The sequence below is a fragment of the Gymnodraco acuticeps genome, unplaced genomic scaffold, assembly GCF_902827175.1.
Source record: "Gymnodraco acuticeps unplaced genomic scaffold, fGymAcu1.1, whole genome shotgun sequence".
Classification (NCBI taxonomy): domain Eukaryota; kingdom Metazoa; phylum Chordata; class Actinopteri; order Perciformes; family Bathydraconidae; genus Gymnodraco; species Gymnodraco acuticeps.
In genome coordinates, this window is record NW_022990378.1 from 1 (window position 1) to 66,703 (window position 66,703).

At 42.1% G+C, this 66,703-nt stretch overlaps 1 protein-coding gene and 1 long non-coding RNA gene across 2 annotated transcripts; both read left to right on the forward strand.

Annotated features, from left to right (window-relative positions):
• Nucleotides 1-277: 277 nt before the first annotated feature.
• LOC117551478 lies at nt 278-9,647 on the forward strand. The gene is made up of 2 exons (XR_004569792.1): nt 278-472; nt 7,771-9,647. It is a non-coding gene; the product is annotated as an uncharacterized LOC117551478 (long non-coding RNA).
• A 17,964-nt stretch (nt 9,648-27,611) lies between these two features.
• LOC117551477 (trypsin-2-like) lies at nt 27,612-54,597 on the forward strand. Its single transcript, XM_034224388.1, has 7 exons — nt 27,612-27,714; nt 28,969-29,181; nt 52,206-52,389; nt 53,050-53,238; nt 53,348-53,406; nt 53,766-53,902; nt 54,011-54,597. The coding sequence occupies exons 1-7, from the start codon at nt 27,702-27,704 to the stop codon at nt 54,152-54,154; spliced, it is 939 nt and encodes a 312-aa protein (XP_034080279.1). The 5' UTR covers nt 27,612-27,701; the 3' UTR covers nt 54,155-54,597.
• The last annotated feature ends 12,106 nt before the right edge of the window (nt 54,598-66,703 follow it).

Genomic DNA, 66,703 nt, shown 5'->3' on the forward strand with positions numbered 1-66,703 from the left:
TCACTCTCCTTCTCACCTCCTCACACCCTCACTCTCCTTCTCATCTCCTTCTCACACCCTCACTCTCCTTCTCATCTCCTCACACCCTCACTCTCCTTCTCATCTCCTCACACCCTCATTCTCCTTCTCATCTCCTCACACCCTCACTCTCCTTCTCATCTCCTCACACCCTCATTCTTCATCTCCTCACCTCTCCATCTCTTCTCCTGATTCCTTCTCCCCGTTAACTCTCTCTCTCTCCCTCTGCCTCTCCATCTCTTCACCTCCTCCCTCCTTTCCCCTTCCTGATTCCTTCTCCCCGTTAACTCTCTCTCTCCCTCTGCCTCTCCATCTCCTCATCTCCTCACCTCCTCCCTCCTCTCTCCTTCCTAATTCTCCTCCCCGTTAACCCTCTCTCGCCCTTCCTCCCTCTCTCTCGCTGCATCAGACAGAGGATGAGTCTCTGTGTAAAGACGGAAACAAAGAGAACAAGGTAAAGCGTTTCTGACGAGGCGCCCGTCTCCTACAGCTCGGATGTTGTTGGTTTCTTTACTCTTAACTTTTTAAACCCATGTTTTCTGAGCATGCAAACTCCCGCTCCCGCCTGACTCACAGTCTCACTTGTGAACCACTTGCAATAGAACATGTTTTTGATTTGCTGAAGTGCCAGGGTTTCCGCCAGGGTTTAGAAAGCCTGACGTACACGATAAATACAGTTTAAATATGAACTCTATAGAGTGCCGGAGTGACGCGTCCTAAAACCCGGAAGTAAACTCCTTCCGGTTCCTTCGACAAAAACGCAATGCTATCTCTCCATAGGGTTTTGGAAAACAGCTGGAACTAAGGTCTGTGGTTGAAACACATTTAAGAGACGGGTCACGTTTTGTTCAGCCGGATAATCTCCACATGTCTACCCTACTTTTATCATTTTCTAATCATAAATCTAGTCGCCAGAAGCTAAATGCTAACGTTATGCTATAAACGAACTACAGCAGGGTCGCTGCTTCAACGTCACGCCGGCTTCAGATCCATATTCAAACATACAGATTCAAAATGGAACGAGTTGAAGCGTTTGTTTGAACAGTCTGCAGGAGGCAGGGACTTGCTTTCAAGCAGAACAGAAACTAACTTAGAGCAGGGTTCTTACGGTCATTAAAAACCTGGAAAAGTCATGGAAATTCAAAATGCTAATTCCAGGCCCTGGGAAAGTTCTGGAAAACAATATTTTTCCCAAAGTTTTGGAAAAGTCATGGAAATGTGACTAAACTTGCATCAAATATAATTAATATTTTATCTAATCGCCGAAATAGTAATACTATAATGATATAATAATACTGTATCGTATAGTAATGAAACGTAAAATGGCATTTAACTGACGAGGTGTTTTGCTGGTGAGATTTTAGTGGCTTCAGCGTGTAGAAGCTAGTAAGCCTATTTGATTTGTTTTAGAGGCACAACATGTTTCAGATGCAGACCTTATCTTCCTGTTCCATGTTAAAATAAACCATCTTCAGTGGTACGCTGAGAAAGAGTCATTTTTTTGGTCATGGAAAATTAGGTAATGGAGAAGTCCTGGAAAAGTCATTGAAAATCATTGGTGAAAAAGTGTATGAACCCTGTTAGAGGAGTGTTTACGTGTTCGGCGTAATGACGTACAACGGCCTCGACAACTTCTGTAGTCCTATTCAGCCACTTGGTAACAACCATCGTTTTTCAGACACGTCAACTCTTCAGAAATCACCATCTGCTGATGGATTTAATGTCGTAGAACAAAACGTGATCCGTCTCTTCGATGTGTCTCAACCACAGACCTTAGTTCCAGATATTTTCCAAAAAAGGAGAAATCCCATTGCTTTTTTGTCGAAGGAACCGGAAGTGGTGAAATGCTGACTTACTTCCGGGTTTTAGGACGCGTCACTGTGGCGCTCTATAGGGAATCTTATTACTAGTCATACACCACTGCTTATAGTGTATGACATGTTATATATATATTGTAGTACACTGCACACATTTTTACTTTAACTCGTGATCTCAATATAACCTTATTTTATTTAATATTTGTTTGAATTTATCTTCTGTAACTCCTTGCGTTTATATATATATATCTTTTGAGATACTGTCACCAAACCCAACTTCCCCCCAGAGTACATGATATTTCTTGATTATCATTCCGATTGCTCGTTAACACCTATTTGCCACCAGGCTAACAACTGCTTGGCGGAAACCCTGAACTATTTACTGCACTGGATCCCAATGTTTTTTAATTTAGAGTCTTTGAATTTGAAAGGGTTGCAGTTTTCTTACATCTCCAGGGGGTCCGCGGGGTCTTAAAAAGTATTAAAAGTTGATTAATCAATTTAGCGAAAATTAAGGCTATTAAACGGCATTTTCCAAGGTGTTACATTTTGTAGCTTGTATCAGTAAGTATATAAATGGTCCAAAGAGGTTGTATTCTACAGTCTGCCTGAATGTAATCATGGCGTAGGTGTGTAGTGTGATTCTGTGTAGTTTATTTATGGCATCCCGTTGGATGTGACGTCATCTGAACAGGACATCGCACGCTCACTGCTTGATAGCGCGCGAAGTTCCGTTTACGCCGGTTGCTAAGCAACATCGTTATGGGGAAATGCAAGTCTGCGTCCAAATGGTTGGAAGATAAGGAAGAAGGACAATCAATACTGTATATAGTCAATGTGAGGTAAAGTGTGTCGCCAAGGTAACCGGTTAAAACTCCAAGGGGCGATGAGGTCTTAAAATGTATGGAAAGCGTCTTAAAAAAGGTCTTTAAAGGTTTTACATCTGACTTCAGGATTCCTGCATATACCCTGATCAATCTAATGTGAAGTGTTCTCCCTGGCCAATACACTTAATACACTTACCCTATGAACATATCTGCCGTACTGTAGTGGAGGTGGGCCACCCCGATTAAAACTAAGACCACTCCTGCTAATGTCAGATAAAAACATTACACTTTTATTTAACATTACAATAGAGAGATAGTTTTTTTTTTAGGCAGCATCGCCCTGGTTCCCTCCACGAAAAACCAATGGGATGTGATTTTGGATTATAGCAGAATATAACCACTTTTGAAATCCACCAGACCTGTTTTATGTGGAAGTAGAACAAAACGCTAAAATCTCTTTTAGTTTTGAGTAACCAAGGACCTTATTTCAGGATAGCAGCCAGTCTCACTTGTGAAGTTACTTGGAGATGAGGAAACTGTGGGGGAAACTTCTGAAGCAATTGGAGTCAGGACTCAGAGAGACACGAGGAGAGCTGGAGCTTTGATGGCAAACACTGACGGTTTATTTGGAGCTTCGGTCGGATAATTCACAAGACATGTCAGAATTGATTGTGGCATCTCATCCGTGTGGTCAGACCGTGGTCTGACCACACGGATGAGATGCCACAATCAATTCTGACGCACCCCTCTGTAGCTCCAGGTTTTAACTAGTTCAGAGTGTAATAATCAACATTCTTCAATAGATAGACTAAACAGCTGAGGACACTGAATCACATTTGTTGTCGCTTATGGCTCGGGGTCATCTACACCCCGAGAAGGATGTGTTCCAGGCAGGGCCGGCCCTGACCAATTTGCTGCCCTAGGCAAGATTTTAGCTGGCTATAATGATCATATAAGGTGTGCCTTTACCTCACTGAGCTGAGGTTATCAGAGCCGCTCAGTCTTTCAGGAGAGAGCTCTCTAAAGCTCACCCCCCCCCCCCCCCCGCGGCCGCTCACACAGTAAATTCCAATGTTAATAAAAGCACACAGAAGCTGTGTACGTTTTTGGGGAGTTTGATTTATTTTGAATTAACACTAATACAAAATTAAAACCTATAATTGCACACTAAAACCATTATTTCAAAAAAAATAACTATTTCACATAAGCCTCTGGTTTTTACTGGGGCTGGGGCAGTTCAAATAGGCGTAGTTATGTTAGTATAAGATAATAAGATGTACTTTGTTGATCCAAAATCGGGAAATTGTGTTGTTGTGAAATTTAAAAATGTAAATTGTTGGCGCCCCCGATGGGTTGATGCGCCCTTAGCATTCACATATAATGCCTATGCCAAGGGCCGGCCCTGGTTCCAGGTGTCCCACAACAATAACAATCTCTGACCGAGAGTTGCCCGCTCACAAACTGGCAACATCAACAATATGCTAGGGCAGCCCCTCCTTAAGGGAGATAACGGCTGCTCAAGGTTGGTCAGCTCCGTCAGAGGGCGAAGGAGGACACTAGGGCAAATGATTCCCCAACAGAAACCAGTAGTGATATTAGATCGATTAATTGCTGCACCACTCTATTAGTGAAGGCTCTACATCCCACATAAAATGAAACATGTATATAAGTGAGGACATTTAAAAGGGCTTACCACTAAAAATAAATTCCTGAACTGTTGTGAAAGACCCTCTTCATTATATTCCTCCCCCCTAGGACGAACAGTAACCACATCTCTTCCCTTTTAATCCCAAAGCACCTATAAGAACTGCATTCCTGTTTCTCCTTACTTCTGTTCTGTTGTTGGAGCATCCAGTTTAGTGTATTTCTGCCCCTGTGTCTCACGGTGGCCTCCCAAAGTCAACTTTATTGTGAATCTTTCAGTTTGTGTGTACAGACAGAGATCGAAATACCGTTTCCCACAATCCCAAATACAATAACAAAGATATATAAAAATATGTATATACACAATCAACAGACACATTTATACATATGCACAAATTAAGACATACGTATAAGCACTACAATCAATATATACAAAATAACAGTCACTTCAATATCTTTGAAAATGTACATTAGTGCAAGACTGTCCATAGCAGCGTACAAAAGTGTCTGGTGCTGGATTTGAGTGTCTGTGTGTGGGGTGTTAAAGTTATCGCTATCTCCTACATTCAAAGAAACATGTATATTTAATAAGTGAGGACATTAAAAAGGGCGTACCACCTCCACTAAAAAATGTCCTGAACCGTTGAGAATCAACTTCTTCATTATATTCCTCCCCCCTAGGACGAACAGTAACAAAACCTCCTACCTTTTGATTCCTAAAGCACTTCTAAGAAATGCATTCCTGTTTCTCTTTACATCTGATCTGTTGTTCGAGCATCCAGTTTATTATGGGTGGGAATCACCAGGCTCCCCACGATACGATAGCATTGCGATACTTAAGCCACGATGATAGTATTGCGATACTTAAGCCACGATATGATAGCATTGCGATACTTAAGCCACGATGATAGTATTGCGATACTTAAGCCACGATATGATAGCATTGCAATACTTAAGCCACAATATGATAGCATTGCGATACTTAAGCCACGATACGATAGCATTACGATACTTAAGCCACGATGATAGTATTGCGATACTTAAGCCACAATATGATACTATCGCAATACTTAAACCACGATACGATAGTATTGCGATACTTAAGCCACGATATGATAGCATTGCGATACTTAAGCCACTATACAATGCTATCGCAATACTTAAGCCACTATACGATACTATCGCAATACTTAAGCCACTATACGATACTATCGCAATACGTAAGCCACTATACGATACTATCGCAATACTTAAGCCACTATACGATACTATCGCAATACTTAAGCCACTATACGATACTATCGCAATACTTAAGCCACTATACGATACTATCGCGATACTTAAGCCACGATATGATATTATTGCGATACTTAAGCCACGATGATATTATTGCGATACTTAAGCCACAATATGATACTATCGCAATACTTAAACCACGATACGATAGTATTGCGATACTTAAGCCACGATATGATAGCATTGCGATACTTAAGCCACTATACAATGCTATCGCAATACTTAAGCCACTATACGATACTATCGCAATACTTAAGCCACTATACGATACTATCGCAATACGTAAGCCACTATACGATACTATCGCGATACTTAAGCCACTATACGATGCTATCGCAATACTTAAGCCACTATACGATACTATCGCAATACTTAAGCCACTATACGATACTATCGCAATACGTAAGCCACTATACGATACTATCGCGATACTTAAGCCACTATACGATACTATCGCAATACTTAAGCCACTATACGATACTATCGCAATACTTAAGCCACTATACGATACTATCGCGATACTTAAGCCACTATACAATGCTATCGCGATACTTAAGCCACTATTCAAAACCTTTATTTATCCAGGTAAAATCCCATTGAGATCAATGATCTCTTTTTCAAGGGAGACCTGCAGCAGTAGGTTCCACAAGAAGACATAAAAACATAAACAACAGAACAACAAAAGGACATCATACAGCAAAATGTACAGGGATTACAATTTACATATTTAACCACAAGTACAGGTACCAACAGCATCTGATTTTGTAGCATCCAACCGAGCTTTAAAAACATGTAGTGGTACTAGCTTGGTAATTTTCCATTCTTTTTGCAGACTGTTCCATGTTAGTGGAGCTGCACATCTAAAAGCTTTCTTCCCTAAGACAGTCCTAGCACTTGGCACATTTAATAAAACCACAGCATGCGATCTCAGGCAATAAGTACTTTCAATTCGCAGAGAGATCAGGGAGCAGATATAAGATGGTAGTTTATCCAACATGGCTTTGTAAATGAAAAAGTACCAGTGACTGAGCCTCCGTACAGTAAGTGATGGCATAACCGCCTTGGTATACAGGGTACAGTGATGCGTAAGTGCTTTACAATTTGTCAAAAATCTCAGTGCACTGTGATACGCAGCATCTAACTTGCTCAGGTAATTGGCAGGTGCATTCATATATAACAAATCACCATAGTCCAGCACAGGTAAAAAGGTCACAGAGCCTTTTCCTGGCCTCAAGCGAGAAACAGGACTTATTTCTGTAAAAGAAACCTAGCCTAACCCTCAGCTTTTTAAGCAGGTTATTGACATGAAGTTTAAAAGTGAGACAATCATCAAGCCAGATACCCAAGTATTTGTAACAGGTAACCACTTTGAGTTTTATTCCTTGCGTAGTTACAATATCCAAAGCAGTCTCTGGTTTATTTTTAGCTTTAGCTTTAGAAAGAGCATTACCTTGGTTTTATCCATATTTAAAAGAAGCTTAAGCTCAGAGAGCTGAGCCTGAATAATGTTAAAAACAGCCTGTAATTTAACAACAGCCTCGTTAATCGAGGGACCTGCACAGTACATAACGGTATCGTCCGCATAAAAATGTAAGGTTGCTCCTTCGACATTTTCACCTAAACTATTAATATAGATAGAGAATAATAGCGGACCTAAAACTGAACCTTGTGGTACACCACTATACGATACTATCGCGATACTTAAGCCGCAATACGATACTATGGCGATACTTAAGCCACAATATGATACTATCGCGATGCATACGATACTATCGTGATACTTAAGCCACAATATGATAGTATTGCCATTCTACGATATGCTAAGTATTGGGATGCGATATATATTGATGTATATGATTGCATGATATATTGGGTTCCGGTGTCTTTAGCATGTGACAAAAGCCTTCGTTTTCCACAGCGCTGATTGGACGCAGGTCTTTGCACATGAAGTAGGTGATGAGTTATTTTCTTCGCTCGCTCAGAATTTGATGGTCTCTTTGCCAAACTAATTTGGATTTGCAATATGAATAGTTTATATAATAAAATATCGATACTTGGCGTCCGTGTGTCGATACAATATCGCCACGCATAGTATCGATTATTTCCCCCACCCCTACTGTTTAGTGTATTTCTGTGTCTCACGGTGGTCTCCTGTGTTTCTCCTTCAGATGAAGTCTGGAGGTGGCGGTCGTCGAAGAGGTGGTCAAAGACATCGAGGGAAAGCAATAAACGCTGCAGCGGTCCCCACAGCGGTCCCAGCAGGCGCAGCAGGAACCGCCTGATCTCCATCTTTACTCTGGGGGGGGGGAGTTACGTCACGGCCTCTGGATGGAAACGTTTCCCTTATATAAAATAATAACTCATCATGAGTGAATTTCCTTCCACGTTAAGACAATTTAAAGCTTTATTGGTGTCTGAAGATGATTTTCATTTAGTTTTATTGCAGTTTCTTGCAATTTAAATGCATTATATTACCTTTTTCTATTTGAATACTGGAGTTTTGGGGGTGTTTGTAGTTCACCAGTTGTTTCATAGCGTTATCTGAGTACATCAGAGGAAGAGCAGTCACTTTCCCTCCCTAAATGTTCTCCATCCTCCACAATCAAATGTGTTTTCCCCCTCTGTTGCTCATCTCCTCTTGTGTTCACCTCCACGTGACGTTCATTAATCCATTTTACCGTCACAGGAAGAGGAAGTAGTTGAAAAGCTTCATTTCTAATTGTTTTTCTTACAATGCTCCGTGTCTCTGAGAGTAGCAGTGAAAGGGAATTAATGCCAACCGTAGAATAAACAGCTAGATGATAATTAACTATTGTAGATCTGAAATAATGCCTTCCTTGTGTCACAGTGCCGGGTTTGTTCACTAAGAAAGTTATTGTCCTATCCAGGTGTTTGGAATTAAAAAGCTTACATTGAGCTATCGAGGAACTACAGCACGGTCACACGACTTCACGTCACCACGCTAAGCTAAAGGCGGCTAATGTTGGGCGTGATGACGTGGAGTCGTCTCACTAGTGGGGTATTTACTGACAAATTGTAAGGCGTAGAGCAAACATCTCTTCAGTTTGTCACCTTATTTAAGACTAACAACCCAAGACACATCCAGAAAACCATTGACGTCAATTTTAACCTCACATTGTCTATGATTAATCCTGCCATAGAAAAGTCATTTTATCAGTCAGACCTTCCTTCCTTCAGCTAATGTCGCAGCTTTTCTAGATCCAGATCAGAAAGAAACCCCTTGTTTTTCCCCAAAGTATCGTCACATGTCAAACTGGCTTTGTCGCAGTTAACGTTTGCCGAAGTCCTTTTGAATTCCCCTGCTTAGTTTGCTTGGAAACATCTGAACACAAGAGCACCATTTTTCTTCCGTTTCAATCGCAGTCTGACTTCCTAAAACACACGATCTGATTGGACAACAATTATTCATTCAGCCGTGTTGTTCCACACTTAAAATGTAAAAAAAAGAATATTTTTAAATCACTAACAGGTGATGGGACGTAAAGGTCATTAGAATCCGACATCTTTCAAAGCTTCAAGGGTCAAATCCAAACATGTGTCAGACACAGGAAGTCCAATATTAACGTCTTTGTCGGTCTGCATTTAATCAATAACTTGCAGATATGTTCAAGGATTCAGTGTTGAGTCGCAGAAGTGAATCAACCGGATGAAGGTGAACAGAAGCTGGTCTGAACACATCATCTGATTGTCTTTAACCATCACTCTAGAGTTTAACAGAGTTTTCTGCATATGTTATCCAGTTGTTCGATCGTTCCCAGTTGATATTAAGAAGAAGTGTGTTTGAGGGCTTTTTCCTTCCATGTCTGTATAATAATGGTTTTCTCCGACAGCCTGAAAAGCCACTTAATCAAAGATCACAAACAACCTGAACTGCCAGAATATTAGAGTTTACCAATTTTTTTTTTTTTAAGGGACACTGTTTGTTTGTACGTTGTGCAAGGATGAAAAAAAAGATGCCATTTAAATTAAGTGGTGCCAGTTTGTGTTGTAAATCCTTTTAAATAAAGATGTTATGGAAAACTAACATGTGGAAAGTACTTCTTACATTCGAGTCATTCAGCTGATGCTGTATACAAGATGATTGGACACATGGAGTGGAGCATGATTAAACTGACAATTTGCTTACATTTTTAAGGTTTCATAACTGCTTTTGGATGTTTCCATGCCATTATTACCTCTGCACATTATACCTACATACACACCGTCACTGAGATGAAAAGAGTGTCCTTTTCAGTCATAAGATCATGGAGCATCTTTGTTAGTCACACTGTAAAGGATGTTATATTAGCATCTGGTTCAAAAGTAGTTAAAACGAGGTAAAGGAGAACAAAAAAGTTTAGGTGATAATCAACCTTTAAAGAACTTCAAACGCTAAATTATTTATTTGGCTAAATCACGTATAGAATAATATTTCACTTAGGTAGAAGTGGCAAAACCCCAGCTAGATGTTCTAGTTTTAAAATCTTACTTAAATAAATGTACTAACATACTAGCATAACAAAAAAAACACACACAGGGCCGTCCCTCCCGACAGGCCGATCATGCAGGCTGCATGGGGCCTCACATTGCACAGGGGGCCTCGGCTTATGAGCTCGGCTTGTGCGCAGCTCTCAGCGCATTCTTTATTTACCATTCATTCAAGTATGTGATGCCTTTGATCTGCTAATGTACAGGAGGAAGAGTGATACACTGTCTGTCTACTTGGCTTACATAACAGTTAAAGTTTACAGCCTAAAAAACATGGAGCATTTTTTCCCCTTTTATTCATTTTTTATTTTAATTTGCACATTTCATGGTGACGCTCAGCCTCTCCCCTTAACTCCTAACAGTCATCATCATGGTGACGCTCAGCCTCTCCCCTTAACTCCTAACAGTCATCATCATGGTGACGCTCAGCCTCTCCCCTTAACTCCTAACAGTCATCATCATGGTGACGCTCAGCCTCTCCCCTTAACTCCTAACAGTCATCATCATGGTGACGCTCAGCCTCTCCCCTTAACTCCTAACAGTCATCATCATGGTGACGCTCAGCCTCTCCCCTTAACTCCTAACAGTCATCATCATGGTGACGCTCAGCCTCTCCCCTTAACTCCTAACAGTCATCATCATGGTGACGCTCAGCCTCTGCCCTTAACTCCTAACAGTCATCATCATGGTGATGCTCAGCCTCTCCCCTTAACTCCTAACAGTCATCATCATGGTGACGCTCAGCCTCTCCCCTTAACTCCTAACAGTCATCATCATGGTGACGCTCAGCCTCTCCCCTTAACTCCTAACAGTCATCATCATGGTGACCCTCAGTCTCTCCCCTTAACTCCTAACAGTCATCATCATGGTGACGCTCAGCCTCTCCCCTTAACTCCTAACAGTCATCATCATGGTGACGCTCAGCCTCTCCCCTTAACTCCTAACAGTCATCATCATGGTGACGCTCAGCCTCTCCCCTTAACTCCTAACAGTCATCATCATGGTGACGCTCAGCCTCTCCCCTTAACTCCTAACAGTCATCATCATGGTGATGCTCAGCCTCTCCCCTTAACTCCTAACAGTCATCATCATGGTGACGCTCAGCCTCTCCCCTTAACTCCTAACAGTCATCATCATGGTGATGCTCAGCCTCTCCCCTTAACTCCTAACAGTCATCATCATGGTGACCCTCAGTCTCTCCCCTTAACTCCTAACAGTCATCATCATGGTGACGCTCAGCCTCTCCCCTTAACTCCTAACAGTCATCATCATGGTGACGCTCAGCCTCTCCCCTTAACTCCTAACAGTCATCATCATGGTGACGCTCAGCCTCTCCCCTTAACTCCTAGCAGTCATCATCATGGTGACGCTCAGCCTCTCCCCTTAACTCCTAACAGTCATCATCATGGTGACGCTCAGCCTCTCCCCTTAACTCCTAACAGTCATCATCATGGTGACGCTCAGCCTCTCCCCTTAACTCCTAACAGTCATCATCATGGTGACGCTCAGCCTCTCCCCTTAACTCCTAACAGTCATCATCATGGTGATGCTCAGCCTCTCCCCTTAACTCCTAACAGTCATCATCATGGTGACGCTCAGCCTCTCCCCTTAACTCCTAACAGTCATCATCATGGTGACGCTCAGCCTCTCCCCTTAACTCCTAACAGTCATCATCATGGTGACGCTCAGCCTCTCCCCTTAACTCCTAACAGTCATCATCATGTCAACCACAACACAGAGAAGTACTGATAGAAATGTGTGTGTAGTTGTTGAGACATTGCTGACAGAGGGAACTACGTTTGAATACAGATTTAAGAAGTATCAGTTTTTGAGCATGTCATAAGCATGTTTTGTCTTGACTATATTATAATAATATAGTATTTATATTATTGAATTGATTATGATTATTATTATTAGAAGTAGTTTATTTGCATTCATTATATTTTAATCTTTTTGAGGCTAGTATTTGGCAGGAAATGCGACGTATCCGCCTGTAAACGCATACTGAACGAGATACATGCACATTTACCATTTACCTCACTGTATACAAAAGTAACTGTTGATAATAATAATAAACAGGAATTATATTTGCAAAGTAGCCTACTTTGTTTCCAAAAAAATTGTTTCACTCCTGTCGGTTATATATATATATATACACATTAAGGGGCATACAGTCAATATGTACAAAATAACAGTCACTAGAATGATGAATATATTGCAGTAAAAATTACATTAGTGCAACATCCTGTCCAATGCAGCGTAGAAAGTGTCTGGTGATGGATGTGTGTGTGGGGTGTGAAAGTCCAGGTCCAATGGGGAGGGGGGAGAGATGGGAGAGGGGGGGAGAGATGGGAGAGGGGGGAGGGTTCAGCCTCCTGACAGCCTGGTGAAAACAGCTGTTCAAAGCAATAACTGTAGCTATTTTACTACACAGGAAAGACAGAACAAAATGATCAATCAATCTTTGGTTCAATCTTTCAACAAATCCCCAACAACAGAACCACTGGAAGTGATAAGACAACACCATATATCCTCTCCTCTAATGTTTCTCCCTCTTTTTATTCATTTATCTTTGTATTTTTCTTTCTTACGTGTGTTGTAAATACTTTATGTTTTATGAATGTGTTTGGTAAAATATGATAATACAACGTTTTCTAAAAAGTTACCAAAGTCAAAACTTTAATAAAGAACTCAGTGTGTACAGTTTTAATATAAAATAAACAAGTCATCTGAACTGTTCCACCATCTGTGTTTGCCGCTGTGGCTCCAAGTCCTGAACTGTATCATCTCTGAAATACAAAACTTAAGATTCATAAAAAGATTTCAGTTTGAGTTCCTGAGGAGTTTAACTTTCAGTCTTATTGAAGAAAAAACCTCTCAGTACGGCACGTTTGTACGGAAGAGGATTAGGGCCACATACATTTTTTTTGTTCTGAGATTAAAGTCAGAATTCTGACTTTTTTCTCAGAACAAAAAAAAAAACATTTTTTTTTCAAATCCTCACAAAAAAAAATGTATGTGGCCCTAATCCTCTTCCGTACATTTGTTACAGTCAGGATGTGTTAAAGTTTCAAGACCCTTCATAGGCTCAGGTAGCTTCAGCAGAGTGATGTGATGGTTCCCATTAATGCCTGTCCTTCTTTCAGGTTCTTCTTGGATATCAACGTGTGCTATCTGGTCACCTGGATGCACTCTTTCACCGTCCTGCAAATAAACACAGTTTAAAGCAGGGGTTCTCAAAGTTTTGATGAGTGAGGGCCAATTTACCCAATATTGGATTGAGGGCCGCCCAAGAAAAAACGGAACACAAAATAATTCCAAAACAAATCCTTTCTTTATTGTACTAACCAATTACCGCAACTCGCGAGATGCCTAGTTGCCATGCAACCAGTAGTCTAGCAAACTTTCCACAAGCTGTCATTCATAATTTAGGAATGACAACCCAGGGAGTGCAGTTTTACCATTCTTAACCCTCTGGAGTCTAAGGGTATTTTCTCGATTTTTAGATGTTTTCTTAAATCACCTTTTAAATGTATTTCTTCTAACATGGCACCCCATGTGTTAAATATCAAAATGTTCAGGACAATCTCTGGTCTTGCTATATATGCATATTGCTCACCTTAGAGCACTGTTTGATGAGATAAGTAGCTCAAAAGCTTAAAATGTGAAATCCGATTTTTGGAAAATATTCAAAACTCTTGTGAAAACACAAATTTACTCATGTGATCGAATTGTTTTGGTGTTTTAGATTTGGTTACCAAAGTCCTAGGATCACAAAAGCAGTGAAATATTTGAATTACACTGTATATAAATGTGTTATTCATGTCTAAAATGAAAAACATTAAATTCAAATTTTGAGTAAAATAGGTGTTTATCACTCTACGTTCACCACAGCAGGGACTGAGATACATCAGGACTGAATAATGACTTCATATTACATACCAAGGTTCATGTGATGTGTACAAATACAAATTGAGCATTCAACCTTTTTTTTCAACCAACAATTTATTATAAATATGTTTTTTTCAACCAACTATTTATATAAATGTAAGAAACTGGAAAATCTCACTATTTACAATATTGAACATCAGAACTTTCAACCAACTATTCATTATAAATGTCAAGACAGTGTCAAGGTCTTTGTCTGTCTTCCAAGACAGTGGGTCTGGCTGCTGTGTAGGTGGGGGTGATGGTGCATGGGCTGCTGTGTAGGTGGGGGGTACAAGTGCTATACGAGACCTCCACGAGACCTCCTTGCTGGCTGGGTTGAAGGTGATGGCTGTGGTGGAGCCTTTGTGCTGAGGTGTATCTTGACCTGGTGACAGCCGCAGATGGAGAGTTTGGGAGGTTGCAGAAGGACACACACACACACACACACACACACACACACACACACACACACACACACACACACACACACACACACACACACACACACACACACACACACACACACACACACACACACACACACACACAGGTATTTCTTATTACTTTACATTCAGTATAAAATCACAGAAACACATAGGCTACATCTGATTACAAAGTCTCATCTGATTACAAAGTCTCATCTGATTACAAAGTCTCATCTGTACAGGACGGTAAAATAATAACAGGCACACATGTAAATAAATCTATGACAAAGTCTCATCTGTACAGAACAGTATGATAAAATAATCGATGGCAAAAACATGTCACTGTAAATGTGTCCGTTGTGGGACGAATAAATGATTAATTTAATCATCTACACATGTAATCTCACTTTTACACACCAAAATAACGTTAACACAGAGTAAACGTTTGCTAATGGAGAGTCTATTTTGTCCCAATAAAAAGTTCATGACTATCGATAAAAAATATATATCAATAAACCTATTGTTCATTTTCGCGGTATTCCCCACACATTGCCAGTAGGCCTACACTATTACTGTAATATTTACACTTACCCATGCCCAAATGGATCCTTGTTGTTGTCTTTGTATTCTTCTTCTTCAGAAGAGTCGAAGACTTCAGGTTCTGAGGCTCTATCTTCACTGCTGCTAGCGAAAAAAATCTCTAGCGAAGTCGGCAACTGCAAAGTTTTTTTTAGCCATTTTCTCTGTCTCTCTCTCTCTCCTCAAAGACGTAAACTGATGGGAGACACGTGGTTTATGTTTTGTTTACTTGGTGGGTAGGTCCTTAGTGATTTCTCGATGTCCATTGGTCATTTCAGACCATGATGGCTGCCGGCCGAGATTTCCTTGACGGACACACAAATCCACCAATCCACAGTGTAAAGTCAAGCTGCTTTGAGCGGCCATATTGGCTGCTGTGCCCTGGTTACAGTCTCACAGGAGATAACGCTGGAAAGCTACTCATTCTAATTCTTACTAGATACAACCATGGAGGATTCAAATATAACGCATGCATTTCAGCGTGTCACATTAACTATCGCGGGCCGCTGGAAACATTTCCGAGGGCCGCCATTGTCCCGCGGGCCGCAATTTGAGAACCCCTGGTTTAAAGGATGACTGCAAATGCATCAGATTGTAATTGTTGAGGTTATTTAACATGAAGACATGTTATTTTAGTTAACATTTTTGTTTTACATCAAATCATTTTATTGTATTATATTGAATGTATATACCTTTTTGAAGTAAACCGGCCAACAGCAAAAGGAGAAGACCTGTCATCATGGCTGCCATCTCTGCCAGCGTCTGCCCTCCTGGTGCCACAGTGGAGCTTTCTAACCTCTTCACTGTCCTGTTGGCCTTCCAGCCACCAATCACCTCAGGAAGCTTTATCCACACAACCCCATTGGCTGCACAGAGGGGCCCATTTGCACCTTTCTGATCCCTTATCAGGTGCTCCTGCCCTATGGGTGGAACATGAACAAGAAAATACAAGAACTGACTTCATTGTGTCTTCAAGTTGATACTTATTAATAACGTTTAAGAACATATTAGTAAGAGTTGGGCTTAAGTTGAGGTTTTGTCTGGAAGGAACTCCATTTGAAGCAAAGAAGTGAACATGTTACTGTAGATCTGTACAGTAGGTGTCTGCACTCACTCAGAGATCAGTTCCTTCCTTCAGACAAAGGGAATAATAACCATTTACTGTGGGCTTTTGGGTTGCTAAGGCAGGGGTCCTTTAAGCCCTCTGCTCTGGCTCCCTTGAGTTTAGACAAAAATAAGAAGGAAATAAAATAAAAGTATTTGTAGGACTATTTATATTTTGTTGCACGATTGAAAATGTTTCGTATATTGTATTTTGAGGTGATACTGTGACACATAAATAAAAAACAAAACGGTTTTAATTAGGTCAACTCAAATATGCGTCACATCCTGCTCCGGTCCCGCGCGAGCGCCTTTTCTTGCAGGCGAATAACCTGACCCCCGGCTCGATGAACTATGGATAAATCAAAGAAAAGTACCGGAGGAACACAGGGTTTAATTCTGTGTGGACAGAGTTATCTGCTTTCACAGCAAACGATGCTGGTTTACCGGTATGTTTGATATGTAGAGAGAAGTTGTCAACGGTGGTGCAGCCTTTACGTATCGAGGAACAACACGGGAGAGGAAGACAGCTGACGGTCTTCAGTCATAATTCAATGGGGTATGTAATTTATTTCAGAAAACACTTTTTGTTATATTCCATGGAATGCTCTTAACGTCCCGATAGCAATGAATATATTAAATGCTTTGACAATGAATACATACAAAAATTAATCTCTGGAAGCCGTAGCGCTGTAAAAAGCACGACCAATCATCTGAGCCGGCCCGGCTAAAGTAACTGGATGGCCTACCTGCCTGTCAGCCTTCCATCTGGGCACAAACTTATCTCGTGCCCTCATTGGTCATGTGCGCGTTCGTGTGTGTTGGAGGAGGGGCTCTGTGAGGAAGTCTGAAGGAAGAGGCCGATTTGTTCCGGTTGTGTACTTTCAAATTCTAGCGCACTCGAGCTGGTTTCTCCATTCTTACCTACCCTACCTTTAACTCTTTTTAGGGTGCAGCTATATGTTTTATTTATTTCAAAGTGGGCCCATTTTAATAATATTGTTTCCTTCAAATGTGCAGAGGACTCCCCAAGTGCTGTGTTTAATTTATTTTAAAGTAGGCCTGTGTATTTTGAATTCTCCTTATAAGAGTTCTTTGTTTCTTATTAGAGGTTAACAGTTTTATATCATGTAATAAATAGCCTAATAAATGCAAAAAAACTGTAGTTTTTGTCTGATATAACAATAAAAAACTATGAAATATGTTTTGCGGCTCCAGACAAAAACATTTTTTGGAAAAAGGAGCAAAATGGCTCTTTTGGTCAAAAAGGTTGCAGACCCCTGTGCTAAGGTAAAGTGAAGTAAAGTGAAGGCTGAGTATCACTTGTTTATTGTGTTTTTTTAAAACCCACTATTTCTGCAATTTCTTTATTTTAAGCAAAGACAACAATTTATCCGATATGTGAAAAGACATTCAAAAAATACTTGTTGGGGCATTTCAAAATGTAAATGATACAGTGGCTTTCAGAGTTTGATATAAGAAACTGGACCTATTTAACTCAGAAATGGTTAAATATCACTGAAGGAAGAAGGTCATCTTAAAAGTGATAGCTTGGTGTAGGGCAGGCATCCTCAAAGTCCGGACTCTGGTCCGGATCCGGATTCTGGTCCGGATCCGGACTCTGGTCCGGATCCGGACCGAACCACTGCCTGCAGCTGGGGTGGTTTGAAAGAAAAGTCGTGGCTCATCGGACATTTATGAGAGAAAGTCTCTAATGTCCGAGTGCAAGTGAATGCAGCACAAGATGCACGTCTTGTAACCCCTCCCCCGGCCCTGGCGCGAGCGTGTAAATATGATTGCTGGCGATTTCATTTTAACGGCGCAAAACCAGAAGCATTCGGACCCAAGTAGACAGAAGGAATGAGGTATTTGCAATCTACAATGACAGAGAAGAGACTGTCAAGTTTGGCTGTACTCAGCATTGAATCAAAACGCACTAAAGCTCAATCAATCAATGTTTATTTATATAGCCCAATATCACAAATGTTACATTTGTCTCAGTGGTCTTCACAGTGTGTACAAAATATCAGTATGACAATACGACACCCTCTGTCCTTAGACCCTCTGTCCTTAGACCCTCACATCGTACAAGGAAAAACTTCCAGAGAAAACCCACAGTTTAAGGGGAACATGGGAGAAACCTCAGGGAGAGCAACAGAGGAGGGATCCCTCTCCCAGGACGGACAGACGTGCAATAGATGCCGTCAGTGGTGTAGCCAAGAATTATTGTGTGGGTGGGCCTGGAGAAATGTAGGTGGGCCAGGGGGAGACATATTAAGCGTGGGGTCTGAGCTGAAACTTCATTAATGATTTTAATGATTTTTTAATGCACTAATGGAACATAAGCCTACATTTTTTTGAAAACAAAAAACATAGGCACGGCGGCCTCAGAATGTGTGTAAAACTGACATCCACATAGGGATGGGTATCGTTAAAGTTTTAACGGTACTACTACTTTTATCGATAGCGCTTATGCTTATGCTCCAGGTTCAGTACCAACCACATCATAAAGTACGATACAACAGTGGTGGGACTCATCAGGGACAACAACGAACAGGCCTACAGGGAGGAAGTGAAACATCTGACAGACTGGTGTAACACCAACAACCTGATCCTGAATGTCGATAAAACAAAAGAGATCATTGTCGACTTCAGGAACAAAAAGCACTGTCACCTACCACTCCACATCAACGGCACAGCAGTGAAGACTACTTCCTCTACCAGCCTCAGTGACGCCTCATTACAGGCGTTCGCTCTGATGTCTGAGAGCTTGGGCGCCTGATGTCCACTCTCGTCCAGACTCGTCGCCAGGTTTGGCTGACACAGTCACCCTTATCAGAGACATGTAGGACTCTCCGTCCACCGGCTCACCCCGGTGCCCGCCATGGGCCTCAGCGCCCCACGAGGGGGCTGGCCCGCTACGGTCCTGTTAACTCGCCCCCAAGGCAGCCTCGGTATCCGGTGCCTAACCGTCGCCCCCCCAGAGCCAGAGGCCGGGGGGCAAGGTACTGAGGGTCTGGGGCCGGCTGTTGGTTATCTCTCCCAGCAGCAGCTCAACTACCGGGTAGCTCAAGCTTCAGACCCCTGGGTGGTTTCCACCTAACCCAAGGGTACAAGCTTCAGTTCCGACGCTGGCCCCCAGTCTTCAGCCGGGTCAAGATGACCACCATAAGCGACCCGGCAAAACAAATCGCCCTAAACCAGGAGCTGTCAGTCCTCCTTGCCAAGGGTGCAATCGAGCCTGTAGACCCCATCTCACAGCCCTGGGGCCTACATCTTGGTAAGGAAGAAAGGCGGTGGACTTCGCCCAATCCTCGATCTGAGGGGACTCAACAAGTTCCTAAAGATTTTACCTTTCCATGTGCTGAGCACAGCGGACGTTCTTCGTACCGTGGCCAGGGGGGAATGGTTCACGTCCATCGACTTAAAAGGACGCTTATTTTCATGTGCCTATTGTGCCTCATCACAGGCAATTTCTTCGCTTTGCCTTTAGAGGCCGTCATTTCCAGTTCAGTGTGTTCCATTCGGACTCTCCCTCTCCTTAGACGACTGGTTAATCTGTGCACCATCCCGGTTACAGACGATCCAGGACACGGCTCTCCTTCTCTCTCATGTCGCCCGGCTAGGCCTCATGGTGAACATGGAGAAGAGTTGTCTGAACCCCTCTCAGAGCCTAACCTTCATTGGGGTGGCTCTGGACACAGGCACTCAACCAGCGAAAGCAGTGTTCTCGCCCCCACTCCTGGTAGACGTGATGCTTTATTCTAGCAGCAGCCGACTGGATAGGCTGTCCTGCTGAAACTTCTTCTTTTTTTTTCAGCTAGGTGAAGGCAGTGCTCTCGCTCCCGCTCCCTCTGCTGGTAACATGAGTGTAGTTACATCCCTTTTGTGTTCGGCGAGTAGGAGCGTTGCTCTACTCTTTCCGTTCAGCAGGTAGCTGGTGAAGGCTGTGTTCTCGCACCCCGCTCCCGCCTACGCTGCATCGGGCATTCGTTATTAACTCAACCAGTGAGCGCGGTGTTCTCGCCCCCGCTCCTGGTAGACGCGCTGCTACATTCTAGCAGCAGCTGCCTGGCTAAACTGCCCTGTTAAATGTCCTTATCTAATCCACCTAGGTGAATGCAGTGCTCGCTCCCGCTCTCTCTGCTGGTAACGTGGTGTAGGACATTTACATCCCTCTCTGTGTTCGGCGTGTAGGAGCATTGCTCTGCTCTTTACGTTCAGCAGGTAGCTAGTGGAGGCTGTGTTCTTGCACCCGCTCCCGGTTACGCTGCATCTGGAATTCGTTATCAACTCAACCAGTGAAGGCAGTGTTCTCGCCCCCGCTCCTGGTAGGCGTGTTGCTTGATTCTAGCAGGAGCCGCCTGGCTAGGCTGTCCTGTTAAACTTCCTTGTTTAACCCAGCTAGGTGCCTGTCCATCTGCTGCACAGACTCTGCTGTGGGACGCCTTGGCATCTCCCCAACAGGAAGGACCTCTTGTCTCAGTTGGAGGGTCGGAAGTGGCACCCCGACCCCTGCCGCCTCCAGCTGTGGGTCTGGCCACTGGAGGGCCCGACCCACAGCTGAGCGACTGCATAGAGTCTGTCAGGAAGACTATTCTCAAATCCCAGGGCACCATCTACTCGTAGGCAGTACGAAAACAGGTGGAAACTGTTTTGTTTTTTTGACTGGTGCCAAGGGCGAAATGAGGACCCAGTATATTGCTCGGTGCCTACGACCCTTGAGTTCCTGCAGTCCCTCCTGGACGACGGCCGGTGTCCCGCTACCGTCAGGGTGTATGTGGCTGCTATATCAGCTCAACACACAAGGGCTGACAACAGCACAGTGGGAGCCATAGGTTGGTATCCCTCTTTTTAAGGGGGAGCTCTGAGGCTTCGCCCCACCGAATATCCCAAGGGCCCCTACATGGGACCTGCCCTTGGTGCTGGATGCCCTATGCTCGCCTCCTGTTGAACCTTTGTTACAGGCAGAACTGGAGTGGCTCTCAGCTAAGACTGCTTTCCTTCTTGCCATCACCTCAGCAAAGCGTGTAAGCGAGCTTCAGGCCTTGTCCGTGAACAGCTCGTGTCTGAGGTGGAACTCAGATGGCTCAGGTGTCACCTTATGGCCGAACGCAGCGTTCCTCCCTAAGGTGCAAGGACATATGTGCTGCGGCCACATGGGCATCCCAGAGCACATTTGCCAGATACTACAGGGTGAATGTTGCCGCCCCTCACCCGCTGGGTGTGGTCCTCCTGCAGAGTCAGCCTAGGCCATCCTTATAGCAGGGGGAGTATTCAGACTTCCTTGTGACTCTGTTGGTATAGGTCATCCAGTGCTAAAGCACCGCCTCTGGCGGTCAGTAAGGATGAAATAGAACGATAGTTACGTATGTAACTACGGTTCTATGAATACTGGATGACCGCCAGAGTTTCTTGGTCACTCGGAATCTCGTGTTTCCGCGAGAAGATTCTATAGGACTGAACTCGTTGACAACACCGTAACTTATGCCTTCCGGGGTCATACGAGGTCACACGTGACTTTGTTGATATAAATATTCGACCTACGCATGCGCGAGACGGAAGATATCCAGTGCTAAAGCACCGCCTCTGGCGGTCATCCAGTATTCATAGAACCGTAGTTACATACGTAACTATCGTTTTAAGTCCTGAGAAAGTCAAACAAGACGGTGTGTAAAACTTCACTGCCCAGCCAAAAAAAAGTAACCACTTTGATTGAACTAGGCCAGTAGGTAAGGACATTCCACTGGATAATAACTGAAGTATAAAATAATGCATGACTGAAGTGATGGAGACCATGTTGAAGGCAAACAAAAAGAGGAAATAACAGGTCAAATCAAGCCCCTCTCAGATTCCACAGCAACCAGAAGAACATAAATACTGGCTGGTGATTTGATTAATCAGCTTTGTGATGGAATACAAAATGCACAGTGCATTTCCTTAGCTGTGGATGAGTCCACTGACACCACTGACAATGCTCAGTTGCTGGTGTTTGTGAGTTTTTATGATGAGGCAAAGGGGGAGTTTGTTGTGTTGGGCCTGACGAACCTCAGTGGACACACAAGGGGGAATACATTTATAAAGCAATCATGGGAACGCTGAATGAAAGAGGGTGCAGCTGCCTTTATTCATAACTGTGCAGCTCTGCGACTCTGAGGGGTCAAGCACAGACACAACAACAATGAAAACTGCTGCATACAGATTATTTTTGTTTTTGCAACCTCGTGTTAAGAATCTTGTTGCAATTGTTTAAAAGTTTGAATAAACGGACCTTTGTCTTATTGGGAAAAAAAATGTTGGACCTTTAAGATGTGTGTGTGTGTGTGTGTGTGTGTGTGTGTGTGTGTGTGTGTGTGTGTGTGTGTGTGTGTGTGTGTGTGTGTGTGTGTGTGTGTGTGTGTGTGTGTGTGTGTGTGTGTGTGTGTGTGTGTGTGTGTGTGTGTGTGTGTGTGTGTGTGTGTGTGTGTGTGTGTGTGTGTGTGTGTGTGTGTGTGTGTGTGTGTGTGTGTGTGTGTGTGTGTGTGTGTGTGTGTGTGTGTGTGTGTGTGTGTGTGTGTGTGTGTGTGTGTGTCTCTGTGTGTGTGTGTGTGTGTGTGTGTGTGTGTGTGTGTGTGTGTGTGTGTGTGTGAACTTTGAATCAGGGGATATCAGGTTCGAGTCCCGCTGCAGTCAGCATGTCGTTGTGTCCCTGAGACACTTCACCCCAAAGTGCTCCTGTGGGGATTGTCCTCAGTACTGAATGTATGTTAGTCGCTTTGGATAATAGCGTTTAACAAGTAACACGTAATGTAATTTACAGGAATGTGTGTGACAACTTGACTCCAATGCAAAAACAATAAAGACTGGATTGTCAGTAATTGTATTTTTATTTCTAATTAAAATGTAAAATGTGTGATCTTTGGCGCTGCTGGGTGTCCTCTCTTCAGTCGTTCAGGAATTTCCATAGTTTACTGTCCATTGAAATGAACCACGAGGGTTTTGATCAGATTATGCCCGTTTGCATACTCAGTCAAATATTTCTTTGGTGTTGAAACAGAGGACTCCACACAGAGCTGAATTTACCTACTGGTGTTATCGTATGGTGTGAAGTTCATACATTGATAAACCAAACGTGAGCACACTACGGCTGCTATTGTCATATTCAAAATGTTAGTTTAAATATCAAAATGTCAGCGTAATCTATCACTAAAACCTCGTGGTTCATTTCAATGGACAATTCAGACATTTCATTTTACCTTTATATCTCCTCAATTTGACTGAAGCTGCACTGACGTGTTATAGAGCAGACACACACACACACACACACACACACACACACACACACACACACACACACACACACACACACACACACACACACCATTCACAGAGCTGAGGTCCAGACACAGTCGCAGGGGGATTGAGGACCACCCTTTCTTGGCTTGCTGAACCCTCTCCCACACACACTATACACACAACTGCACTCCCACTACCACTCCAACTCCATTATTACATTACACACTGTGGGACAGTCTCATCCATGATGAAGAGCGAGGTCCTGAAGTGTTCTGCCTTGTGTCCTGACAACAACCTGTCCCTCAACTAAAGAACCCATCATCGACTACAGGAAACAGAGCAGAACCCCCCCCCCCCCCCCCCCCACCCCCCTTATGTTTAAATGCATTTAAAGCAGTATGTTGTACCTTACTCGTGAAACTATCAAGTCAGAACTCTGTCCAGATGCATTTCTCGGCTAAAACATGTATTGTCAGCAGAGCGTTGCCTGGGGTAGGCATCCGGGGCTTTAGCCCCGGATGTTTTTTCTTTAGCCCCGGACAAATTCTCCCTCAATAATATAATACATTAACCTACTTTACCTATAGGACGGACGGCAGAATGTAATTTCCCATGTTCAGTGAATGCAACACAGAGGCACTCCTCTGTGACAATGTTTAAACTTTAAACTTTCAGCCCCGGACGCGGAGATTCTGAAGATGGACATTAGACATTTCTTTAATAAAAAAGACGGCCATTCTCAAGTGGTGGCTCACACAACAACCCCAGAGCCACCACCTGAGCCAGGTGAACAAGGTATGTACCTGTCAGTAAACTTACAAGTTATGCGAACATGTAAGCAAAGCATACATTATAGCTACGTTGACGTTACTTTGAATCGCGCGGGTAAGCTAAACCGTTAGCAAGTAGCTATAGCTAGCCAGATATATTAAATAAACACTTTGTCATACAATCTAAATGTTGTGTTTTTTAGCGTTACTTGGTGATTTCAAAGAAAGCTCTCTGGGAAATGTTGACTTACTGTCTGTGTTCGACATGAAGCTAGAAGCTACCTTACACAGTACACAGTTGATCCTGATTCCTGAGTCCTGTCAGTTAAAGTGTTTCATAGTTAGCTTAGCTAAGCATCAACCTAGCACTGAAATATATGGATGTTATGTGACAGTATTTCTGAGAAAAAGTCAGCTGAAATGGTGGCATAGTTGCCACTGCTTTACGTCGACAGCATGTTTGAACGTATTTGCAGCAGTAAATGTGGCTGTCTGGCCACTGACGTTGCCATAACAACACCTGCATTTAAATGTGCAACCTCTTTTTGTGACAGATTTTGCATGAAAATACAATTCTTCTGATTGATATTTCCTATTGACAGCTAGTTTCTATGTGTACATTATGAGATGGACAGCCAGCTAACAAGCTTTTTATACAAATATTTCAGATCAAAGCCAATTCAGTGGGGCTCCTGAAAGGGGGAAGGGACACTATGCTCCCAAATATTAAGCCTTGACCCGCATCTTAAAATTGATATGATCAAAAAATGATCTGCATTGTCGGAGGCCTTTTTTCCTCATGATCATGTCAAATTGTACAGCTTTCCTTAGTGTTGAATGCAGAAAGATGACTATATTAGAGTATTAAGTGAAAATGACTATATTAAAGTTTTAAGTGAATTACTCAAACTGCATTTGTATAGGAATGATTCTGTCCTATTGGCAGATAACTACTCTAACAGTGATATCTACAAGAGATGTAAATGTAACTATTTTCAATTGGTTAGTATTACATTTTGTGACAGTGTGGTGACACTCATTTGAATGAAGACACATGTGTGTATCTTGAAATTCATTTATTTGACAGAGCTGGAAACTGATTGACTTACATACTTGTTTGTGTTTACCTACACAGTCATCACAGATGAGCCAAACAGAGTAGAGGATGAATAAAGGAGAACAGGAGAAAGGGACACACAAGAAGGAGATACAACAGACAAGAACAACAATGGAGACAACAATGAACAGGAACACCAGAACAGACAAGAGTCAATGAGTAACATGACTGATTTAGGGACTGCAGATACAGGGCCAAGGCAAGTGAGACACCACTGCTTTCCATCCAGCATGTTTGGCCAGCAAAAGAGATCATTTCAACCGCAAACAGCAAGAGATGAGGGATTATTATTTCCTCCTTCCATCCCTGTTTTCTGTTTAATCTGATTACTAACAACTTCTAATAATTTGACATAGTTTATGATTTAATTGGAAAATGAAGTGTTTTTAAATAATAAACCCGTTTCTGATTCTGAGATTTCTTTTTGACATGTGTTGAGAGATGTATCCATATCTCTTAATGTTGCTCTCAAAGTGCACAAGATTGATGCTTTTAACTTCAGTATTTAAAAAAAGTCTTCCTGGGGGAGCATGGCCCGGCCCCCCCAGAGGAGGTGAGTTCCCCCCAAAATAGCACTTTATCTCTGCTTATGTAACTCCGGTGTAGTGTCCCCTCATCAACAGATCACTCAGAGCTGATTACTTTCCTGCATTTCAATGGACAGCATATAAAAAGGACACGTGAGCTGCATTGCTTAAGAGATCCTCTCATGCTATCTCTTTTACAAAATAAGTGTCCAGTCAACAACAAAACATCAGTGATCGTATAGTGGTAGTATATTTTTCACTAGCAATGTGAAACATTAAACTTATACAAACTGGTGCACAAAACTCACATACCTGCGTTGATCTCCTGGAGTGTCTCTACTCTTTCTTCTCCACATCTCTTGTCCACCATCAGATTGCAAACATTTCAGAAACAGCTCGAGGTAGGGGACAAACAACTTGTTCGCTGGGCATGTCAAAAACCTCCCTGCTTTGATCAAGACTTTAGGGAGCCTTTCAGCCCCTCTAGCAAAGGGACTGGAAAGCAAGCTTTGAAAATGCAGTACCTTCTACATGCTGTCATGTTCCAGACACTGCTCTCAACCACTCAGGGCCTGCACACATACCTGCAGAAAGAAACACTTGACTTGGTGCAGGCAGTAGATTACAAAACAGCAGTTGAGAACACACTGAAAAGTTACCAAAGTAACGAGAAAGCACATGAGGTCTGACAAGACCAAGGCCCTCAATGATCTTGATATTCCCGAAACTGTGACACAGAGGAAGAAGCGTAGAAACATGGAAGACTTTGTAGTCAAGGCATCATGTGGAGCAATGTGAAACATTACACATAAATAAACTGGTGTATAAATAAATCATATAAAACAAATAGCCAATCACACTAAAAACATGTTGCTGTGACTGTGAGCATTAAACAATTAACATTAAACTAAACAAACACAACAGTACGTTATTGTCCTTATAAAATAAAAACATACATTTTGTCCACCGAGATAATACAGGCACCTTACCCTCAAGAGATCCTCACGTGCTCTGAGAATCTCCCACAATGCATTGCCGTAACAAAGCTAATGCAGGCACACGTTTGTGACACCAGATGGCGCAATTGTGTATGTGCGTGTGGGGAGTCTTGCAGTAGAACATTTGACTGTAGCGCCGCCCCTGTGGGCTAAGCCCCGAATGTTTCCAGGTCCAGGCGACGCCCCTGCTGTCAGCAGAGCGTTGATGTTTAAAGCCCCAACAGACTGGAACACTTCACCTGCTGCTGTCAGACCCCCGTCATCATTGGGTCTGTTTCAGCATCATCATCTCACTTTCAGCTGCTCTTGTTATTGATGGAACTGATCCATTAGACACTACATTGTAATGATTGTATGTATTACTTCATGAATGTTACTCAACAGACTCTACGTGGTTTGTCATGCTTTGCTTTCTGTTATGTTGTTCATGTCTGTGAGACGTTGCTGTTGTCGGGACCCCTTGGAAACCAGATGGTGCATCTGTTCTCTGCTCTGGTCTTTTTTATTACTGACGATTTCTATTCAGACTTTTTTTCATTTCATTGCAAAGTACATACTGCTATATTTTACTATCTTTGTATCATTTTTAATATTTGTTCTCGTTCCCTACCTGTGTTTTAATTCATGTTTTATTTGTATGTCCGCACCATGACGTCAAGTCAAATTCCTCGTATGTGTGAACCTACCTGGTGATAAACCTGATTCTGATTCTCAGGGGTTTATCCTAATAAATAAATGTGTGTATAGACAGAGTGGAGAGGGTCTCCATCTTCAAGTTCTTGGGGGTCCGTATCTCCGAGAGCCTCAGCTGGACAGCACACAGCACTGCAGCAGTGAAGGAGCTGCTGCTGGTGTCCTTCTCCCGGACCACCATCCAGAGCGGGCTGACATGCTGCATCTCGGTGTGGTATGCTGTCTGTTTGGGTTATGGTGGAGAGAACCATCGTCTGCCCTCTCTGAGCCCTCTCCAGCTCCCGATGCCTCTCTCCTGCCTCCTGGTAGGAGAGAGGCATCGTCTGCCCTCTCTGAGCCCTCTCCAGCTCCCGATGCCTCTCTCCTGCCTCCTGGTAGGAGAGAGGCATCGTCTGCCCTCTCTGAGCCCTCTCCAGCTCCCGATGCCTCTCTCCTGCCTCCTGGTAGGAGAGAGGCATCGTCTGCCCTCTCTGAGCCCTCTCCAGCTCCCGATGCCTCTCTCCTGCCTCCTGGTAGGAGAGAGGCATCGTCTGCCCTCTCTGAGCCCTCTCCAGCTCCCGATGCCTCTCTCCTGCCTCCTGGTAGGAGAGAACCATCGTCTGCCCTCTCTGAGCCCTCTCCAGCTCCCGATGCCTCTCTCCTGCCTCCTGGTAGGAGAGAGGCATCGTCTGCCCTCTCTGAGCCCTCTCCAGCTCCCGATGCCTCTCTCCTGCCTCCTGGTAGGAGAGAACCATCGTCTGCCCTCTCTGAGCCCTCTCCAGCTCCCGATGCCTCTCTCCTGCCTCCTGGTAGGAGATACAGGAGTTTTAAAACACCTACAGACTGGAAACAGTTTTTACCCCTGAGCCCCCAGGCTGTTCAACATGCAGTCCTAAGGGCAACATCATTATAATGAACCAACTCATTAGCACTTTAAACACTTCCTTAATGCACTTTATAGCTTTTTATAGCTTCTTGCTTTTAATGATTTATTACCCCCTCGTATGATTGACTATGTGTTTTTGTATGCGCACTGCGACAGGTTTCACAACAAAATCTAATTTTATATTTTTGTATAATGACAATAATGGCTTTCTATTCTATTCTACAAATCAAATAGATAGTCTTCTCTACTTAAAATAAAGGAATAGCAGAAATAGTGCTTTGATTTTCAAAAACACAATAAACCATTGATACTCTTTACTTCGCTTCACATGTACCTTAGCAACCCAACAGCCCACAGTCAATGGTTATTATTCCCTTTGTCTGAAGGAAGGAACTGATCTCTGAGTGAGTGCAGACACCTACTGTACAGATCTACAGTAACATGTTCACTTCTTTGCTTCAAATGGAGTTCCTTCCAGACAAAACCTCAACTTAAGCCCAACTCTTACTAATATGTTCTTAAACGTTATTAATAAGTATCTACTTGAAGACACAATGAAGTCAGTTCTTGTATTTTCTTGTTCATGTTCCACCCATAGGGCAGGAGCACCTGATAAGGGATCAGAAAGGTGCAAATGGGCCCCTCTGTGCAGCCAATGGGGTTGTGTGGATAAAGCTTCCTGAGGTGATTGGTGGCTGGAAGGCCAACAGGACAGTGAAGAGGTTAAAAAGCTCCACTGTGGCACCAGGAGGGCAGACGCTGGCAGAGATGGCAGGCATGATGACAGGTCTTCTCCTTTTGCTGTTGGCCGGTGAGTTTCAGCTCCTACTCAGACTTCTGCTGCTCCTTTCACCGTTCCTATGCTCTGAGATAGCACTCTAGTTGAGTTAAGTATTTAGAGCTGAATTTCAAACTGTCTAGGAAGCCAGTGTGTTGTTGTCTCTTCTTCTGGATCCTGGAAGCTAAATTCCAGATCAGATTGGAATGGCTGTTTTCCAGAGAAGCCAGTTAAGGTTTAGCTAGGTGGCATAATGCAACTCAGAGCTAAGGCATTGAGCTCTCTCTTACCCTCATGTCAGTTCATGGAGCTGATGCTTTCATCAAACGTGACTTATAGTAAGTGCAACCAAACATTAAAGCAAGAATCATGTAGGTACATCAGCTTTCAATGAGCCACAGTGCTCCAAACAGGAGTCAGATTTAGTTTGTATTCATTGGCCAAAGAACGGTTGAAACAGGACGGTCTTTGTTGAGAGTCTTTTGGGTCCAACTCAATATTAGAGAGGAATCCATGCAATCAAGAAGAACCCTACTTTTTGTTGTAATCACATCTTGTTTTATCCGACATTAACAAATGAAACCCACTTCAAAGACAGAGGAGTTACGTATTGCAATGCCACCAGTTGTGATGGTGTTGTCCGTTGTCTGAGTTGATCCTGAGATGATTAACTGTTTGAGTTGTTTGAACACTGACCTCTTAAAAAAATAAGTAAAGTAAAGGAGGATGAATGAATACGTTATTTTATTTTTTTACATTACCTTTCTTTAAACGCTGACCACCTGATCTATTAAACACAAATACTCTGTACTGTATTTGCTTTGAAGTCATCTAATCACTAAATCAGCATTAGTAAACCTCTCACTATCCAACCCAGTCTCACGGCATTTCGTGTTCACCAACACGATTTGCCCCTTTTTTTCGTGTTGCACAGCACGATTTTAAAAGCAATGTATTTCTACTGCCTGCAGCACGTCTTTTTCTCCGGTCGGGTCGAGGAAGACCGGAAGCTGTGTGGTTCATAAAAACATGTTCTTACTCAATATCAAGCCACAATTATTGCTTTTATTTGAAATCGTATAATTTCGGACTTTTGTCGCCGTCTGTGAGGAAAATAAATGGGGCTCAGAGCCTCAGGATACTGAAATCTGTATTTTTTAAATCTTTTTTTCCTTCTAATTTGTTATTCTTTTCAAAATAACACACTGTTATTTACTCACCAATAACACACAATTATCCTTGCTTTTATTAATTGGTTTAATTCCATAATCTCTGGCTTTTTTGGCGTCCGCCAGGAACTGAATTTCAAAATAAAAATAACCGGAAACAGACGTAGGCATTTCGAGCGATTACCCAAGATCCTCAGCTATGGTTTAAGATCGCTGATTGGATGTTTTAGCCGCAATGCATGCTGGGATTTGGTGTTTATATGATATGAAATCCGGAAAACATTTTAAAAGAATAAAATAATACTTAATTCCGAGCGCTCTTGCTTTTCTCTTTGAAAGTCATCACATAACGGCTTTGTAATACACAGTTCGGCTGCATTGTATATTACAGATCTGCCGTAGTTCTTTATTTATAGAGCCCTGATGAGAAGACCTTTGGAAAAACTGGAAGAAATGCCGCCGAAACTGAATACTTGACGTGGATCATAAATATATTCAACAATTAAACAACATCTTCAATTTCTCTTCACACAATACGTCTCCTTGCAGTATCAACACTAATTCGGCTGACTTTTACATTTGATCTAATTCACAGATAGGTTATATTTACACCATAACGGTGCACAGCTGATATAACAGGACTGTCGTTTTTAAAGATATTACTGATTTTCTTTGAATGTAAGAATGTAAATAATGAGTCTGAAATAGTATAGCAATATGCTGTAAAATGATGTGAAAGCATGCATAAAACTACACATCTTCAGATGTTGTACATACATAAGTGTCCTACACTAATAATACAAAGTTATTATGGCTGTGTGTACCTTGTGTGCACCTCCTAGTGGTTAAAGCACGTTATTGAATTATTGTTTTTATGTGTTATATTTGATTAAAAAAATATTAAGAGCACATACTTTCATAGGGGGAAAGTAGAAGGTCTGTGATAGAAATATATAATATAAAAAATCAAGAAGATACTGTAAGTGATCTCTACAATAAAACAGTTTAGTGCAGGATGTACAAAGATATTAATAGGATAGACCCTCCAGAAAAATGCGGGCTAAAATCCTTGATTATGCGATCAAACATGCAGGGTTTTATGTGATTTTATGCGGTGAAATTGCGGGAAGTTGGGAAATATGCGGAACAAATAAATATTGGGCTGTCTTATTTATTTATTCTCTCTCACACACAACCTGCCACTAACGTTAAACCCCTTTACTATTCAATTAAACACATTCAATGTTTATTTATTGTAAAAGCAATTGGGCTATTTTAATCACACGCACACACACACACACACACACACACACTTCTCCGCCTCATTCTGTTTTCATTTACTTGTTCGTTATCTGACCAGCTTCAATCTTGTAGGCTTCTCACCTCGTTTCTTGTAGCCCTTGAAAGGGTTTTGGAGGTCGATGCCTCGGTGAACGCGAGTTGTATGGCTTTCTTGTCCGCAGCAGCAGAAAGCATTTTCGAATGTTTGAATGAATCAAAGTGGGTCGTCACCGTCGATGTTCTCTTATGCTCCAACACACAGTTGCACGGGGTGCAGAATAGTTTCCCCCCACTTTCGTGCAAGACATCGGGGTACTGCTTTGTTCGGTCTTTAGCAGAAATGTTCGTCGGTAAATGAGATGGATTAGATTTTTTCATCTTGGTGTTTTCTCTCGTGTGAGCTCCACACGTTCACTCTACGGTGTTGTTTACCTTCTGTGATGCGCGAGCTGATGACGTTGCGTCAGCATCATCATCACTTCACGTCAAGACGAGTTAACTTTTTTTTTCCTCAACTTTGTGCGGAAAAATGCGGGGATTATGCGGCCTTTTGATAAATATGCGGCCTTTTCAAAATCTGCGCCATTTTGCTGATTATGCGGTAAATTCTGCGATCGCAGAATCGCGTTTTTCTGGAGGGTCTAATAGGAGGAGGTTCAAAACAGAAAAACGAATTAACCTTTATTTAAACATTAAATAATACTTTAGATTAAGGTCTTCTTTCAAATAAGAAAAAAACTTTGGGGGTATCTATCTACAGATAAATATTAAGCCTGACAAAGTACTTAACGTCTAATATATTGCTTTCCTGCAATGTTAACTATGTTGAAGCACTTATTTTAACTGATTTTATACACATCAAGTATACTCTTATGTATGTAGATAGAATAATAAATGTGCAGAATATGACAGTTTAATGGTGGAGGTACACACATATTGATAGATGTCTTATAATGCGCTGTCGAGGAACCTGTGACCCAAGATTTTCATTCATTGCATACACCGTAGTTGTGTATATGATATGTCAATAAACCTTTGAAAATCTTGAAATCTTGAAAGGGATGTGCAAAATAGCAATTATACAGTCTTTAATTAGTAATAATTTAATAATCTGTTGCTCTCCCTGAGGTTTCTCCCATTTTTTTCCTTTAAACTGTGGGTTTTTCTCTGGAAGTTTTTCCTTGTACGATGTGACAACCCAGTCTCATGGCATTTCGTGTTCACTAACGAGATTTTTAATCTATTGATTCGTGTTCACCAACACGATTTTCCCCTTTTTTTCGTGTTGCACAGCACGATTTTAAAAGCAATGTATTTCTACTGGTAATGACGCTCATGGAAGCACGGCATTCGTTTGTGTCGCTGCCCTGAAAGGCAATGTGAGCGTCCATTCTCATTGGATAACGGAGAATTGTACACCCGGAAGTAAGTATGGACATTGGACAACACCATGTGCTCTGTTTGACAAACCCCGTTTTTTTTCACCATTCATTCCAATGGCTGGCGTCTATGTCACGTGATCTTCAAATTTCTCCCTGCAGAAAAAGAAAACATGGCCGAACTTCGTTTTATTCTCGGTGTAAAATGCCTATTTTAAAGTTAGTTTGGTCATTAAAATGTGTTTTGATGTCATTTGATGCGAGAAATATGAGTTGTTATTTCAGATTATGTGTGCAGTGGATGTACATGATCTTTAGTTTGCTAGTTATTACGAAGATTACTTCAGGAAGTTTTCATTGTTACCAAGGTGGTTGCTAGGGACGCTGCTATCGATATTATTTCTGTTATGTTGTGTAACTGTTTAATGGTGTTATCTTTATTGCTACCCCCTTCCCCGTCAATGTATAGTGTTGGTCCACAGCGAAAACATATTAGTTTAACAAAATCCGCATCTAAAGATAGCCTACGTTATTTTCCCCTGTGCAATTTGTTGTGACAGTCATTCTTTGGTGGGGGCTCTAGGCCCCCCTCTGCCTCCGCGCGTCCTTTTGTGAATGGGTCAGATTAACAGAGGAAGAATTCACAGCAATCATTGGTAAAGTTATAACAAATATGCTGATTTAATGGTAAAAGATATAAATACAATATCATCACGAAGTAATCGGGATTACTCCGGCCCTGTCCTCCGCTGGGGACTCTTACTTACTCGTCTTGGCAGCTGGAGGAAAGAGAACGGACACCAGGACTCAATAGGCTTTCATGCCAGAAAACAAACAGGAGGGGGTTGGGTCAGCTGGTCATCTTTTCAGGTCTTCTTTTACCATTTAAGGTAACACAGACACATTGGGTGTCCTGCACGGACCCTTCATAACATATACAGAGAACGCACATTCGTTTCAGAGATCTGAGCTATCTTCAAATAAGGGCATTCTCCTGCTCACACTTTACTCTAAATAATGGTTTTTACTCCTCATATTTCCAACTCCCTATTATTATTGATACACAGTAATTAAACACACACATATATTTTAGATATGTATCGTTCTAGCTACTTGGCATTCTGTGTTTAGATAAGAATGTGTCCTCTCCCCACATCCCCAGTCTCCTGTCATGCCAACCTGCTCCTTTATTTCACATAAGTAATTTAAACACATTTAAGCCAACTACTGCACAAAGTTTTGGTAATTTAGTACTCACAACATGAAAGAATCAAACAGAAAGAAATCAATAAAAACACAAGCATCAGTATAATTGAGCAGTTATGATACAGGCAGATGGCTACTGCAACACACACACACACACACACACACACACACACACACACACATCCTACTCTGCTGCCTATAGCATATGTCTATATAAGGGTATTTCCTCTCTGTCTCCTTCTCCTGACAGGGAAGTTTTCACTTCTCTCTTTCCAGCTTCTTGTTCATATAAACTGCTACTATTAAATACAAAGTAATTAAGCACACACATGAATATATAAAAACACACTTCTTATATATCAGGGGACATTAAAATGAATATACCAAAAAGTACACTGTATTAAAGTTCCTGCTATAATATATTAATTTAATTATCTTCAAATTCCAGTCTCACATCTCACATTGTCATTAACAAATAACGGAAACAGACCGAAAACATGTTAAAAAAATAAAATAATACTTTATTTCGAGTGTGCTTGCTTTTCTCTTTGAAAGTCATCACATAACGGCATTGTAATACACGGTTCAGCTGCATTAAATATTACATATCTGCCGTAGTTCTGTATTTATAGAGCCCTGATGAGAAGACTTATAGACAAACATGAGGAACTGAAAACGTGACGTGGATCATAAATATATCAGCCATTAAACAACATCTTACATTTATTTTCACACAATACGTCTCCTTGCAGTATCAACACTAATTCGGCTGACTTTTATATTTGATCCAATTGGTAGATAGGCTGTATTTACACCATAACGGTGCACAGCTGATAGAAAGGGACACCTAGTGGTTAAAGCATGTTATTGAATTTCATTATTTTTATTATTAGATATTAATAGGATCCAGTGGCGAGCCGTGACTTTTCTACCTAGGCCCTCTGACCCCACCCCCCTCTTCCCTCGAAAAAAAAAAGAAAACGTTTTTACGTCACAGCCTATACTTCAGCGGAATATCAAAACAGCGGCCCGGGGTGCAAAACGCATCAATGACACACAAAACAACACCATTTATATAAACACCTATCATTACAGGGCACCCACAGCCAAGTAACAATTACAAATGAATTAAGTCGGCACGGCGGCCCACATTGAAAATCACTTTGACTTACCTTTGATGATCAAATCACCTAAACACAAAGTCCATCCTCCTGTCTTTTTGGATGAAGAACTTGATGGCGTCGTCATGCAGGTGATCCTTTGATTTTAAAGCAATCAGCAATTCCTTCTCGATCGAAATTAAGGCCAAGTCTGACAGTCGGACTTGCCCAGTCGTGGACCTCGAGTAGCTTTTTATGCGCTTCAGCGCAGAGAAGGACCTCTCCACAGAGGCAGTGGACACAGGTATTGTCAGGATGATGCATGAGAGGGTGTACACCTGTTTCATGCTTTCACTCAGTCCTTTTTTGAGGAGAAACTGATGAATGTCGGCTGGGCTTTTCCCCAAAATGTCAGACATGCCGTACATCACGGCGAGTTCCGTGTGCAGTCGAGGCTGGTCGAAATATCCGCCATAGCTCTCCATCAAACTGTTCAAGGCAGCAGTTGGGAAATAGTTACAGTAATGCCCGAACTGTTGCGGGTCCAGAAGGGCCAGGAATTCCAGCTTTTTGTGGTCACTGAAGCGGTTGGAAATCTGGGTTAGCAGGCTGTCAATTACGCTGCAGTGGAGCTCCCTGTACCGTGCACGAACGTCTCCTTGAGCTCCACGGCCGCGCGGAGGACCAACCAAAGCCTGGGTTTCATCGTAGACGCTGTCAAAGTTCCCCTTCTCCTGTTCAATTTGTCGCTGTAGCTGATCCACTCTGGCCAGGCAGAACTGCACATCAAAACCTTTGTTCTGAAGTATTTCAAAAACAACATCCGAGTAGGAGAAGATAGCGTGGAAGGTTTTCAACCAAAAGCTGAAATCGAAGCTGGTAAGGAGGGTGATGTATCCATCAGAGCAATGAACAGTTTCGTCATCAAACTCTGTGTGATGGTCTACGATGTGCTCGAACACCTACGAGAGTAATGCTTAGTTTAGAAAAAACAACTTATAGACCTCCAGTAAACACTAAGATTAGCTTTTCATTTAATGTAATACTAGCATAGTTATTTACCTTCATGTTTTTATGAGTGGGTAGTTTCCAACACTAAATCATTTCTTTATTATTGTTAATATTTCCATTACGTTCATTGTTATTATTATCTTACCTCTCTCAATTCCCTGGTCTTATCTGCCACTGTGCACACCAAGCAAGAATGAAAGCACCAGCGAGTAGGAGCTGCCCGTGGAAGCCTATGCTGGCAAATATCATCCAGTAGCTTGGTGCGCTTTGCTGAGCGGCTGAAAAAGGTGGCCAAGCCAGAGAGGTGGGAGAAGAAGACCTTACACTCTCTTATCTTGGAAGCTCCATTTGACAAAACGAGATTTAAGATGTGAGCATAGCAGTGAATGAAAAGGGCCTGTGGAATTGTTTCCTTAACTTTCGCTTGCACCCCATTCAATCCAGAGGCCATAACAGCTGCTCCATCGTAGCACTGCGCGACCACTTTGTCAATACAGCCACTCTCCCTCAGGAACTCCAGCAGCCGTGTAGCTATGGCCTCTGCTCGTTTGTCCTCTGTCACATCTTCGTACTTGAAGAAACGCTCTTTTATCCCATCGTCAGTGACATATCGAAGCACATATGACATCTGCGCCACGTTGCTAATGTCTGTCGTTTCATCCAACATGACCGCGACAAAAGATGCCTTCCTCAGCTCCTCTTTCATGCTATCCGTCATTACACTAGCGACAGCGCTGATCAGGTCATTCTGAATCCTTGAAGATGTGCCGGTAAATACTGTTGATGTGGCGAGGTGTGTGTGCAGGTCGCTGTCATATTCTGCCACTAAATCCAGCAACTCTATGTAATTCCCCTTGTTTGATGAAGTTACACTCTCATCGTGACCTCGGAACGGCAACTCCTGCTTGCCCAAGTACACCACACAATTTATCAGGCGTTTCAAAATTCCTCGGTTCCTCTTCACCTTTTCATTATGAAGGATGACACCCCGGCGTTGTTGCTCATCCAGCTGGAGCTCTATCCTGGTGTCCCCAAATGTTTTAAGCCGAATAGTAGCTCTGAGGTGACCTGAAGCATTCTGATGGCGATGTGCTGATTTGGATAAACTTCCTAAATCAGAATATCCATCTCTGGCCCATGACCCACTGTCCGCTCCAAAAAGCAAGCAATCCCAGCAGTACAGCTTTTGTTCCCTGGTTGATCCGGTCATCCAGTTGTATCTGGCGTAATTGCCGATATTAAAATGCCTCTCGAACCGTTTGGTTTTTTGAACCAAATTAAGCTGTGGTGTTGGTCGCCCTTTGGTAATTAACTCCAATTTATCCGTGTAACTCATTCTTGAAAAAGACTCGGTTAGTAGTTTCGCAACGATGTCATTACTATCACTAACGTGAGCCATCGTGAATGAACGTATGCTAATTCCGCCTAGCTTGACCCGTTGATATATAACATGCATAAACTTGGCAGCGCAGCGGGCGGAACTTGTCATAAAGTCCGCGATAATAAAGCCCTCCCATTTAGAGGGAAGATATGATTGGTCAATTGTACTGTCACTTGACATTACTCTCTCGTTGTTTTACTATAGCGGTCCCTCTGTGAATCGCATAGAGGGCCAGACGAGCTTTTTTCATGTAACCCTTCACATTCAAACAGAAACTGAACAGGCAGATTCGAAGGATTTATTTCTTTGGACATTTTATTTTAAATACAATTAAATCAAGTTTTTTCGGTAAAAATATAACAAAAATAATATTTAAAAAATATATATTTAAAAAAAATAATATATTTTTTAAATGTTTTTAAATATTATTTTTTAGAATATCTTAGGCCCTCAGAGAGGGCCTAGAGGGCCCTGACGGCTCGCCACTGATAGGATCCCTATAAAGTATATTAATTACTCGTTATTCTCTACTAATAGTTAACTAAAGACTGTATATAATGACTATTTTGCACATCCCTTTCAAGATTTCAAGATTTTCTAAGGTTTATTGACATATCATATAGGCCTACACAACTATGGTGTAGTTCTGCATTGAATGAAAAACTTGGGTCGCAGGTTCCTCAATAGTGCATTACAAGACATCTATCAATATTTGTGCATACCTCCAGCAATGTTAACTATGTTGAAGCACTTATTTTAACTGATATTATACATAATGTATTATACTCTGATAAGATGTATGTAGATATTTCATCTCCGGCCTTGTCAGGTATTGAACAATCAATAAATAAAGAACACAGAATTGTTCAATATAAAACACAGAATTTGTGTGATTATACTAAATGATTTACAAATAAACACCACTGCATATTTACAACTATACACATGCTGATGTAACGAAAATGTTCCAACTTGGGATCAATAAAGTATATCTTATCTTAAAGGAATGGTATGCTCATGACACTCATTTAAAAATAATTATCATCCGATAAAACAGACCAGTCTCTGCCAGTCTCTTTTTTTTTTTTTTTTAATCCGATGACGTTATCAGTGATTTTAAACTGATTAATTACCGAAATAACATCAACCCTGTGGGCGGTGCCATTTTACCGGACGTGACGTAAACCATGCGTTTGGTTTCGAGGACACGTTGATGTTCATATTATTTACTGTAGTTACTCTCTTCAAATATGCCTCATTGTATCGCGAAACATTGCCACAATTCTGATAGGAACAATCCACGGAATGCTCGGTTCCATCTGTTGCCAAAAGGTAAGCGTAGGAAGTACGTTCGGAGGCAGTGGCTAGCGAAATGTGGCCGGCCCGAACCGAAAGATCCACAGGCGCATGTATGCAGCGAACATTTCAAGTTTCCGGACGACTACTCTGAGAGTATGATAAAACATAACATGGGATTTATTGAACAACCATTACTTAATGGAGATGCAGTACCATCGGTCTTTCTGGTGTCATCACCGACCAGGACACCAGTTCGGCCAGTTGAGAAATCGCCCTCTGCAAGTGTGAAGCGACGGAGGACCAGAAGTAGTGCTCGGAGTAAGAATAAGGTATGTTATGGCGCATTTCCATTGCAGCGGGTAGCCCCGTTTAAACGTCCTTTATCGTCCAGGCCAGGCCAGTTTTTGGTGGCCTTTCCATATAGCGTAGTACCGGCTAGTGGGTATTTCCCCCCAGTTTTTCCGGCCCCATAAAATCGTGGTTCTAGGGCCAGGGACAACGAGGCTGAGTATGCTAAACTAGAGAGGGAATCGCTAGCAAGGGTGCTACTACATGCATACATATCTAGTAATCAAAATCATTGTATCTACTAAGTAGTACTAAGTAGGCTCGAACCTGTATGGCTGAATTCCCCCTTCCAATCTCTTCATTTTGCTCAAAACTTCTTCCTCGGCTGACGAGTCCGAACTCAAATACTCCATGTTTACAAAGTGAACGCATGGATGACGTCACGACCATCACGTGACTACTGAAAATGGGCAAAATGGCAGCGGCCTGACGGAATATACAGGTTTTGATAAAAAAGAGCTATAAAATCATTATTTACCGGGGAATATCGCTGATTTCTTCAGGGTATGGTTTAAACATAATGTTTCACTAAATACTGAAGTTTTGATTAATTATCTAATGAGTGGAGCATTCCTTTAAGCTGATCGATGGCTATACTGCCATATTTGCAAAATGTGCCTCTGAACCTTGACAAGTGCATGTTTCAGGCTTATCAATTAATGTAATGTAATGTTATCAATTAACAACAGGGGTCACAAACATAAGACCAGCTGTTAAATAAAGCTCTTCTGACCTTATCTGGCATGTGTGTATATATATTAATGCTGCCCATTATGGGCACAAGCAATTTTCACCCATTTATTAATTATATGTTTTAAATGTGAGTGTTTCCTATCCCCTAAACCTCCAGGGATGTACACAGTTTAATACTGGCAACTTCTTATTATGGGAAATACGAAAACGTCTTTTAAAACTACAACTCCCAGTAGAGACGTGCCATAGATACAGAACATGTTGCGAAACAGAATAGCCAGCATGTGTAGTTCTGGGGTGGGGGAGGGGGGACGCGGTGGACCCGTTCAAATCCAGTTTTGGACAGTCTGCCGTTCGAGGCTCGGCGTAACCCTCGGAGCACACTCTCCAATCACAGAGCTTGAGGACTATCACGGGGTTTGTCAAACAGAGCACATGGTGTAGTCCAAACGATAGCTGGGGATTCTGGGTAGTGTAGTGTCTTCTGCCATCCTTTACTCCGAAAACATATTTGTTTCTCCGAATCAAAGGGGAAAAATACAAAAGCATTGCACACAATTTAAACCAATCAATGTTGTGTAATTAACAAGGATAATCTGGTGTGTTTTAGTCGATGAGTAGTGCAGATATCACTGTAAAATCAATCGACAGTAAGGGGAAGACTTACTTCCGGGTGTACAATTCTCCGTTATCCAATGAGAATTAACGCTCACATTGCCTTTAAGGGCAGCCGACACAAACGAATGCCGTGCTTCCATGAGCGTCATTACCAGTAGAAATACATTGCTTTTAAAATCGTGCTGTGCAACACGAAAAAAAAAGGGGGAAATCGTGTTGGTGAACACGAATCAATAGATTAAAAATCGTGTTGGTGAACACGAATCAATAGATTAAAAATCGTGTTGGTGAACACGAAATGCCGTGAGACTGGGTTGGATGTGAGGGTCTAAGGACAGAGGGTGTCGTATTGTCATACTGATATTATGAACAATCTGTGTTGTTGTATTTGCTGTAAAGCGTCTCTACTGTAGGCTGTTTTTATTGTATGTACAGCACTTTGGCTCCACCAAACATCATTTATAAATGTGCTATATAAATAAAACTTGATTTGATTGAATGAACTATTAGTAGAGAATAACGAGTAATGAATATACTTTATTACTCGTTTCCATTCATGTCAATTGCAGATACATGTTTAGTCTTCTCAAGCACCAACTATCAAATATCTCTCCTGATTGTTGGCACTTGACAATCACCTTCCCTGAATTTTACTCAGGTGTAACTAAAGTCTGATTTAAGGGTTGTTTATATTTCACATCATTAATCAGAATCTGCAAAGTAACTCAAATAAATGCAGTAGAGTAAAAATACCAGGTTAACCTCTGAATTGTAGTGGAGTAGAATTACAAAGTAACAATGAACTGTCATATGGGTATTAATGCTGCGCATTATGGACACAAGCGATTTTCACCCATTTATTAATTATATGTTTTGCATTTGATAACACCAATGTGTTTAATACTGGCAACTTCTAATTGTGGGAAAAACGAAAACGTTCAGTAGAGACGTCCCATAGAACATTTTGCGAAACACAATAGCCAGCATGTGTAGTTCTGGGGGGTGGGGGGGATAGTCTGGCGTGGTTTCGTTCCATTTCAAACAAGCTGTTTGACGCTGCACTGTAAGCCCGGATAAGTTGAATCTACTTAAAAGAATAGCGTAAAGTGGTTGCCTTTAAAAATGTAAGTAAAGCATTATGAAAACTTGAGTAAATTAAACTTAAATTAATCAAGGACTGGAATTGTTATTTGAAGTACAATGCACTTCATGTGAAGTTGATTTTACTTAAAATATTGTGTAATATCAATTGTTTTTTTCCAATTATTTAACTTAGAATTTTTAGTTGAAAGTGGTTACATTTCGTATTTATATTTTTTATTCCGTCAACTACAAAAAAGAAAAAAGACACAAAAATAAAGTTTTACCTTTTATTAAAACTTGAGTGTTTCATTTGGATACAATGAAATTGAGCTTCCTATACAAACTGTGGCAAAAATATTGTACCATACATTTTCCTGAGAACATTTTTCACATGAAACAATAGCAATCTCTCTATATATAAAGATATAGTTATATCTATAATATATATCTATAAAAATTGATATATAGATCTATATATTTATAAAAATAGATATATAGATCTATATATTTATGTAGAGTTCTGAAAAAATTAAGAGACCTCTGTAAAATTATCAGTTCCTCTCGTTTTACTATTGGTAAAAACTGGATTAACATTTGTGTTTTATTCTATAAATTAATGACTGACAACATTTATCCCAAACTCCAAATATTCTCATTTAGAGCGTTTATTTAGAAAAAATACCAAATGTTCAAAGTAACCAAAAAAGATGGAGTGTTTTCAGACCTTGAATAGTGCAAAGAAAACAATTTAAAATTCATTTTTCAACAACACAATACTAATGTTTTAACATAGGAAGGGCTCAGGAATCAGTCATTGGTGGAACAACCCAGATTTTCAATCCCAGCTTTCATGCGTCTTGGCTCTGCAACACCTTTCACATCGCTGTTGGATCACTTATTAAGCCACTCCGGGCACAAAAAAAATCAAGCAGCTTGGCTTTGAGTGATGGCTTGTGACCATTCATATTCCTCTGGATCACATCTGGATTGACCTGGCGGTGGGGCATGGAGCATTGTCCTGCTGGATAAACCCACCCTCAGCTCAATTCAGGTGTGAATGGAGGAAGGCCAGATCAAGACCCTGTCATGGAACAGTTGGAACCCCACTAAAAACCAAATAAAACAAACAAAGCCGAGCTGCTTGAGTTTGTGTGCCAGGAGAGACATAAAGTCACCCAGCAACAATGTGACAGACTGGTGGCGAGCAACCAAGACGCATTGAAAGCTGTTATTGAAACATCTGGGTTATTCCACCAAATATTGATTTCTGAACTCTTCCTAAGTTCAAACATTAGTATTGTGTTGTTTAATAATGAAGAACTTGTTTTCTTTGCATCATTTGAGGTTTGAAAACACAGCCTTTTCTCTGTTATTCTGACCAGTTGTAATTTTCTGCAAATAAATGACTTTTGGGAGAGATGTTGTCAGTAGTTTATAGAATAAAACACAAATGGAAATGCCAACAAGCTTAATAGGTCAAACAGTGCAAACATGCAACAACAACAAAATGCAATATGGAAGCCTAAATACTTGCCATATGTAACAGTAGCCAACTTTTCAGAACCCCGTTTCACAATGTAAGCTGATTTTTCAAAGTCTGAATTTTGGGTGCCAGCTCAACTTTACCAAGTTTTAACATCACCTGCTGAGCAAAGCGGAAAGTGTTTTTCATGCACTTTGGGTACTCCAGTTGCAGGGCATAAATGAGTCTGAACAGGACACCGAAGGCCTGAGGCAGGTTAGCCGGTCCATCCATCACCACATTCCCCTCCAAGACGATTGCCACACTGGATGGGTTGAGCTGAGGATTTTCTCCGACATAGAGGATTCCCAGTGGAGTTTGACTGTACACCTCCTTATCAGCTGCATCCTAACAGAGAAATAAAGAGTGACATATAATTCTACATCATCCACCAAAAAGTAGCTTCCACTGTTTATAATGAAAAGCATCATACATATTTTAAAAAAAAATCATATTTCATTTATATTGTTGGTGAAATAGTTAAAGACAATATATATAAGGAATAGTGTAAGTTACATTTAGTTCCGTATTTTTTTAAACTGAATAATGTCCCGGGTCAATTTCACCCAAAAATTACCAAAGGGTGCAAAATGTGAACATAACACAAGGGTTAAAGTCACTTACGGTGCAGGTCTTGAAGAAGGCAGAAGGCTCATCCCCCAAGATGATTGGCAGTCCCCGAACACAAAGGCATCTGTTGGCTCAGTGGTCTGGAATATAGTGGAGATAACAAAGAATGGTCATATATTCATCAAATACATTCTACAAACTCTACACAATTACTTTATTGCAAATATACTTGAAAGTAAAGGAGAGGACAAAAGGAGATGACATGATGGGAGAGAATAGAAAAGGGAGAGAACATAATTTCTTCTTGACCAAAGAATAGAATAGGAAACAAAACAAGAGAGCAAAGCAAAATGAACAAGGGAAAAGAGGAAACAATGACACATGAAGAGATGCAATTAAATTGACAGGACAAGAGCAGCAAATGAGAGAAAAGAAGAGATGAGAAGGAAGTCAAAGGGACAGAAGAGGAACAAGGAGAGAGGAAAGAGATTGGGTAGACAGATGTTAAGTAAACCCACCTTTGTCTGACTTAGCTCAGACAGAAATTGGCCAGTGACACCCTTCTTCTTCCTAAAGAGGTCCATCAGGCTCGGAGAGAAACGGTCAAGTGCATCGAAGAAGTTGTCCTTGAGATTTTCCCCCACCACTCAATAAACCTGAAACACAAAAGAGAACAAACCATGTAAAACTGTCAAATAAAATCATCCTTGGTGAAACAAATAAGTGCATTTTTTTTATTTAGACAGCTTTTGCTTGCTTCACCATCTGATTTTTCAAGATGCCTCTGTGCACTTCTCACAGTAATATCTTAATAAAATCAGATATGTAAGTAGGTATGAGGATATAACTACATTTTATGAACATTACATTTAGAACACAAAAGGACAAACAAACCTGGGGAGGTTTCAGCCTGGAACCTCCGCCCTGCTGCGGGACCCGTGGTGGGACCCCCGAGTCAGACGATGCGTCTTGGTCATGCTTCATATCGGCCCGGCCCGGGAAGAGATGCAGCACACCCTCCCGGCCATCAGAGTCGAACCCGCAGTTCGGAGGGAACCGACCGCCAGGACACCGGCACTAGGCCGGTGGAGGCCCTCCGATGGTGGGTCGCGTTTGCCATTCGATCAGTGAGAAGAGAGGACACAAATGGAACAAGAATTGTCAAAATCGGTTAATATATGGATGAGTGGGGGGTAACGGCTGGACACAGGCCGTGGGGGGGACACCCGAGACCGGGCTATGTCCCCGTTAGAAGGAACCGGGTGAAATAGCCAAAAAAAGACAAATTAATAAAATAGGGGGAAAAGTGACAAAAAGTGTCCGAAAATAGGCACTCGTGAGGCGGGCAGAGTCCCCTGTTAACTCCCGTTACATTCCTCCATGGTTTGAGCGAAAAATGGCTAAGTCAACTATTACGAGAACCAGGATGGGGGGTTCAAAAGGCCTGCCCAAGGCCGACCCAAAGTGCATGGTGAGCGGACTCATCACCTCCGTGAGAGTGGAGGTGTCCTGAGAGTGGAGCCTGCAGGCAGACCCCTCTCAGGCTGACAGGCAGGTAGGCCATCCAGCTATTTTAGCCGGGCCGGCTAAAATGATTGGTCGTACTTTTTCGTTCCTACCCTCACCTATGGTCATGAAGGATGGGTCATGACCGAAAGAACGAGATCGCGGATACAAGCGGCCGAGATGGGTTTTCTCCGCAGGGTGGCTGGTGTCTCCCTTAGGGATAAGGTGAGAAGTTCGGTCATCAGGGAGGGACTCGGAGTTGAGCCGCTCCTCCTTCGCGTCGAAAGGAGCCAGTTGAGGTGGTTCGGGCACCTAGTTAGGATGCCACCTGGGCGCCTCCCTAGGGAGGTGTTCCAGGCACGTCCAGCTGGGAAGAGACCAAGGGGTAGACCTAGGACCAGGTGGAGGGATTATATCTCTTCGCTGGCCTGGGAGCGCCTTGGGATCCCCCAGTCAGAGCTGGTTGATGTCGCCAGGGAAAAGAAAGTTTGGGGCTCTCTGCTGGAACTGCTACCCCCGCGACCCGACCACGGATAAGCGGGAGAAGATGGATGGATGGATGGATGGTGCTTTTTACAGCGCTACGACTTCCACAGATGAACATTTTGTATGTATTTATTGTCAAAGCATTTCATATATGCATTGCTATCGGGATGTTAAGAGCATTCCATGGAATATAACAATAAGTGTTTCTGAAATAAATTACATACCCCACCTTTAAGGGACGTTAATCAACAACATCTGATAATGTGGTCGCTAATGTTAGCTAAATGGCGTCTCACCTGATGTAGTAGCACAAAGCAGCCGTCCAAGCGCCACCCTCCTCTCCCTATGATGGAAGCCTGAGACAACCTGTGGTGGCAGGGTTCGAGCGTCCGGCGTTAATGTGGGGTGGTGTCCGACTCACACGACTAAAAGAAAGGTGACAAAAACAGCAACTGGGTGAAAAAAAAATCTACGTCTTTCAGTGAACACGAACAAGTGAAAAAAGTACAGCACTATCTGTTCAAAACTATCTGCACCTCGTAGCCTACTATCGCTCAGTAAAAGTTAACAAAAGCGAGGGAAACACACATTGCCTGACTGCAGTAGCGTAGAAGTGCTGCAGTTAAGTGAGGTAAATCAAATGAAAACTTAATGCGGTCGCTATTAAGATCTAGATCCCTCCGCGGGATCCATGATCACACTGCGGGGATCCCCCCCCACCCTAATGACCACCTAGCAGCACATTATACCGCTTATTACACGGCTACATACTAAAAAAACAAACAAATTATTCATAATATCGATTTTAAAATGATTTAATTTACTTGAAAATGATCATAATGCTTCCGCCAAAATAAAAAGTCCGTTCCACGGCGCACCAACGAATGGAACTTTAATTCAGAAAATAAACGGCAGCATTATTCGAATTTACCTGTAGGCTAACTGTCAAAGTCTGTTCACATTTTATTTTCCTCTAACAAGTACAATAAACAATGCGAGAGAAGCCCACACCGTGTTCCCGCCAGTTGATACTTCCTGTGGCTGTGTTACACCCAAAAGTACGAGAATTCAACCAAGCCCTGTTAGCTAAATCACTCACCAGATTCAGTAGATAAGGCAGCCGTGCAGCGTCCTTCCTTTGGAAGCGTAGACAGCGCGGTGGAAGGGTGCAAGTCAGCGGCGCCGGATTCATTTCAGAAGTGGGGGGGGCAAAAAATGCGTGTGTATGTGACATAGCCTACTTGCCAACCCTCCCGATTTTCGCGGGAGACTCCCGTTTTCCTCCCGGGGTCATATTTCTCCCGCATTTCTCCCGATTTCTGACTAAATCTGATTTGTTTCATTCTAACATAACGCACCAAATGTTACTGTTTCCACTCGGACTTCAATACAGCTACACCATTGTTTGGTTTCCATGGTAACGTGTCTCTTTAGTAGCGCGAGCAAATGAAAGTCTGAGAGGGTCTTCAGGAGGAAGATAGTCAGAGAAAACAGAACAAGAATGGACAACTCGACCCTCTGCTCACTCCTTTCCTGTACATTAAACTATACAGACCAGCCCACACATATGACAGCGCAGTTGCTCATTCCATCTCTTCTTTGTTCCTGCTACGCTCTTGTTTGACAAGCTGAATGTTGACTGGTGTTTGACTGAAGTAAGCTCTGTGAAAAGTTCCAGTTATTAACTCGGTATTTACAAAGCTGTCATCTCCACATTTGGAGAAAGTTACAAGCCGTTTGACAGCATCACATCTGCATATTTCACAGAAGGCTCGTTTAGTGGTTTTGCAAATAATTAACCACTCTCTGTTTTTGTACCATTCTGCATTGAAGTACCTTCTCTTTGCCCAAATAAGCTTTTATTTGCCCGTCACAATGTCCCGACAACAAACCTCCATGCAGTCGGAACCAGCCTGTTTCGGTTCAACGATGCCGGCGGTGGCGGTTTTGACAGCCTCTGCGGCCGCAGAGCTGCTGCTGGGGTTCATCTGGCTGCGCTGGTTCTATGGTTGAAGGACCAGGCTCCGGAGCTGGTTCTATGGTTGAAGGACCAGGCTCTGGAGCTGGCTCTATGGTTGAAGGACCAGGCTCCGGAGCTGGTTCTATGGTTGAAGGACCAGGCTCCGGAGCTGGTTCTATGGTTGAAGGACCAGGCTCTGGACCTGGCTCTATGGTTGAAGGACCAGGCTCCGGAGGTGGTTCTATGGTTGAAGGACCAGGCTCCGGAGCTGGTTCTATGGTTGAAGGACCAGGCTCCGGAGCTGGTTCTATGGTTGAAGGACCAGGCTCTGGACCTGGCTCTATGGTTGAAGGACCAGGCTCCGGAGGTGGTTCTATGGTTGAAGGACCAGGCTCCGGAGCTGGTTCTATGGTTGAAGGACCAGGCTCCGGAGCTGGTTCTATGGTTGAAGGACCAGGCTCCGGAGCTGGTTCTATGGTTGAAGGACCAGGCTCTGGAGCTGGCTCTATGGTTGAAGGACCAGGCTCCGGAGGTGGTTCTATGGTTGAAGGACCAGGCTCCGGAGCTGGTTCTATGGTTGAAGGACCAGGCTCCGGAGCTGGTTCTATGGTTGAAGGACCAGGCTCTGGAGCTGGCTCTATGGTTGAAGGACCAGGCTCCGGAGGTGGTTCTATGGTTGAAGGACCAGGCTCCGGAGCTGGTTCTATGGTTGAAGGACCAGGCTCCGGAGCTGGTTCTATGGTTGAAGGACCAGGCTCCGGAGCTGGCTCTATGGTTGAAGGACCAGGCTCCGGAGTTGTGGATGTCAGGGATGTGACATTCAAGTTGTTGAATTTCAGCTTAGTTTGACTGTATTTTGTTTTCTTATGCGCCGGTTCTTCTGACATGTTTGCAAGTTTATCTATCTAGGTTAACGGCGGACACACACTGAACAACGTAACACATAACGTAAACAACGTAACAAATAAACACATCTAAGCTTTGTTATTGGTTGTAATGTACATGGATACATTTGAATGGTGTGACAATGTCCTATTTGATTGGATTAAAATGTACATATTCTTCCTGTTATGTCTGCCTGCTGTATTTTACCTAATGCAAAGTGACCTGCTCCATCGAAGTCAGTCGCATTGATCCGAAGACACATTTTGAGTTGTATACACTGTTGGAAAGAGGAGATTCCTAGCTTTCTAATGATATCAGGATTGTTTTTGTACTATATTAAGCAAAATATGTCACATTATATAATGACTGTCACCGAGTCATCATTTTGAGAAAAAGGCCTTAAAGTTTCCTCTTCTCTGGATCGATCTGATTGGTTATTAGCGGAGCAAATGATCAAAATACTACGGTGGGAAGATATTTTCGTTTGGATTACTGGTCTGGGGGAAGCTCGAGAGTGTGTGTGTGTATACGTGTGTGTGTTTGTGTATTTTTGCGTTTGTTTCCAGGGGGAAACTCTCAGGAGAAACACCGGCTGTTGTTATGCTTGCTGTGACGTCAAGTTACTCCGTTCTCCGCTTGTAATTATGCCGTTAAAAGCTTCAAAGCTGTATTTATCATCTGAATTTGCCGAAACAAGTTTAATATTCTGAAAGCCAAGACTTTGTTTATTTGAAATCAGATGAAAACAAACTGTAACGGACCCTGCGGTGTTATCTATGTTTACTATGCCTAACATTCATAATGTCAGCGGAGGGAGGGGGAGCAGCGCTGTGGAAGAGCAGAGTGGCGAGTGAGAGGCGAGCTGTCATCTTCCCTTTACAAGCTTCAAAAATGCCTGTAGCTAATGAGATTGAATATAACAATAAAAAATAACAAAATATACACAGCTAGATCAGATGGCGTTCTTTTTAGATGCGACTTTAGAGTAGAGGGGAATTATTGAAACGGGATGTGTACAGGGTTCTGCGGCATCCGCTGCTGCGAAAATATGGGGCAGGGCCGTAAAGTGGGGGGGCCAATGGCCCCCTGGCCCCCCCACTTCCGGCGCCCTTGGTGCAAGTCCGTCGTTCAAAGTGGGGTTCCGTCCGACTGAGAAATTGCGAGCTGGAAACGTGGCTGCGGCACATTAAAAGATCCTTCTCTTTCCCATAATGCATTGCGAACATGACTAAAACTTAATAATGTGAAGTTACTTAACTTAAAAGTATTGACACATTGCTTAACTAACATATGTAAGTATTATATGCTTACATTTGGTAGTCAGCAAGTAGAATAAGCTTACATTTGATAGTAATGCAATGAAACTTAAATAATGTCAGTAATTTGTAATTCATTATTTAATTAGATATGAATTCCGGGCTAACAGTGTGGCGTAACCTTGACGCACTGCCACTCCAACATCCAATCCCAGAGCTTGAAGATTAATCACGGGGACTGTAGTCCTAAACGATAGCTGGGGATTATGGGTCGTGTAGTGTCTTCGGCCATCCTAAACTCCTAGGGGCCTACGTCTGTTTCCGGTTATTTTTATTTTGAAATTCAGTTCCTGACGGACGCCAAAAAAAGCCAGAGATTATGGAATTAAACCAATAAATAAAAGCAAGGACAATTGTGTATTATTGGTGAGTAAATAACAGTGTGTTATTTTGAAAAGAATAACAAATTAGAAGGAAAAAAAGATTTAAAAAATACAGATTTCAGTATCCTGAGGCTCTGAGCCCCATTTCTTTTCCTCACAGACGGCAACAAAAGTCAGAAATTATACGATTTAAAATAAAAGCACAATAAGAACATGTTTTTATGAACCACACAGCTTCCGGTCTTCCAAGACCCGACCGGAGAAAAAGACGTGCTGCAGCCACGAAACACATTACCAGTAGAAATACATTGCTTTTAAAATCGTGCTGTGCAACACGAAAACTAGGGGGAAATCGTGTTGGTGAACACGAAATGCCATGAGACTGGGTTGCACTGTCCTGTAGGCTTAGCCTTTAATTTAATCTGAAGTTCTGTATATCTGCTGAATGTCAGTAGGAGGAAAACTGCTGTGATTAACATACTGAAGATGCTCTTAATCCATTAACTGTAGGAAGGCAGGCAAAGCAAGTTTATTTATATAGCACCTTTCAACACATGGCAATTCAAGGTGCTTTACAAAAATGAAAGACATTCAGACAAAGACATTTAAAAACAGTAAAAGATAATAAAAGAAACATTAAAAGAGAAAATACATGAATAAAAAGTTACAGTGCATTAAGATGTGAATAGTTCACACAGAAGTTCCACTTTACTGATGAACACAACGGCTCAGTTTCAATTAAAAGCAGCGGCAAAAAGAAAAGTCTTCAGCCTGGATTTAAAAGTAGTCAGAGTTGCAGCGGACCTGCAGGTTTCTGGGAGTTTGTTCCAGATATTTGGAGCATAATAACTGAACGCTGCTTCTCCATGTTTAGTTCTGACTCTGGGGACAGAAAGCTGACCAGTCCCTGAAGACCTGAGAGATCTGGATGGTTCATCATTTAGCAGGAGGTCAGAAATGTATTTTGGGCCTAAACCATTCAGTTCTTTATAAACCAGCAGCAATATTTTGAAATCTATTCTTTGACACACAGGAAGCCAGTGTAAAGACTTCAGAACAGGAGTGATCCACTTTCTTAGTGTCAGTGAGGACTCGAGCAGCAGCGTTCTGAATCAGCTGCAGCTTCCTAATAGATTTTTTAGTGAGACCTGTGAAGACACCATTGCAGTAGTCGAGTCTACTGAAGATAAAAGCATGGACAAGTTTTTCCAAATCCTGCTGTGACATTAGTCTTTTAATCCTAGATATATTCTTTAGGTGATAGTAGGCTGATTTAGTAACTGTTTTAATGTGACTGTTGAAACTCAGGTCAGAGTCCATGACTACTACATGACTGGCTTTATCTGTTGTTTTGAACATTGCAGGTAAGAGCATTTAGTGAAAGGATCAGATGTTCTCTGTAAACTGTACTGTAGAATAATACTTTCAGTGTGAATCTTCTCCTGCCTGAATCTGCTTCATGGTTTTCTCTTTCTTTGCTTCATGTGTTCTGTTTTTAATTCAGCAGGTGAACCTATATGTTCATAACATGGTGTGTGTGAGCTTAACTGTGTGTCATTGTTGGTGTATAGCTACTGAGTATGCTGAAGGAAAGCATGGTTTTCCTGTACAATCAATCATTTCTGATCCTAAATATCTCGGCTCCTTCTTTTCTAAGGTCACATTCTTCTGTTGTCTTACATAAAACACTTCAGTAAAACACATCGTATTGATATTTATGTTCTCTTCTTTTCATTTGAACTGCTTTTGATATTGAGGTTTTCTAAAAGTAACAGAAAGTAATCAGGTTACATTACTTTAATATTTTGATACTCAGATCAAGTTACTGATTACATTTGTGTGTTAAAGTAACCCTCCCAACCCTCTCTACAACAACCACTGTTCTCACTTCCAGTCTGCTGGTGGTGGGTTTCTCTTTCAGGTGTGACAGTGGGCAGAGTGCTGGATCTGCAGAAGAGAATATACGGAGGTGACATATGTGCTAATGATGACCGTCAGTACCATGTGAAGCTGAAATCAACTTATGGGATTAATAACGTCAAGTGTGGTGGATCTCTGATCCATAAGTTTTGGATTCTGACTGCAGATCACTGTGTGCCAGAAGGGTGAGAAATATTTACTTAAAGGGGACCTATCATGCAAAATGCACTTTCGTACGTCTTTTATACATGAATATGTGTCCCCGGTGTTCCAGGGAACTCACCAAGTGTCAGAAAACACAACCCTCTCTATTTTCCTCCGTACCCAAATCCCTTAAAAAGGGGCTGCAACGGATCTGATCCAGACTGATCCAGATTTGAACACTTCTGTGACGTCACAGAAGTGGTGCTACGGCTATTGGGCCAACTACACCAATCAGGAGGAGACAGCCACGGACATTGCCGTTCGAAAGCGCTGGAGACGCTGTAGTACATATGCTAGGCCTGTAGGTGGTGCTGTTCTCACAGAATCAGCCCATGCAAAGACAGTGTTAAATTGAGCGAAATGAGGAATGGCTAAAATGCATGATCTGTTTGGTATTTTGAAAAATAAAAAGTATAAATATGCCTTATATAGGTATGGTCCTACACTTTATTATTCAAATATAGCATGATAGGTCCACTTTAAACTGCGTAGATACATTACATCTGAAAAATAATTATTTGAAACGAACATTTAAATAACATAAAATATCATGTCTTCATGTTAAATACCCTAAACCATTACACTCTGATGCATTTTCAGTCATTTATTGATGTCACCCTTTCAACTTTAATTATTTGCAGGATGACAAGCGTGACAGCATATCTAGGTGTGCATCAAGATGGCCAAAACAACCCATTTGAGATCAAGGATATTAAAAGATATAAAGACGAGAACGGAGAGCCCCATGACATCGCGCTGCTGCTGTTACGTGAGCCTGCGATGGGTTATAAATGTGTAGATCTTCCTCAATGTCACACACCTCTTACAAGGTGAGTTGTGATCTTAAATAAGTCGAAGAGTGAAACTCCTAAGGAACTCAAAGTGAGATAAACCTCTGACATCTGTTTATGAATGTTATGTATTTTTCTTGTATGTCAGCGAACACGTTCAGATTGCAGGTCATGGAGCCACTACGCTGAACAAGGATGGTACAAGAGGTGAGAGGAATCTTGTTTATGTTAAACTAACAACTTTAAATGCTCATGACTGTCAACGTTTTTTCATCATTGTACACACACACACACACACACACACACACACACACACACACACACACACACACACACACACACACACACACACACACACACACACACACACACACACACACACACACACACACACACACACACACACACACACACACACACACACACACACACACACACACACACACACACACACACACACAATATGAATCTGCCAGTAAAATATATTTGCATTCATCTGTAAAATATGTTTCTGTGTGAAGTTCATAAGATAACATTGTAAAAAAACATATTTTGTTGTCATCTAGGGACCGATAGCCCAATCAAACTCCGTTGTGCAAACACACAGGTTGCTGCCTGTCGACACACATTTCAAAAGCCAGTCTATACATCTACATATGACACCTTGATCTGTTTCACAGAGACTGACGTTGATATAAGTCTTGTGAGTTGGCTTATTTTTTTAAAGTTTGACCAGTTTATTACAAAAATAAGTTTTCCAATAAATGCAAAAAAGTCTGTGGTTAACAATTTGTACGTCTCTCTCTCTCAGGCGGACTCGGGTGGAGGACTGGTGTTCGACAAGAAGATTTACGGTGTCATTTCTTTCCTGGTTGGTGAAAAGCCCTTTGAGAGCCCAGCTGGAGCTATCAAAGTCTGTACATACATAGACTGGATCAAAAAAATAATTGTCTAACATGTGTTTAAACTTATATGTCCTGTTGTTTGACAGGCTAAAATGAAGAAGAAAAATGTTGATTGACTCTAAATTTGCAGGTGATATATTTACTACTGGTTGGTTTACATTAAAATATGAACTATTAATAGTAACGTCCTTTATGACAAACAAACAATTGTGATTCATGACTGTTATTTCACAATGTAGTGTCTGAGATATAAATGCAAGTTTACACATTGTTGATTTCAAACTATTGTTATGATCTTTTTTTATTTAAAATTTGGAACTCAATTGTAAAAATCAAAACAAAGAACCAAATATAAAAGTCTGTTTCTTGTGAGCACGCTGATCTCGTTCTCTGCTGGCAGCTCAATCTGAAGTAATGCATTTAATTCTTGTTTCCCTCAAAATCAACTTCTTGTTTAATGTTGTCATTTAAAATAAAAGAGTCTAAATCAATATTTCACTGATTGTTTGTTTGTTTATGAATGCAGCGTCACATGATCACATTTCTGCTCAATTCAACTGATCAATATCTTTGAACCTGCAGTTACAGTTTGTGTCCATGTGGGGGCAGCTCGCTTTCATATTGATGAGAGTTGCTATATGTTACTAATGAATGAGTCCTATGGCTGAAACATGGATACAAAAACTGACTTCATCGTGTCTTCAAGTATATAAGTATTATTTTATTATAAGAAAATATCAGTAAGATTATATTTGTCTTGTTGGGTGGGGGCGTCTTCTATTACTCATTATCTAACACCTACTGTAGGCTTTAGGAATACACTCTATGAATACAGTGCCTTGCAAAACTATTCACCCCCCTTGCAATGTTCCCTCTTTTCTTGCAAGGAAAAAACAAAAATAATATAATATTTTTGGGGGGATTTTATGGCAAGACCGCAAAAAAGTCAGTCAAAATTGGTGAAGTGAAAAAAAGAGCATCTTTTAAAACATAAAAAAAATAAAAAATTAATAATCTTTTTCTCAAAGTAATGATAAACCTGTGAGTTCGATGTAGAAAAGTCAGAATCAATATAGATGTTTTTTATTTGAAAGAAAATTCAGATTGAACATGGTAAAAAACTGTAAATTATAGTGTCCGTCCAAAAATTAGTTTTCACTATTTTACTTATCGTGAAAACCAGGCCCGGACTAGCCATCGGGAGGACCGGGAAGTTTCCCGATGGCCTGGCCTGTTAAGTCATAGATATATATAAACTGAAGTTACCTACTGTAACTCCAGCTTCTACGAGTATTGGCGAAGCCCTCTAAGGCTATCGCTGTAAGAGGGGAAAAGGGCCGCTCTCCGCGTGCCGAGAGGCAGGAGAGAGGCGCACAGCCGGCTCCCTGACGTCACTCACTCTGACAAGACACCCAGTACAGGGTGCGTCAGAGAGGAATGGGAGACATCCCTCAAATACAATTGAATAAATGAACAGGGGGAAGACCAAGATGCAGCCGTGCAAATGTCTTCCACTGACATTCCTCCGTGCAAAGCCGTGGAGGAGGAAATTCCTCTGGTGGAGTGCGCACTGATGTTCTCCGGAGGATCCACCCCAGAGGAGACATATGCCTGTGACACAGCTTCACACAGCCAGTGTGACAGCCGTTGTGCAGACAGAGGTTGCCTGATCGAGCGCTCTCTATAGTGCACAAACAGGCGCTGAGAACGGCGCAAGGCAGCCGTGTGCGCCACATAGCAAGACAGTGCGCGCACAGGACAGAGGAGATGAGACGCGGCTTCTTCCTCCGACCTGTGAGGAGGGGGGAAAGAAGCCAGTCAGGGTGATCACTCTCGACTCTAAAAGAGTTGTGATGACCTTTGGCATAAAAGCCGGGTTAGGGCGTAAAACAGCTGAACTGCCATCTCCTTGGATCCGGAGGCATGACGGAGCCACAGAGAGAGCAGACAAATCACTCACCCTTTTTGCTGATAGAGCTAAAAGTAGTACTACTTTGCAGTGGCGGCTGGTGGAAAATATTTTTGGTGGGGCTGTTGATATAGTGAGTAAAACATTTTTCTTTGGGAGAAATGACCCCTTAAATTAGGACTTCTGATGATGTAATGGCGCGTTTCCAGTGCAGCGCGGAGCTCGCTTTAAGCGTGCCGAGCCGTGCGGGGCCCGTTTTTGGTTGCGTTTCCACTTGGCCTAGTAGCCTACCGGCTAGCGGGTCCTAATTCACAGTTTTTCTGGCCCCATCAAATCGTGGTTCTAGGGCCAGGAACAACCAGGCTGAGTCGGGCTGAGTATGCTAAACTAGAGAGAGAATCGCTGGCAAGGGGGCTACAACTACAACAAGATGAACATATTTGACTGTGATTTAATTGCAATACACGTTTCTAAATGATGCCGAAGTAACAACATACTGATACCGGTTAGTAAAAACCATGAATTAATGCTTTGACAAGTCTGCAGACAGACGGCAGGCGAAAAACCCTTTTAAAATGCGTGTTTTCTGAATGGAGCTTGGCTAAGCTAACGTTATATATGCTCCGACCGTCCACACTCACAACAACGGCCTATACAGACATAAATAAACCAGCGACTGTATTCTCCATGACACAGGCAGTCTGTGGTTTGTACTTGTTTAACTTTTGTCTAGTTTCTGAACAGATCGTATCTGTCCCCGCCCGGCTGTTTGAAGAGCAAGCATGGGAAACAAAAGACAGCATTTACCTGTTTGCATCCAGCTAGCCATGCCTTTCTGGTGTACCAGCTACGTGAGAAGCCTCGTTGATACGTTTTGTCTTTTTCACGAGCTTGCTGTGATATATACAAATCGGGTTGGTCCGGTCCAAGGTCTTTAAGTATCAATTCATCTCCCAAACTTCTCCTTTCGAAAGGATTGGAGAGTAGCTCTTGCACGGAATTGGGCGGGGACCGAGGTCCGGCGACTCCACCTGCACACAAAGCCATTCTCATCCAACTACTGCGTCACCTTGGTCACTCACGAGTCTAAAAAGCAACTCACGTCACGTAAGCAACGTGGGCGCCGACGTGAGCGCCCTCGTGACCAAAATATTTGACGGCGCTGATTGGCTGAAAATATGTTTCGGCGGCACAGTTTACTATTGAGACTTTTGCAACGTGCTGGTTGCTGCTGTTTGTCTCGGGGGCTCCGCCCGGTAATGATAAACTAATGCCACGGGCAAGGCCAGGCAGGAAACATGTGACTTATCAGTAACTTTAGACATCGTAACACAATTTTAAACGACATTTTATTGTAGATTATACATTTTACTGATACCAATTGTATGATATTTACCTTGTTCATTAAAAATAAAAATATAAAATATATATATTTTTTAAATATTTGTTTTTAATTATTTGTTTTTAAATTTAATATTTTTTTAAATATTTTTTTTAGTATGTGGGAAGAGGTGGGGCGGCCCCCCTAGCGCCCCTATGGGCCGGCCGCCACTGCTACTTTGGCTGAAAACAGTTTAACGGGAACCTGGTCTAAAGGTTCAAATGGGGCTTTGCTTAGTGCGCGTAACACTAAAGCCAAATCGCACTGAGGCGCCAGTGCGCGTGACACAGGTCTGAGTGTCCGTACTCCTCGCCTAACACGGCTGCTGCGCTCTGCGAGCCCCTCGGTTCAATTCGCCGGGAATATACATTGCTCTGATGAGAGCAACGTGTGTGCGCGCCCAGAACAGCAGCCGCCTGGCTGCGTTCACCGTAATGGTCGTCATGGTGACGAGCCACGCCATCGCCGCCGCTGCCCGTGAGGCAAAAGGGCTGCGAGGGAGTTTCCACACGCTGCATTTCACTCCGTCTCTCATCATGAGAGATGAGGATGAGAGGTGTGTGTATGCTGTCCACACGAGGCGTTATAACGGTGCTCGTGGATTTATTATGACCGTGTGTTGGAGGCATATCTGGGACAGAGGAATGCCGCGAGCTCTGCAGTTTATAAACCAATAGGTTAAAAACAGCAGGCTTGTGCAGCGAATGAACCACCTCTGGAGTGTCCCCCTATTGGAAGAGACCCAAAGGGATCATCACGTGACCAGCTGACGCCAACGCCGAGCAGCTGCGTCACGGAGAGGGCTGTGTGGGTTGTGACATGCCGGAGGAGAGCTGTCAGTTTCTCCACTCGCTGCCGCGCTCTGCTGGCTGAGTTTAATTCCACTCCCAGATAAACATTTGTCTGAGAGGGAAGAGGACAGCTTTTCTTCCAACTTATTATGAAACCCAGGCTTTGACAGATGCGATACAAGATGTACCGTCTGTAAAGCGACTTCCTCCCTGGAGCGAGCCAGCAACCAGCAGGTCGTCCAGAGGAAACCACCCTCTCATCCCTCCTCTGTGTAGGCTCCAGTCTTCTCTACACAAAAATGCGAGGAGCCAGGAAATATCCGAACGGCAGACGATTGTCTGGTCTGATATTCCCTGAAATGAGAAACCGCAGGAATTTCCTGTGTTTCGGGATGATGGGTAGGTGGAAGTATGCATCCTTCAGGTGGAAGTGAACCAGTCGTCCTGGTGAACACATTCCAGCACCTGTTTGATCGTCAGCATGTGGAATACTGACAGATCGAGGATGTCTCATTGCCCCAGTCTTTTTCGGGATTAGAAAAATAACGGGAGTGAAAACCCCTGATTTTCCTCCCTTTGAGGAACCCTGGAAATATCCTCTTTCAACAGGAGTTCCTGCAGCTCGGATTGGAGCGCAAGACATAGCTTCTGGGAGGACAGGAGTGTTTCCTGTATCCCATTGAACTGTGGGGGGGAGAGGCGAACTGCAGGACGTATCCTCCGCTGATCAGCCTGCTCATTGTTGGAGCACCACCCAATGGCGGTGGTGGAAGGTTCTCCTCTGCTCCGCGCGTCCCTTGATGACTGATGAGCTAGTCAAATTTACAAAAGAAGGAACTCAAAGCACCAGGATAGAGGTTAAACAATAATCTGTTTTAATGGTAGAAAATAACAATACAATACAGAGCACTCTGCAATAGTACCAAATACAGAGCGCTCCGGGCTCAATTCCTACCACCGTGTGATATACGTACCACGACAGCCAGTCAGGAAAAGAGCGCCGAGCATGAGAATGTTACAGTATTTATACACATAAGCGGGGAGGAGTTGTGTTGGTTGCTCCTCCCTAGCTATTTGTTATTGGCGATTTCACTTCTGGGCGGGCCCTAGGCAATGAGTCAGCAGGTGTTGACTCCGTCTGGTTCGCCCCATCTCCTTAGTGTGTGTGTGTGTGTGTGTGTGTGTGTGTGTGTGTGTGTGTGTGTGTGTGTGTGTGTGTGTGTGTCTAAATAAGGATGTTTCCTGCCTTGCAAACTGCTCCTACTTCATACAGAGTAATTAAGCACACACATATATTTAAGCCAACTACTCCAAAATGTTGTGGCAATTTAGCACGCACGACATGAAAGAATAAAACAGAGAGGAATCAAATAAAACACAAACACAGGTATAGTTGATCAATAAGCACACAGCATGTATAGCCACTGCAATGAACACCCACATTTTCCCTATGCAGCCTACCACACAAATGTCACATGTTTTTCTCTCTGCGTCTCATGACATCTTTAGGATTAGTTAACTAACAAAGGTTAACTGTTCTTATTTTCTAAGGCCTTCTTTGAACTTCCTCTAACCTCGAAGTCAGCTCACTTAAAAGGAATACATCTATTGATAATTCAGAACGACTATTATCCCATGGCCTCTCTAGGAGTCTTGCAGGATATGAATGATCCAATTAACTAAGTCTGCACAGGAGCGCACATACATTTTCCCCTATGCAGCTACGCACCAACATTTTTATCGTTTCTTAGCTAATGCATGCTGGACATGAACCACTAACCAACAAGACTTTAACTGTATTATGTCTGAGGAAGCCCCTCTCTTGGAGTTCCTCTGACCTCTTACCAATTCACTTAACATGGGTACATCTGCTGTTAATTTGCAAAGACCATTGATAATTAGCAAAGAGACTCATGGGCCTCTTCTAATGACTTTATGAAAAATACTCATCCACGGGTTTCATTTTACTCAAGGCAGAAATCACAGGGTACCTTACCTACTCACAAATAGCCAAAAAACCACCTTTTCATTATAACACAAAAGTGGAAGAAAAGACCATTTGCGCCAATCTACTTCTACTAAAAATGGGACATCATTATAGGAATATTAATATAAAAAACCTCTATATTTAAGAGGAAAAAATTGACTCGTCCATTCAAGTTTAACACATGTGAATATATAAAAACACACATATATAGAGAACCGCAGTGACGCATCGTAAACCCGGAAGTAAACTTCTTCTGGTTCCTTCGTGAAAATCCAATGCAATTTCTCCATAGGATTTTGGAAAATAGCTCGAAATAAGGTCTGTGGTTGACACACATTTAAGAGAGGGATCACGTTTTGTTCAGCCGGATAATCTCCACATGTCAACCCTACTTTTATAATTTTTGAATCATAAATCTAGTCGCCAAAAGCGAAATGCTAACGTTATGCTATAAACGAACTACAAGCCAGTACAGCAGCAGGGTCGCACGACTTCAACGTCACGCCAACTTAAGGTCGTTTCAACTGACTCGCACTGAAACTGCACTTTGAACACTTTAAATATATTAACATTTTAAACTGTATACCCCGTTTATCTAGGCCCTTTTTGTTTTGTTTTATGTATACATGTCACACTGTGGGAAACGATATTTCTGGATATATAACACATGTAGAATTTGTTACAATAAAGCTGACTTTGACTCCCGCGCGCTTGCATATTTTAACAAAGCTCTTCATTTTAGCCACACTGAATTTAACTAGAAGTCATGGTTGTGTCAATTACCAGTCTGATATCGTTTTACAAAGATGACAAGAAGAGTGTAGATAGAGGAGAGAACCACTACAAGTCAACACACGTAAAACAGTGCAGCCTAGATGAAGGTGTGCTTACCGGTGTTGTCAGGGCTAGCATGAGGGACAAGGTTTATAGAGTGTCGGTGAGTAGTAATAGCAAGAGTACCGTTAACCTAGAGTTAATTTATTCACATTAATTCCCATCAACAAATCCATTTTATGTGTCACATGAAATCTTTATTAGACAAGTTTATTTATATAGCACTTTTCAACACAAGGCAATTCAAAGTGCTTTACAAAAAATGAAAGACATTAAGAAAATGGCATTTAAAATCAGTCATTAAAAAGAAAAGCTAATAAAATAAACATTAAAAGAAAAAATACATGGATAAAAGTTACAGTGCAGTTTAAGATATGAATAGTTCAATTAAAAGCAGCGACAAAAAGAAAAGTCTTCAGCCTGGATTTAAAAGTAGTCAGAGTTGCAGCGGACCTGCAGGTTTCTGGGAGTTCCAGATATTTGGAGCATAATAACTGAACGCTGCTTCTCCATGTTTAGTTCTGACTCTGGGGACAGAAAGCTGACCAGTCCCTGAAGACCTGAGAGATCTGGATGGTTCATCATTTAGCAGGAGGTCAGAAATGTATTTTGAGCCTAAATCATTCAGTGCTTTATAAACCAGCAGCAGTATTTAGAAATCTATTCTTTGACACACAGGAAGCCAGTGTAAAGACTTCAGAACAGGAGTGATGTGATCCACTTTCTTAGTGTTAGTGAGGACTCGAGCAGCAGCGTTCTGAATCAGCTGCAGCTTTCTAATAGATTTTTTAGTGAGACCTGTGAAGACACCATTGCAGTAGTCCAGTCTACTGAAGATAAAAGCATGGACAAGTTTTCCAAATCCTGCTGTGACATTAGTCTTTTAATCCTAGATATAGTCTTTAGGTGATAGTAGGCTGATTTAGTAACAGTTTTAATGTGACTGTTGAAACTCAGGTCAGAGTCCATGACTACACCTAGATTTCTGGCTCTATCTGTTGTTTTGAACATTGCAGACTGAAGCTCAGCGCTAACTTTTATACGTTCTGACTTGGCTCCAAAAACCATTACCTCAGTTTTATCTTTGTTTAATTGGAGAAAGTTCTGACACATCCAGTCATTGATTTGTTCAATGCACTTACTCAGTGTTTGAATTGGAGCATAGTCTCCTGGTGAAATTGTTACGTAAATGTGTGTGTCATCCGCATAGCTATGGTAACTTATTTTGTTGTTCTTCATTATCTGAGCCAGTGGTAGCATGTAGATGTTAAAGAGAAGAGGCCCCAAGATTACAAATATTACACACCAGAAAACACAGAAATATCCATGAAATAAACATACAGTAGGTTATAAACAATTAAAGGGATAATTGGGAAGGCATTACAAATGTAAATATATTTTAAATAATAAAACAATCCCACCACCACAGGTATCTACAGGAGAAGAGGGAATTCTCTCCACAAAATGTGAATGCCCACGTGGAGAATGGAAATGCAGTCATGCGGCCTCATTAGCCATCTTTGCCATCCACAATTTCAGCTGCACTGACACCCCTGTCAGTGGAAGAAGCCAAAGGCAGCTAAACGTACGCATTCAGTGGAGGAGCTATTTCCTCCAACCAATAACTCATTCAACCCGCTGACAAGAGAGCCCACCTCCGAAGACCGTGACTGGCTGAGGGACAGACTCGGGGGCAGGTTCTCAGGAATTTCTTGGCTTCTCTCCCCCGAGCCAGAAGAGGAACACTACAGCTTGGAAACACTTACTGTTCCTGAAATTCTTAAATCTGTTGGGCATCAGGGACCTGAGGCAATTGTAGCAAGCATGGCATTGTCTGAGGAGCAACAGAGGGCAATGCAGGCGGCTACCACTGGTCAGCGAACCAAACTGGCATTTGTTCAGGAAAGGAAGGTTGACTGCCAGCAACTTTGGAGCTGTCCTGAGGTCAAAGCGTGTGACTGCTTCCCTTATTGCCAGGGTGCTAGGGCAACAACAGGCCCTTGATGGTGTTTTGTCTGTACAGTGGGGGACTATGAATGAATGTGAGGATGTCATGGCATTCACCACTGCAACCTAGATGCAGGTCCATGAGTCAGGTTTGTGGCTCTCCCAATCAGGAGTGTTGGGGGCATCTCCAGATGGTCTGGTAGGGTCTTCCGCTGAGCTGGAGGTAAAGTGTCCCTATGGAGCCAGGGAAATGACAATTAGTGAAGCATTGCAAATCAAGGGCTTCTGTGTCAGTAAGGAAGGAGAAACATTCAGCCTGCGTGAGGAGCATCCTTACTGGCACCAAGTGCAAGGTCAGCTTCACCTCACTGCAAGAGAGAAGAAGAAATTAAGAAATTGTGAATCGTTTTGAATTTACATTTACTCGCCTTTGCAATGTTGTGGTTGTTAGAGTGTTAGGTTTCCTGTCAGCTCGTCTGTTGGGAAGATATAAAATATTAGTTTCATGGAAGTCACACCGTCACATATAAGAGCATTAAGACATACAGTACATAGGCTAAAACAAAACATCTAAAGATATAACCTTGCACTTTGTCTCGTGAACATTTTCACTATTTTGACATTTGTATAGATCAAAATTGAACTAAAGAAATAAATGGTAGATTAATCCATATTGAAAATAGGTGTCAGCTGCTACACTAATTATAATAGTTATATTTCTTAATTAAGATAAGATATTATTGTATTGATCCCAATTTGGGAAATGTTTGTGTTGCAGCAGCATAACAAGAAAAACAAAATATAAGTTATTATATATACAAAAGTATGTGAGGGATGGAATATTAAATTGAATATAAATGTAAAATGTACATGTGATTTTACGTCCAAGAGAAGCTATGGAGCAGAGAGTTCTCTGCCAGCCAGAGGTGATTTGTTATTAGTTCAATATGTCCAACTGATTTCCCTGACTACAATCTTTAGTCATATGGTGACACGTTATGCTGCTTGTACTAATTAGACTTATCATATAAGCCACACAGGTTTTAATAGGATGTATTCATTATCTTTACTTATGTTGCGGTCTTTTCAGCCGCGCCATCTCTAAAACGGCGATACAGTCACTACCCATCATTTACATTTCACCGTGACATGGACAAAAATGTAACGTCAGCTTACCTCATAGCACGAATCCAGACTCTCCTTTGGAAAACATTGGCCGGGAAACGATAGAACGAGCATGTTTCATGCGAAGACCTGTGGCTGCAACCTGGAGCAAAGCAACAAACCATTGCGTAGCTAACTAGTAGCGCTAGCTTTAGCTAACGAAACGAACTGCAGAGTAAAATTGGAAAACACTGGTAATTAATTGTTCTATAATTTGTAAAACTAGGGTGTTAAAATCGACAATTTCAAAAATACAGATTCTAATGGTCAGATATAGATACTAAAGATAGGCAGGTACTTGCTTTCAAGCAGAACACGGGGGAAAACAAACTTAGCGGGAGTGTTTACGTGTTAGGCGTAATGACGTACAACGTCCTCGACAATTTCTGTAGTCCTATTCAGCCACTCGGTAACAACCATCGTTTTTCAAATCACCAGTCACTGCTGATGTATTTAATGTCGTAGAACAAAACGTGATTTATCTCTAAATTTGTGTCAACCACAGACCTTATTTCGAGCTATTTTCCAAAACCCTATGGAGAAAATGCATTGCTTTTTGACGAAGGAACCGGAAGTGCTAAAAATGCTAACTTACTTCCGGGTTTTACGACGCGTCACTGCGGTTCTCTATAGGCCACATTAGTAGAGACTGTAAACAACGCCTCGCCTGTAGAGTTTGCAAGCACGCCCACCCAAGTGCCCTGCACATCTATGTTAAAGATGGTCCGACTAAACAGACTGAAAGGCCCTCTGGTGTAGCAGGCAGAACATCAGCAGAGTTATGTGGCCACATAGGGGCCGGAGAACAAAATAATGTGCTGTCCATTTTCCCAGTTCAAGTTAAGGCAGCAAAAGACAGTCAAGTCTTGCAAGTCTATGCACTCCTGGACCACCGCTACCTTCTGCTCCGAAGCGCTGATGTCTAAACTCAACCTGAAAGGCAGAACAACACATCTGTTAAGAACAATGAATCAGAAAAAACTGGTGCCATCTCATGTCATACCTGGAATTGAAGTTTCAGCACTGGACAGCGACAACTTCTTACCTCTTCTACCTCATTCACACCAACGGTGTTTCAGGGCCGGTTCGGAGCTGGAGCTTGAAAAGCACCGGGTTTTCCTGTTCACACCGCAACGGAGCAGCCTCTTAGCTCCGGAATCCGGTTTGTTTCAAGCACCAAAAAATTGTCCGGCTAGAGCAGGGGTGCCCAACCTTTTTTGAACCGAGAGCTACTTTTAAATTTGCCAGTCTGCCGAGATCTACCAGTCCAAATAGAGAGGACATTACTGACAGCCTACTACCAGGTAAATACACACTTCTACTTTTATAAAACTGACCTTTGTACGATGAATACTTCATAAAATACTGCAGATCCTTTATCTTACCTCTTTCTAATCTACACACATACAAGTATTTAACTGAAGTTACACAACAGTGTTGTTGATACAGAGTTGGAGTTTATTCACACGTCACTACAGTGGGTAATGTTTTCAAGAAACATTGAACAGTGCTGCCACATATGACACAGGGAAAAAAGAAAAAACTCTGAACCCTTTCTTTGCCATTATATAAAAATAGTGTTGCTACAAAAGTATAAATGAGGCTTACTAATAAGACAACTCAGATCTGAAGCTACTCAGGAATCTGCTGCCAAAGTGCAATAAAAAAGACAACATTAATAGAATCAAACACTTTTTTTGTTGCATTTTAGTAGAGTATAAAAATAAATGCCTTTAAAATAGGATGCAAGCAACGCTAGTTTCTTAACCTGAGTTGATGATAGACTATAATCAATTTAAGTTTGCATTCTTATACCATTTTGTACAATAATTATAATGAATAAGTTCAAACAAACTAAAACTTACAGCTGATTAATAACGGTATCTTACTTGAGTTTTTATTATATCAAAAACCTGTTGAAATGCTACTGTTATTTTTACTGTCCCCCAAAAGCGTGTCGGCAGCCTCCAGGAATGCTTCTTTCACAACTTCGCCGTCTTTGAAAGACTTCATGTGTTTCGCAAGAACGTGACTGACACGATAAGATGCTCTGGTAGCAGCCTTGCTCTTGTTGTTAGGCCTGGTGGAAATGGACTGCTGTGCATTTAGCTGTCCTTTCAGGCCCCTCCCCTTTTGGAGCGTAGGGCAGAGTTAGGAGGGAATTCCGTCTCGTAGCGTTTGTGCACTGTTTTGAAATGCCGCTCCTAAATGACCCTTCTTCGATAAAGCCACGCTCGCATTGCAGATGAGACAGATGGACTTTGAATTGGATTAGATATAAAAATAATCATCCTCCCACTCGGAGTGAAAATTATATATTTTGGGCTTTTTTACTGTCACTCCTGTTGACACGGACAACAACGTCAGCAAAAATAGTGCACTGCCCACCAGCCACGCCCCGACACATGGGGTCACGCCGGCCAATCACAAAGCTTTGATGCGTTCAAGTGCATTATTCTGGCACAGGAACATTATGTTATAGGACATTAACGATAACACAGAATGTTGTTGTTCTATTTTTAGACACATCTCGCGATCGACTGGGAATCTCCTCGCGATCGATCAACTGGTTGGGCACCCCTGCTT

Coding starts and splice junctions, on each gene's coding strand:
- LOC117551477 (XM_034224388.1), top strand. Junction 52,390..53,049: donor GATCACTGTGTGCCAGAAGG/GTGAGAAATATT, acceptor AATTATTTGCAG/GATGACAAGCGTGACAGCAT. Junction 53,407..53,765: donor GAACAAGGATGGTACAAGAG/GTGAGAGGAATC, acceptor GTTGTCATCTAG/GGACCGATAGCCCAATCAAA.